This window comes from Alligator mississippiensis, chromosome 2, assembly GCF_030867095.1.
Source record: "Alligator mississippiensis isolate rAllMis1 chromosome 2, rAllMis1, whole genome shotgun sequence".
NCBI lineage: Eukaryota > Metazoa > Chordata > Crocodylia > Alligatoridae > Alligator > Alligator mississippiensis.
The window spans coordinates 122,804,630-122,876,718 of NC_081825.1; the positions used below are offsets into that span (position 1 = coordinate 122,804,630).

The 72,089-nt window shown below is 43.3% G+C and overlaps 2 long non-coding RNA genes across 3 annotated transcripts; both read left to right on the plus strand.

Moving 5' to 3' along the window:
* The first annotated feature begins 31,308 nt into the window (after positions 1-31,308).
* On the plus strand, positions 31,309-52,862 carry LOC109284989 (uncharacterized). Of its 2 annotated transcripts, XR_009459857.1 has the most exons (4): positions 31,309-31,413; positions 48,485-48,550; positions 49,577-49,723; positions 51,661-52,862. It is a non-coding gene; the product is annotated as an uncharacterized LOC109284989 (long non-coding RNA). The 2 variants fall into 2 exon arrangements; XR_002092649.2 differs by lacking the exon at positions 49,577-49,723.
* Positions 52,863-68,113: 15,251 nt separating this feature from the next.
* Positions 68,114-68,513, plus strand: LOC132248357 (uncharacterized). Its single transcript, XR_009459536.1, has 3 exons — positions 68,114-68,138; positions 68,226-68,293; positions 68,425-68,513. It is a non-coding gene; the product is annotated as an uncharacterized LOC132248357 (long non-coding RNA).
* The last annotated feature ends 3,576 nt before the right edge of the window (positions 68,514-72,089 follow it).

The following is a 72,089-nucleotide window of genomic DNA, read 5'->3' on the forward strand; positions in this document are numbered from 1 at the left end:
CTCCTTGCACCATAACTAGGCTCCCTCCATACCTAAATTACTTCCTTAAAACTAGCTTGCTTACCACTATGTTAGTATACCTGAGTTTCAAATATAATTGGAGACTCAGGGAAGAAAAAATACAGAGTATTGGAATAGTGTATGCTTGCATCCTTCCTGGTTGGAAAAGTTTATAGGAAAAGAATACATGCCTACATGGCTTGTCCTGAGGGTAGCAGAGCAAAATACATTTGTATGTGCATGTACTCCTTCATGAAGAAAAAAATGTTTTGTAATCTATAAAGAGCAACAGAATAAACTAAACTTGAATTCTGTAAGCAGAAGATGTCTTTCAAAGATCCAATTTTTGACCTATTTGATCATAACTAGCATTTCTTAGCAGCTCAGAGAGACTCAGACTAGTAGGGCTGTGCAAAGCTTTGACTGCTGATTTGATTAAGAGGAGATATGGTCTGATTTGGTGGCCGAACCTCTGAATCCGAATTGAATCAGGAGACCAATTAAAAGGTCCACATTTATTCAAAGCTCTCTGAATTGATTCAGAAAAGATTTGGAGAACTTTGGCAATTCAGGCAGTCCTTGCTCGTTGCAGCATGGAGCTGGACCCAGACAACGTGCCAGTAAGTATGTGGGGGGCTTAAGGAGGGGGGAGGGGACCATGGGGAGACCCCCACCAGGCCCCATCCCCTGCCTGCTCCCCCTGAGCACCCCCTGACCCCCACCTGCTCTCCCAGCCTCCGCAAGGGTGCCCCGCCCAGCCCCAGCTGGGTAAAACTTTAAAGCCAGGGCACATTGGACATCTAGGCTACATACGACAGTCAAAAAATCTAAGGCTGAATCAATTCAGCCTTCACAGGTTAGTCTAAAACTGTGTAGATTGAACCAATAAGCAAGTGAACAGACATTCACTTTTGATTCTGGAAAAGCAGCCACATGCCTTAAGTAGCCCAGGCTAGAAACCAGGCTACAGCATGCCTCCCTGATCAGCTGCAGCAAACAAGTTGGGTCAAGGCCAGCCCACCCATCGTGCAAGGGGGGAGGGGGGTTGTGAGGGAGGTGAAAAGCATTCTGGGAGACTATGAGCTAACTTGAATCTAAAAGGGATCTTTAACAGAACTTCAATAAACAGATTTAACCTAAGTCATTTATGTTTGACACTACATCCATCCAGGTTTATCTTAAACTTGTTTCAGCCATTTTGAAAGTGGTTAATGTGCACTGAACTTCTGTTGTGTTACAGATTTGAACTGGTTTCTGATCACTTACACTGGTTTATGTGTAATTTCTGTCCCTAACCTGCCATGTAATTTACATTGGTTTTGCACATTGATCTAAGTTACACTTGGATCCAGACCAAACAAATAAGCAGTTTATTCCATTGTGGCATACTGTAGACTGTTAAAAAGTAAGAAGTCAGTAATTGTCTCTTTGTATTGAAAGAGTAATCTGCGAATTTATGAGCCTGTAGCAGTGTAATTTACCAGATATAACCTTGGTTCTTTAGGAATTAATGCTACCCTGGATTGGGTAAAATTATCCTAGCATAGGGGTTTATGACAGTCTTTCTACTCCTTGTTTATATCCAACTATGTAAAGGTCACGTATACAGGTGTAAATATGCTAAGTATACAGCCTCTTAACTATAATAACTCTGTGATGCACCTATGTACAGAATACAGAATTCATATTTCATAATTGTCTACTTTAACTTAGATACAACACTGACCATACTAATCAGTATAGATTCAGTTGAATATTTATTGCTTGGTAACAGATACCAGTTCATTATTAATACTGTTGGGAAGCAACAATTATAAACAATATGCATAGCTTAAGCCTGAATAAATTTACTTTTATGAATTGAAATATTGTGTCAAAAGCAAAAAATGAATTTCTGTAGAAATGATTTTACAAAATTACACTACTAAATAACAAATCACTGTATATGATAATGAACAGTCATTCATGCCTATACCATATTAAACTTGATCTGAGCCCTCAAGAGGCCAAGAAGTTACCATACATAGCAAATTGGTGACTATCCAAAGATATTATCTAGTCATAATGTTCACATATTAACTTCTAATAATACTCCATACTTGACTGATTTACTCTTTGAGGTTTGGAGTTAAAATTCTTAGCAAGTTCAAACATGAACTATTTAACTCTTTTGTGTATTTTGAAATGAACAATTCAACTAAAATATTTTAATGCTTTTTTTCAAAAGATTATTTTTAAAATTGTAGAAAGTTTTGAGATGAAGAAGTCAACCAATTCTGTTTGGTGTTGTTTTTCAAAATGTGAATTTTTGAAGAGAGGTTTTGTTTAAAAATTAAATTGCAGAAAATACCCACCATTTCAAGTCATAAACAAATTTAAAGCCAGATTCTGATATCTGCACTCAGACAGGCTATGTACTTTACTGTGAAGGTAGTTCAAGTTCATTGTTAAAAGTCTGCCATCAGCCCCTGCGGAGAGAGACTTTTCCCAGTGGGATAATTTGTATAGTAAAGTACCATGAACTTCAAGATCTGTCTTCCACCCCACCCCCCACCCCCCACACACACCAATGCTAAAATACATTATATGTAATATATACATATGTAATGTATTTTAGTATGTAGTTAGACTTCTTCACTGGGAGGGAAACAGTTTGTGAAGATTTTGAAGCTATATATATATTATGGTTGTATTTACTTATATGCTCATATATATACCATGTTCATACTATCAATATGTGAAGTTTCAATTATTTCAATTCAACCTACTTTCAGATAAATATCCAAAAGTCTGCAGGCTTATAGGGTACAGAGTTTATCTGAACGATCAAAGTGTCTACTGTGGGCTGAAAAAAAATCTTGATTCTTATGAGAATTCTGCCATTTCCATTTAGTTTTATAAAAACAATCCTACTGTTGTGTTTTAGCACTTCTTATTTTCAAGTAAAAACCCCAGTAGAGATTATTTTGATTCCAAAATGGACAAGATTATGATGGCTTCAGTTAGAAGATAATTTTGTTATTTATAAAAATTCATTCAATTTCTTGTAAATTAGACATACTAGGGTTACAGAAATGCATTTTTGTGGTCATACCATGGGTTTATCTTGCTCTTCATCATTTGATTTTCATTTTCCTATTTCCCTTCTATTTTTAATGGATAATTTAATCAATCCTATTAAACAACAAAGGCATAGGTAAAGAAAAAAATAAATACCTGTAGCAATTTTTGGCTAACCAAACTCATATTTGGACCATTACAAATGTTCCTGAGAAATAGTAATGACTTTGCTGCTTATCTTTCATTTTGTACATCTCATTCATGGATTAACACTGTCTACTGACCTGGGCTGAAATGAAATATCATTCCTTATCTCATACCATATAAATGGAAGAAATAAATGTTAAATAAAAAAAAAAAAAAAACACTGCTAAACTATTATGATGCTGGTTTTTGACTTAGCATATAGGCAACATGTAGAAAAAGAGCGTGAAAGTATCATAAAGCAATATTTTTGATATACACATGTTAAATCAAAATAAGTAATATGAACTATTCATGCTAATTATCCCCTTTTTCCTGTTTTTGAGCTGCTAGTTGCTGCTTCAGGCCTTGGCCAAAGAGAAAATAGCATAGTAACAGAAGGCATATGGTTGTAATATTTTGACATGCCCAGAACTGGGAAATATTGGAAATATTTCAGGAGAACTTTGTCTCATGCAATTTTGAAACTGAATTAATGATCAAAGAAATTTTACTTAGATTTGGATCAGGATACAAACATTTTGCTGTCTAGCAGATCAGATTGGAGAACTGATATATTCATATTATCTCAGGGGTAGGCAACTTGTTTTGGCCAGAGTGCCGAAAAAACCACAATGTCTACCTTGGAAGGTGCCGGAGTGTTGGCATGCCAGAAAAACAAAATGAGGGCAGGGGGTACATGGCAGGATGCACTGCATATTAGTATAGTTACTAATCAAAAATTTTGCCTTTTTTATGGTAAATACTAGATTTTTCTAAAAATTGTAAACCTGGTGACAATAAATACAACTTCTGATACTACCTTTGATCTTGTGTATTTATTTTGTGCGGGTCACACACACTGTACTCGCAGCCCTGCTGCCCTCCCCCAGGCCCTCTGGAGCACAGTGTGTGCAACCTGGAGCATCAGCACACAGAGGGGGAAGTTGCCTGCCGCTGCAAACTCCGCACTGCCCTGGTCACACTTCCCCTGTGTGCATGGGGGCAACACGGGCAGCAGTGGAGGGTTGTGCGCCTCGCTGCTGCTCCTGCCTTCAGGGGAAGTGTGGCCAGGGTAGCAGGGAGCTAAGAGCAGCAGGCAGATTTTGTGCATCTCCCCACTGTGTCCTGCCATGCTGGGTTCCACACGCTGCTCTGCAGAGGTGGTGGGGAGGGCAGCATAATGGGCAGCATCGCTGGCACCTGCTGCCTCCCCAAAGCCTGGGGTTCAGGCTGGAGCTAGGAGGCAGCTGGGGCCAGGGGTGGGACCAGCAGCTCTTTTCAGCCTCCTGGCTGCAGCCAGCACAGGCTCGGGGTAGTTGCTGCCAGCCATGGATACTGGGCTGCTTGCAGCATGACTTACAGCCTCCCAGTCACCTGCTGGGAGCAGCCTAAGCTCCGTGGCTGGCAGCAGCTGCCTAGAGCCCAGGCTGGTGGCTTGCTGAGCAAAATGGCCTTGCGTGCCCTGCTCAGCACATGTGCTGGGGGTTGCCGACCCCTGTTCATGGACTCAGTATAGACATTGGAATTCTGACATAATATAACCTGCTGGACATCTGACTCCCCAGGTACCTGGGTACCTTTTACAATCAGATCACAAAAGCATTGGATGCAGGTGTTGCCGTGGATATAGTCTTTCTGGGCTTCAGCAAGGCCTTTGACACTGTCGACCACCCCATCCTCATTAAAAAACTAGGCACCTGGGCATCCACCACGCCATCCTTTCAAGCATCAGGTATGTGGAGTTCCACTGCGTCTCCATATCCTGCATAAATTTGTGCTGCGGGATGTTCAGCTCTGCCTGTTTGTCCCACAGCATCTTGCCCTGCTTGATGCTCCAGTGGAAGTAGCCTGCCACCTTCCTGCATTTGGAAATGAGGTAGCTGGTGGTGCTGGTGCCAACACCAGCAGCCCTGTCCCCCTCCAAGGCATCCCTGACAATGAGGTGGAACTTGTGTGCCACACAGCAGATGTGAACAAAGTTGGCATCACAAACCACCTTGACCATATTGGCCCCATTGTTGGTGACCATGAAGCCATGGGCAAGCTCATCCTGCCCTATGAGACACCCCTGCACCAAATGGTTCATGGCCCCCATGATCTCTGTTGCCATATGGGACTTATCCATCACCTTGAAGGAGAGCCCACCAGTTTTGGCTCAGCAGTGTGATAGCATATATGGGATCCTCTGCCAGCTCAAAATGATTCCAGACCACACTACTCACTTGCTCCTGGAGTGTGGGTCCATGTGTGGATGCTGCCTTTCCCCCCTCCTTAGCAGGTAGAGGCACAACAACAGAAGGAGTGGACTCAGCTGAGCCACGTGCCTCCACAACCTCTACCTCAGACTCCTCAGAAGTGTCTTCTGGGGAAGTGTGTGGAGGACAAACTCAAATGATTCCCCCTCCTTCCCCAGAATTTCCCTTGCTAGGGCACTCAGATCCAGCTCCAGCTCCAGCTCCAGCTCCAATTCTACTTCTGGCACTGGAAGGCTCAGCATAGGAAGTGAAATGGGAGGGGAGGATATTGTCATGCTGGTGCTGCTCCTTGTTATCATGGTCGTGGTGGGGGTGGGGGTTATGGCTGGTGTGGTATAGAGGGGATGCAGATGCAGGCACAGGCAGTGGCATTGGCACTGCTTCCCTCTCCTTTCTGCCTGTAGAACTAGTGGAAGCCTCATGCCTGCTTGTTGTAGCAAAGAGGCTGCATCTCAGTTTGGGGAACTAACAGCTCTCCCTCTACCCACTTTTCTGCCCCTCCCTGAAGGCTTGCTAGCAGCCTTTCCACCCCACTTCATGGTGTGTTTTATAGTGTCTTATCTTTGCCTTGGTGTGCTGGAAAATCTCTCTCTTATTCTGTAATGTTATCTGATTCATGTAATATATGTAGATAAGATAATTGTATATATGTGTATTTATGCATTTATGTAATATATACAATAAAAACATATAAATGCATGTATGTGTTCCTATATAAATTCTATATTATAATATGCAATATAATTATGCTGTGCTTCCCTGCACAGTGAATAGAATGCACACTGTGAAAGAGAGAAAACACAGATTTGACAAGAATCAAAATAAACTAACAAAAAAAAAAGAGGATTTGGGGGGAGGAATAAATTGAAATGAATCAATTAATATAATAATAAAATAAAAAGGTATAGAAAGCAAAAGGTATTGATGAATCCTACTTGCTAGGCTAGCAAGTAGGAAATGAATGGTAGCCTTTGTTGTCTGATGCTGCTGAGCTGCTGGAAGACAGCTGAGTAACTGGTCCCAAGGCAGAAAGCATCTCAGTTCAAACAATGCTGCTTTTTATACTGTTTTTCCATCCCTTCCCCAGAGCACTGGGATTTGAAGGGACCTCAGGGAAGGATCACAGTCACTGGCCAGCTATATATGAGAGCAGTCCTTCTCCCCTCTTTCCCCTCCTTCTCTTTACTTTCTGTTTCCCTGAAAGCAAGCCCAGCTTCAGCTTCAAACTTTCAAAATCTTTCAATGGCCCTCATTTTGTTTTGAGGCTGTTTCAAAGCTCTTTGTTTCATTTCAATGTTGCTGTTTTGAGCTCAAAACAAGTCAAAATAGCATCAAAATGAAACTGCCAGTGAAATTTTGCACAGCCCTACCATGTACACATAGTGGGACATATTTTCAGTGAGGCAGGAGATAATTAAGTCCCATATTCCTTTGAAAGTTCATGGGAGTTGAGTGCCTATCTTTATCTTTGAAACTTGAAACCTATAGGAAACCCCCACAAGTCTCAAAAGTAGCCAGAAAAAAAATGACATTCATTTGTATATGCTATATTGGATATTACTTTGTTCATTGTTATTGCTGTATGGCTCTTTCTTTTATCAATAGATTCTGAAGTTTTCAATGCTAGCTATTATAGGAAGTAGCAGTAGAGTTCTACTGCTGAAATGGTTGCAACTGTATGTAAATCTAGCCCATTGAATAACATTAAGTGGATATTAGCTTTGCTTTGGCACAACTTATACAGTCACAATTTTTGCTCTACATTTTTCATATAGAAAAGTTTAAATGTTTTCCCAAGCTCTTTCACTTTCTAATGGGTGAAAGTGTTCATACCCTGTTGTGTAGGAAGATAGATTAAAAAAAATATTGGTGCTACTTAGTTAAAATTGATTGTACACAAAGTGATATTTTTTTTATTTCAAATGTTCTTAATGTCACATAATATAGTTATTTCACATTTTTTTTCAAAGAATTTCAGTTAAAACTAATGTCTTACTTTTTCTCTCTCAGGCAATGGCAAATATTTATTTAGACAACTTCTCATAAATTTTCCACCACCATTACCCAAAATGACTCCCACAGTGATAAGTGGTCAATGACTCCACTGCAAGGTGAACTACAGCAGTCTTACAGACCTACCCATTATTCATCTCAGTAGTGGAACAACTGCAACAGTATAGTGACATTTTGCTAAAAGCTCACATTTCTCCCAGTAAATTATCATACAGGTGGCATAGAATGTTTTCTTAAAAACCAACTGCTTCTTTTCTCCCCCTTAAAGGTCACATTTGTTTGTTTTTTCTTATTTTGTTGGAAGACAAAGTAAAAAAGGAATCTCCTGTAGTAGTGTAGTAGTCCTAATCTCTCAAACAGTTTATGACTTTGTGGGTGTGTCTACACATTTATTAATTCACCATAATTACAACACATTAAGTTTAGTACCTGTAAATACAGGTCCTGCCTTAATGTGCTGTAATTGGCACTACTGCCATTGTGAACTCTTTTTGGGTGCACTCTTTGCTAATGCACAGTAGACTAATTCTACTGCACACTAACACATTAGCATGGATTTTGCCTACTGCACTAATGCACAGTAGAACTAGTCTACTACACTCAAAGGGTGCATCCAGACAAACTTGCACATGCCTCTTGTCCCATCTCAAACCCCTCTGAGACAGAGCAAGAGGCATGTGAGGGAATGAAAAAAATGTTTCCCATGCTGCAAACTTGCAGTGTGCGGAGAAAATTAGACCCCTGGGTATTCAGGGGTCTAAAAAACCCCAAAATTAAAAAAGCAGGGCAGGACATGGTCCTGGACCATGCTATAAGACAACTGCAGGCTGGGTCCTCCACAGAGATGCTCTGGCTGCCAGAGCATCTCTATGGTTAGCCCTCACCCTGGTGCTGAAGCAAGCTTCCTGCTGCTTCAGCACTAGGGCTCCCCTGCTAGCCCCACCTACTCCCCCAGCCGCGCCAGCTCTGCCCTGCCCAGCCCCACCCCCGAGGCCCCTGATCCCTTTCCTGCCCAGCTTCATCCCCTGCCTTCTCCCCCAGACCCCCCTAATCCCTACCCTGCTCAGCCCCACCCCAGCCAGTCCCCCTGATCCCTTTCCTGCCTGGCCCCCACCCCCACCTGCCCCCCAGACTCCCCATATCCCTGCTCTACCTAGCCCCATCCACCCCCCCCCCCAGCATTCCCATAAGAAAAACAAAACCAGCTCCCCCCCAGCACTAACTGGCAATCTAGCTGCTCTCTGTGTCACTGGGGCCCCACCTGCATAGCACAGAACAAAGGGACATCCCCTGCTGCCCTGTGCTGCCCAGGGGGACTCTTCCAGAAGGCCCCAGAGCTCCCTCAGCCCCTGCTTCTAGGGTAAGTAGAGGCTTTATTTTTCATTACTTTTCTTTCTTTTTTCTTTTCTTTTTTTTTAAGTGATGGTGCCTGGGGTTGGGGGCAGCCATGGGGCCTGGGGGTGCAAGTGGGGGATGGAGATGGGAAGGGGGATCTGAGGGAGTGGTGGGTAGGGCTGGGTGGGGCAGCCATCAGGGGGGCTGCAGCAGCTGACAGGAGATGGGGCCAGGTGAGGCAGGAATTGGGGGGGTTGCGGTGCAGCATGTGGGCCTTGCAAGTGGGGGTGGTAGCCCCTGTTGGGGGGGCTGTAACCCCTGTTGGGGGGCTGTAGCCCCTGTGGGAGGGCAACAAATATATATATTCATGCATTCATGAATTCATGAAACATGTATTTAGAGTTAGCTTTTTTATTATGATAGAGACACTGGTAGGCTTCCACAGGGCTTTAATACTGTAGTTATATCAATAAAACATTGACCAACTGATCACTTTCTCTGTCTCACTCTCTCTCTCTCTTTATAGTGGTCTTTTGTTTTAATTGTGGAGGGACTCCACATTTTGGGGTATTTTACAGAGTGACTTTGAGATTTTTTTTATCAGGGATTTTTCAGTTTTCCAATAGGGAACACCAGAGTTCCTGCTAACCAGGCCAGTGGCAGAACCCTGCCTTGCTCAGAGCTGGCACCTTGGACCCAGCTGACTGTGGATGGCCTCCTGGCCAAATGGGATCAGGAGAACATGCTTTGACAGTTCAAAGTAGGCCACCACGCCCAGAACATCTTCCAGGTGATAGCTCCCCAGATGGCCGGGCAGGGGGCACACATGGCAGTAGTTCCGTACAGAGGCCAACTCTGCAGCCACAGTCCACTGGCAGCTGGCCCAGAGGGGCAGATGCCTCGACTGGCTGTACAGTCCCCATCTGGGTCTGGCAGGTGCACAGCAGGTCACAGCCAGGCAGCAGCCTCCACTGCCAGACTGCTGCAGTGAGTAGAGGGTTCAGGGAACTCTCAGGGCTGCTTAAGCAGTCTAGCTGGCACAAGGGGTAGTGTCCCCAGGTACCAATTGGCTGGGCCCCAGAAGCTCCTGAGAGCGAGTATCCCTGAGCTACTTGCCAGAGCAGCTTTTTGTACTGCTGGAGACAGCACAGGTGCTGGCCCCGGGCTCTAGCTCCCCCTGGCTGAAGCTCCATGAGGAGCCAGGCAGGGTTATTTTGCCCAAAGTAGCACAATTTGCTCCACAATAAAGTGCAAGTCTCAGCATGTGCACTGAGGCAAAAAGCCCCAGCTCAAATTTGCACCGCTTCTATTTGAGCTGCTGCAAGTGCACATATATGCAAGCACATGCACTTTATTATTCATTGTATTATTCACTTTATTATTATGATAAGAAACTTGCTTTAATAATGTAAGGTATATCAATAAAACATTGTCCAATTGATCACTTTCTCTGTCTTGCTCTCTGTCTTTATAGTGATCTTTGGTTTTACTTGTGGAGGAACATGGATTTGGGGGTATTTTACAGAGTGACTTTGGGATTTTTTTTTTATCAGGGATTTTTTAGTTTTCCAATAGGGAACATCAGAATTCCTGCAAGTGGGGGATTGGGATGGGCAGGGCAGCCATTGGGGGATCTGGGAGAGTAGGGGGGTAGGGCTGGCCCCCACACAAAAGGTTTGCCCCCCTCAACAGGGGATTCAGCCTCCCAACAGGGGGTTCGGCCCCCCCAACAGGGAATTCAAACCCCACACAAGGAGTATGGGCCCCCAACAGGTGGTTCAGCCCCCACACAAGGGGTATGCCCCCCCACAGGGGTTTTGGTCCCCCAACAGGGGGTTCAACCCCCAAACAAGGGGTTTGGCTCTGCAACAGGGGGTTCGGCCCTCTCATGATATGGCCCCCCAACACGGGCTTCAGCCCCCACACAAGGGGTATGGCCCCCTATGGGGGCCACCACCTCCCTTGCAAGGCTCACATGCCCCACCCCAGCCCCCCAATTTCTGCACCACCTGGTCCCATCCACCACCAGTTGCTGTAGCCCCCCCAATGGCTGCACCACCCAGACTCACTCCCCAAAATTGCTCCTCCAGGCCCCCATGGCTACCCCCACAACCCCAAGCACCATCACTTTAAAGAAAAAAAAAACAGAAAAAATGGGGAAAAAAGCCTCTGCTTACCTTAGAAGCAGGGGTGGGGTGGCTCTCCTGGCAAAGCCCCCCCAGGCAGCACAGGGTATGGCTTCAGTCAGCCACCTGCAGCCAGACTGCAGGTAAGTGCAGGGTTGGTTTGTTTTTTTTTTAACTATGGGGTGGGGGGCAGGGATTGAAGGGGCTTGGGGGGATGGGCCCAACCAGGTCGGGGGCCTCAGGGGGCTGGTGGGGATAGGGGCCAGCTGCAGCAGTGGTCAGGGGTCTCAGGGGGGCTGGCAGGGTTTGGGGGGCTGGGGGAGTGGTTGGGGACATCTGGGTCATTTCCAGGGGTCTAATTTTCTCCCCACACTGCAAACTTGCAGCATGGGGAATATTTTTTTGTTCCCGCACATGTCTGTTGCCCCACCTCAAAGGGGTTTGAGGTGGGGCAAGAGGCACATGCATGCTCGTGTGGATGTGCCCAAAGTGTCTTGTGTAGACATACCCATTGCGGGTTTAGTTTAGAGTGTATAAACACTAAACTATTTAATACATACAGAAATGATATTAATTATTGCATTTAAAGTACAACGCAAATATTAATGCCCAATAATGATTAAACAGAATGTAAACTTTTAGTGTCAGATTATATAACTTCTTCTAGTGGAGCAAAAGTTTCTATTAATAGTAATTAAGTGTAGGAATAGCATTTTTTTGTAGTTGTAATGGGGATGTTGACCTACATTTTGGTTCTATTGGGATGGTGGTGGCTATTCATTATTGGAAAATATTGTTAGAATTTTTAAATGTATTTTTTTTTCTAAAAAAGACTTACCAACTTAGGAAATTGAGTGTTTCAAGTTGCACTAAAACACAAACCATATATATTAAAGCATGAAAATATGTAACTTTGATACAATACCAAAATCTGCCCTGTAATGAGGCCACAACATAACAGAAGGAATCAATCCATTTTAATGATAGTAATCCCACATTGTATTAAGATGTTTTTTAAATACATATTGGGGATATTTTTACATATGTTACTCTAAATACTTTAAATATTATCCTCTTCATTACAAAGCGATATATCTTATGGTAAGAACATCGGACTGGGAATCGGGATGTGAGAATTCTGCTACCATGACTGTAGGCATGTTAGTTAACTTTTTTGTGCATCATCTTCTCTGTTTGTACACCAAATCAAGTCACTTGTCTGAAGCACATCAAAATCTTTTGGGGTTGGGGGTGGAGGAAATATCCTCAACTTTTTTTAAAGTTATCGTTGCAGTTATGAAATCTAGAAAGATTTTCTTTTAACAAAAACAAAAGCTGTCCCTCCAAAGCCCAATTTTGTGATAACGGGCCAGTTTTGCATCCACAAAATTTAGGGAGTCTGACTATATGGTAATATGGAATAGAATTAATAAGTGTCTGTTCTGAAGTTGAAGTTCTTCTAGAAATACGAAGTGCTTTGAATCATGCTTTAAGACCCTTTCAGACAATCACTGTATTGGTCTCCTCCAATTAATTCTTAATACTTGCTTAATGAGATATAATATAAACTGGGTCAGATATCTAGCCCAGAACAGACTCCTATAATGAAGATCCAGAGATGTAGAGTGGTGAGAAGAAAATACAACTATATAACCACCAAGTGTCTAAAACTGTTAAACTAATAACATTCCTTTGCTGGCCCATGACAAATCTATTTGTTATCTAAGATTAATTAAAACCTTGACTAGTTGTATAAAAGTAATGATATGTGGCATACATCATGCAGTGATGACAGAAGAGTTAACATGGTGAGATATTAAAACAAAACCAATATATTTATTTTTCTGAATCAGACTTTGAAAATCAAGGTATAGTTTAGAAGATCTAAATCTGTTTCCCATGACTTACTGTTCAGGATGTGACATCTCAGCTCTGAAGATTCAGGATTTTGGTAGCTGTTATACTAAAACCAAATGCCTCTGTTTAATGTTTGAACAACAGTAGAGGATACAATTATCTTGATTTAAAACTATATTTTTTGGCCTTATTGCTAGAAATAATGATTACTTGGGTATACAATTTCCCAAGAGACCCGTCATTAATTTTCCCCTGAACTACCATAGATTTGGATATGGGGTAGGATTGGTGTGAGGGGGGAGTTTTCTATTAGGAAGAACCAATGAAGCCTTCAGCAGGAAAAATTCTAAACATACACTTGCTTAGCCTTGAAATAAGAACATGTCAGAACTCTTATGTGGACTGAAGTTGCTATTCTGTTATTTCACATAACCCATTAAAAATTTCATGCCTAGAGCAAACATAGTGCTATGTTATTTGCTTGACATAGTTCTTTGAAATAGATTTTCCACCATTTTATGAAGCTGCCCATAGAAAAGTAATAAAGGATGTGAAAAGTCCTTAAAGGCAAATCAATGTATTAAACTTCACATATATAGGTCTATAGTGAGGCATTATTCATGTAGCTGATTATATATTAAGTTGAAAACCAATAGTAGCTGTTTTTCTACCTGGGTACCACTATAGTATTAATATACAGCACAAAAGACACACCAAATCTTTTAAGTGATATGTATTAAATTTAACATTTGTTAACTTTTTGCCTTAAATTTATCTTTTAAATTAAGCATTTGTTTAAATTTTTTGGACTTCTACATTGACTGACCACTGCATAGAAATTGCAAAACAACTACTAGACTGGCTTCTGAATTCTACATTTTTTTCTAATTAGTCTCTTGAGGTATCTTTTAAAAACATTTTCTTTCATGGCTGTAACTGCCCAAATCACATGGTTTACACTAATAGGATAATGATTATTATCACTCTGATTTCATAGAATAGGTACTTTCCCCTCAAGAAAGGACTAAAGACTTCCTCTCCTCTCATTTCCATAGATATTTTAAATATTGCTGCTTGACAGGTTGACCTTTTAAGGTTACATGCTGTGAAATGTTGTTACTAGGGATGGCTGAGGTAAAAAAACAAAACAAAAATTCTTCCCATCTTTTACTTTAAAAAAAAACAAAAGGAGGATGAAAATTTCTAATTAAGTTAGACAAGCCTACCGAACTGTATATTATTCAAAACCTGTAGTGAAGAAAAAGACATTCCCTCCCCACTCATCCCTCCTACCCCGCCACCACCCCAGCCTTTTCTTTACCTAGGCACACAGGTAGTACTAACAGGACTTCAGAAATTATCCTTTGAATTCATCAGTGTACCCTAAAATCACTTGTCAAAAATCTGTTTCAGTATTTTTATTGTTTTAAAAGGTATTTTACTTTGCTGATTTAACAAATACTAGAAAATTTAAGTATGTCCTTCTGTCCAACCTACCGCCACTGTGGGCTCTGCCAGCTCTGGGGAACTGCTCTGTCGGCTCTGCCGGCTTTAGGCAACTGCTCCACTCCCCAGCCCTAATGCCATGTGCCTCGTCACTCCCTGAGGTGATACAAGGATGTGGAGCAGTTCCCCAGAGGCAGCAAAGCCCACAGAGCAGTTCCCTGGAGCCAGTGGAGCCTGCACCAGCCCCCAGCCCCAGCTCCTGTCCCTGTCCCTCCTCCCACCTCTGCCTCACCTTGCATTGCCTCAGGGAGAAGCTGCTGCCTGCCCTGCATGAGGAGTGAGGAGCTTACCTTCAGTAAGTGTCCCATGCCAGCCCCAGTGTCTCTGCCATGCTCCGCACCCAGCTCCTTTCTGGGCACGTATGTGGCATTAAAAAGTTTGTGTGCAGCAAGATTTTTAATTGTGCATGACCGTGCACGTGCACAGCTTAGAGGGAATGCTGGGAGGATGGTGGAGGGAGAATGAATGTAGCTGGCAAATAGTGGATAGGTACCTGGGGAGTTAGATGTTAGGCAGGTTATAATGTGTCATAAATCCAATGTCTATATTTAGTCCATGATTTTTTTTTATCCAGTAAGTTGATGAAGTAAAGTTTGTAGACTTATCTGTGAAAGGTGTTTTGTAAATTCCCTTTGAGAATTAGAACTGAGAAACTGGAGAGAGAATTGTTTTCTTGTGAGAAATGTGCCCCTACAGGTAATTGGGTATTCTTGTCTTTGATAGATTTCTGGTGTCCGTTCATTCTGGTGCACAGTTGTTGCTGAGCTCTTCTATGTATTTTCCATTCAGGGCATTTGGTGCATTGGATAATCTGGCCAGGTGCTGGGGGATTGGAAACTGGATAATGTGGTCTCAATTTTCAAGAAAGGGAGGAAGGAGGACCCAAGTAACTATAGGCCTGCAAGCCTCACCTCGGTGCTTGGGAAGATCTTGGAGAGAATCATCAAGGAGCACATCTGTGGGGGGCCTGCAGGGGAGATCATGCTCAGGGGCGATCAGCATGGGTTCATCAAAGGCAGGTCCTGCCTGACCAACCTGATTGTCTTTTATGACCAAGTAACTAAATCCTTGGATGATGGTGTCACCATGGATGTAGTCTTTCTAGACTTTAAGAAGGCCTTTGATACTGTCTCTCACCCCATACTCATCAATAAATTAAGTGACTGTGGCATTGATGCCTGCACAGTTGGATGGGTAAAAATTGGCTGATGGGGTGCACCCAGAGAGTAGTGGTGGACAGGTTGTACTCAAACTGGTGAGATGTGAGCAGTGGGGTACCCCAGGGCTCGGTCCTTGGGCACACATTGTTTAACATCTTCATCAGCAACTTGGACGAGGGGGTGGAAAACACACTGTCCAAGTCTGCTGATGACACTAAGATGTGGGGCAAGGTGGACACATTTGAAGGGAGAGAGAGGCTGCAACTAGATTTAGACAGACTACAAAAGTGGGCAGACAAGACTAGGATGGGGTTCAACATAGACAAATGCAGGGTGCTGCACCTTGGGAGAAGGAATCCACAGCATACATACAGGCTGGGGAGTTCCCTTCTTGAAGGCACAGAGGTGGAAAGGGATCTCGGAGTCATTATTGACTCTAAGATGAACATGAGCCGACAATACCAGACCGCTGCCAGCAAGGCCAGCCATACCTTGTCATGCATCCAAAGGTGTATCTTAAGCCAGTCCAGAGAGGTGATACTCGCCCTCTATGCGACTTTGGTCAGGCCACAGTTGGAGTACTGCGTCCAGTTCTGGGCTCTGCACTTCAAGAGGGATGTGGCCAGCCTGGAGAGGGTTCAGAGGACGGCCACCCGCTTGGTGAGAGGGCAGCAGGACAGGCCCTATGAGGAGAGATGGAGGGACCTGAACCTGTTCAGCCTCAGCAAGAGGAGACTGAGGGAGGACCTGGTGGCTGCTTACAAACTCGTCAGGGGAGATCAACAGCAAATAGGTAGAGCCCTTTTCTTCCCAGCACCACCTGGGGTGACAAGGAACAATAGTAATAAGCTGATGGAGAATAGGTTTAGGTTAGAGATCAGAAGTCAATATTTTACAGTTAGGGTGGCCAAAATCTGGAACCAACTTCCCAGGGAAGTGGTCCTCGCTCCTACCTTGGGCAAATTCAAGAGGAGGTTGGGTGATCACCTGTCTGGGGTCTTGTGAACCCAGCATTCATTCCTGCCTGTGGCAAGGGGTCAGGCTAGATGATCTGTTCAGGTACCTCCTGACCCTAGCTACTATGAAACTATTACATTTCTGGAGGTGCAGCTGTAAGATCCAGAAATTCTGATGGTTCTGTTGTGGGGTGTAGTAGTTGGGGGTGGTGGAGATATGTTGGCAGATTTTACATTCCTTGTCATGGCATGGTCTGGATCCATTAGGTGCATTTTGGGGTGTAGGAAGTTTGCTTCTGGTGATGAGGTTAGCAAGGTTCAGTGCTCATTTGAAGGCTAGAATGGGTGGCTCTGGGAAGATCTCTTTTAGAATTGGATCTCCTAGTATGGGTTGCAATTGTTTGAGGATTTTCTGTATAGGTTCCAGGGAGGGGTGATATGTCATAACCAGGGGTGTGCAATTCATGGGGATTTTCCTTATATACTGAAGCAATTTTTCATGTGGTATCTGGGTGGCTCTTGCAAAAGTGCTATCTATGTCTCTGGAGGAGAGTCCTTGTTGAGTGAACACTGTTTTGAGATTGTGAGGTGGCATTCATGGGTGTTCTCCTCAGTACATATCCGGTGGCATTTGAGGGCTTGTCTGTGTATTACAGTTTTCTTGGTGTGTTTAGGGTGATTCCTGGCTCTGTGCAGATATGTATGTTGGTCTGTGTGTTTCTTGTATACGGTGGTCTGTATTTTTACCATTCTGGTTAGTGATCATTGTGTCTAAAAAGGAGATGTTGGTTTTGGAGTATTCAAGAGATAGTCTGATGGAGGGGTAATGATTGTTGTATATCTGATGGAACTCAGTCAGAGATGGCAGGTTTTCAGTCCAAATGATGAAGATGTCATCAATATATCTCAAGTGTAGCAAGGGTTTGATGGTGCATTCCCTGATAAATTATTCCAGGTAGTTCATAAAAAAGGTTGGCATATTTTTGGGCCATTTTGGTGCCCACAGCTGTGCCCATAGTCTGGAGGAAATGTTGGTTATTGAAAGTGAAGTTGTTCTGTGTGAGGATGACATGTATAACATCTGTAATATCTTTGGGTCTGTACTCTGAGTTGTAATCTTGCTCTTGTAGGTATGTAAGGCAGGCTTGGATGCCATTCTGGTGTGGAGTATTGGTATATAAGCTTGTATTATCCATTGTGGCTAGGAGAGTATTGCTGGGAAGGTGGTCTATGTTTTTAAGTTTTTGTAGAAAGTCTGTTGTGTCTTGGACAAAACTCGTTCTTTGGGTGATGAGCGGTTTTAGGATTGATTTAATGAAATCTGATATTTCCACAGTTAGGGTTCAATGGCTGGATATGTTAGGTCAACCAGGGTTCCCTTGTTTGTAGATTTTAGTTTGTAGTTTTTCTTGTAGTTCTGATGGAATCATTTGGTGGTAGTTTTGGGGTCAAGGTGAAAAGGGGAATAGGATCTTGCTGTAGTTTTTTGGAGTAGGTGGTGTCAGAGAGAGAGAGTTGTCTGTTGCCTTCTTTTATTCAGTCTTCACAGTTAAGGATGACTATGGCTCCTCCTTCATCTGCTGGTTTTATTACTATTCGGTGGTTAGATTTTAGACATTCTATGGCCCTTCTCTCTGATAGGGAGAGGTTGTTATGGTGGCCTGAAATAGTTGTTGACTATTTCATTGTTCATTCTTTCCTTGAAGCAGTCAATATAGTGCTCAAGGTTACAGTTTGTCCACTGTGAGGTGTCCAATCTAATGTTTTTTGGGGTTTTGGGGGGTTAATCTTTTCCTCAATGTTGTCAGAGGATTAATTGCTGTTGAAAATTGATTCATTTTGGTTGTGGAAATATTCCTTGAGCCAGAGGCATCAGAATTATTGTTTTAGTTCTCTATATTAAAGTATTGTTACTAGGGTATTTTTCTAGACAGAAATTCAGGCCTTTGGAGAGGACAGATTCTTCAGCTTTGGTAAGTGTGCATGGAGAAATTGCTGAAATCTGAGGGCTGGTTGCTGTTTTCAGTTTCATCAAGTCTGAGGTTGGACTGTTGTAAGTAATAGGAATGTTGTAAGAATTAGAAAGAATTTTCTCACCGGAAGGATACTAAAACACTGGAATAGGTTACCAAGAGAGGTTGTGGACTCTCCTTCCTTGTTGGTTTTTAAGACCTGGCTAGACAAAGCATTGGCTGTGATGATCTAATTGGGGATGGTCCCCCTGACCCCCTGAGGTCCCTTCCAGCCTTAATTTTCTATGATTCTATGATTTTAAGTGCCATACTGGGTCAGATCAATGATCCATTTAGACCAGTAGTCTGACAGCGGCAGAAATGGATGCTATACACAGAAAGCATTGAACTGGATATCTCTAGAGCAGGGGTGGGCAAAATGGCTGGACTCTATGTCCTAACATCCCCTGCCCATGCTGCTCCTGGCCAGTCTCAGTGGATACCCCAGGAATGGCAGGGCTGTGATAGCATGGGTCTGGGTTCTGCAGCCCCATGCTGTCACAGCTCCACTGCTCCTATAGTATCTATGGAGACTGGCTAGAAGCAGCACAAGCAGGGTGCATGGCTGGGAAGGGAGCTGCTCCAAGGTCAGGGCAGGGATCTTGCAGCGGTGACAGTATGAGGCCAGAGCTGGGAAAGAGCCATGATCCACTCACTGAATGCTCCTGCCTGCAGAACCTATGCTCATTACAGGGGTGGTAGGAAGTGGATCATGGCTCTGCCCTGGCCCCGGTGCCACAAAATCCTGGGGTCTCCCTGCCCCACATACCCACCCATCTTGCTCCCAGCTACAGCCCCATCTCAGCCACCTGGCCTCATGCTCCACCTATGTGGGGCCCACCACTGGCAGTGGATGTGGGGTGAATGGGCTAGGGTGCCCAGGCAGTGGGGCTGGGGCTGGCAGCGACAGTCAAAAGGAGCTGCCACCACAGGGCTACTGGGAAATGGAGTCCACTGCAGGCCTGATCTGGCCCGCAGGCCTGATCTGGCCCACAGGCCAGACTTTACCCATCTCTGCTTTTGAGTGATAAGACTTCTTCACCTGTCAACTCTGAAATTCATCTGCCATTTTTGCCCATTCACTTAGCTAGGCAATTGTCTCTGCATGTCCTCTCTATCAGCTGGGGATTTGACGACCCAGAATAATTTAGTAAATTTAGCATAATCTGTAAACTTCAAGATTTCATTGTGCACCCCATTTCCAGATCATCGATGAAAATGTTGAACAAAATTAGGCTCAGTACAGATACCTGCTGGTCCTACATTAGACAACTATACCCATACCTGGGTACATAGATATGTAGCTGCCACTCCTTTCTAGCTTAGGTTAGTAGGGGGCTTGCCTTAGATAGGGAACTTCGAGTGCATAGTAATAATCCAACAACATCCTTTTGTATGTGTATGAATTCATGCTAGACTAGAGACTGAGAGAGGAATGCAGACAGGCACAGGGGATGTACTTCTTGCACTAGGAATACTCAACTTTCTTTTTCTAAGTAGATTAATTGGAGGTATAACAAGACCCCTGTGCACCCTGGGTGCAGTGGCATATGAATGGGGCAGTGTCGTTGGATGTGTTAATGGCAGCATGGTGGCAACTGTTCCAGCAGTGTAATCGTCTCTATTTTTTCCCTCTACCCTGGGGTCAGTGCCCAAGGCTAGTACCCCAGTTGTGCTCCCTTTGTTATACTACTGAGATTAATAACTCCTTTGAACCATAATTTATCTTAGGTCAAAAATAATTCTACCATTTTGTGCTTTCATTTTGCCCTACACTTCTGATTTTATTCCTTTCCTGTATTATTCAGTAAACTTCCCTCCTCACTCCTTATTCATGTCTTATGCAACTCATATGCTTTTCCCAATCTTTGATTTCATTTGATTGCATTGCTTTGTTCATCTACATTAGCTTTCCTTAGTGGGTTTTGTTCTATGCCATTCATAACCCCTGGACGTTTTTCCTTGAATATTTTTCATTTCCCATCCATGTCCTTCTCATTACCTTTCTCCATTTCATTCAGCTTGGCGCTTCTCACTTTCACCAGGTTTAAACTCCTGAAATTCAGCCCTCTCATTTCTGTTTTCATTCTCAATTTACTCATGATTACAATGCACCTTTACAGTCCTAAACATGTCAGGTCTGTTTCTCAAAGGTAGGTGAGAAGCAACTTTCCCTATCTGTTGTGACTGCTACTTCTAAATTATGGGCTGAATTCTACTTTTGGAAATACACATCCCACACTTGACTTGGTGGGACTGGCACATACTTCAGAATTCAGCTTCACAGAATAGCAGTAGCAGCCATGGGTCATAAAGCACATTTTATTTTTGGCCCAAGTTCATAAACAAGTCTCAAGCATTGTTAAATTTGTGCCCATAATTTTAAATGCATGTTTATTTACACCCCCATATGACAGTCAGATTTGTTTACAGTGCCATTCATATGTACAGATTACATCAAACAAAACTATGTATGCCATCCTTGGCAAAATAAGTTTAGGTAACTGGAATTTCCAGTTGCTTATAAACCTAATGGCTCATTTCCCGTTTGTCTTTTGTCTAAAAAGATCCCAAAGCACTTTACATCATGTATATTGCACATGAATCACTTTGGCTAACATTTGGATCTATAAATCAGCTTAGGTCTTTCACCAGCACTCAGCAAAGTTCCCTAGCTTTTAAGACAGGTGGTACAGAATAGCATATGGTGCAAAATTACATATGAAATAGAACTCTGGGATAAGTAAAACTATACTTTTGTTCTCAAAATATCTGCATTCTGAATATTCAGATGTAGCAAAACCCCCAGTTTTTCTCTTTTTTTTCTTTTAAAATGCATTCCCTCCCCTCCCCCAACCATTTCTGACTGTTTCTCTCCCTCTCTATTCCCTATAGATAAGTATAAGTGAGTTAAGACATAGGACAACCCTCAGCAGTTTATTTTGGTAGCAAGTTGTATTTTTTTTGTTTTTTCTCCTTCTTCATATTGTATAATTATGTTTATATTGATTTTTACTGTTCTATATTACTGTTTTACTGATACTAAATGATTTAGGCCTGCATATGTAAGTTAGCATAAGTCATGTCAAGTTTCCATTTTGTTTGTCAAGTCTCCATCTTGTACCCATGCCCTGTTATGTAAGTGTGTTGTAACCTATGACTCAGACCTACCCCTCCTATGTAACTTGGTTCCTGAATGAATGGGGATGAATGAGGGCGCTTGAGAGACAATGGCAGTAGGTCTAAAATCGCTCCCTCTGAATGACCGAACCATCAACACCAATACCTGGACCAACGACCCAGCCCCTGGAACCACCCTCAGCAGTCAAGAAACAAAAGATGAGGCAACCCACCATTGTGCCAAGGCTGCACGTGCTCAGTAAGAACACCTGGAGCCCTCTGGAACAGGACTGACCTTGCCTGGACATGCCCTCCCCATAGGAGATCAGAGGTAGTCTGCCCCATATAAAGGGGTAGTGAAGACTGCCTCCTTAGGACCCCCTCTTCATCTGGACCAGCACCATGCCACACTACCTATCCACACAAAGGCCCTGCCAGTGACCCCCTCTTGACAACACCTGCTGGACAAAGACCCCTTTCCAGCCTGGATAGGTAGCTATCACCCCCACCCTCTCTTCCACCAAGGACTTGGACTCTGTTTCTCTTTTGTACCTGGACTCCAACCCTTTCACTGAGCCTGTTTCTCCTGCTGTCATTGTGAGTACGTGTGTGTGTGTGTGTGTGTGTGTGTGTGTGTGTGTGAACCAATAACTTTATGGAGCTATTTAGTGTGTTGTCTTTTTAATAAACCTGTTATTTTGAAACCCTGAGTTGGGTTTTTGCCTGTTTCCTGACTGTTTCCTCCTTGCCACCACATATCTGCCCCCCAGTCTCTCAGCTGTCTGCCTCAGTTTTCAGCCCCAATATCTCAGCTGTGTGCCTCAGTTTCTGGTCCCAAGCTCCCAGCTGTCTGTCTCAATTTCCAGCCCCAAGCTCCCAAGTTTCTGCGCCTCTATTTCATGGCTGTCTCCTCCTTGCCACCAGGCTTTTTGCCTTTCACCAGTGACCTCAAATAACCCTGGGGCCACTTGACCTTAAGTAACCCCAAACCTCAGTTCCTCAGCCCAGCTTCTCTCTAGTCTACCAGTTCTAATCAAAGTTCCACCAACATTCACTCCTTACACTTTCTCTCTCACCTTAACCTTTCCCCAGGTATCCCAAGTACCCTAAACACACACATACATAGTGTACCATCCAAATTAGGAACTCATCTGTGTGTATGTGTAGGTGGGTGGTATGTGTGTGAACTGGTGAATATATATATATATATATATATATATATATATGTCATTGCATGTGTGATATACAAATTATGTTCTGTGTATGTGTACAGAGTGTGTGGGTACTGACAACTGAAGGTTGTCTAATTTTTTGCGTGTGTATGTGCTTGAATTGGTGATAGGTATGCATGTGCCTAGGCTGGTTTGAATTATATGTGCCCGAGTCTGTAGTCTGTGTGTGTGTGTGTGTGTGTGTGTGTGTGTGTACGCACCTAATTTATTTGTGTGTTTGTATATGTGCAATTGTACACCACGCCCTCCTGTCTAACAGCGCAATATTTAGATCCTGAGCATTGGCCTTACCCCACAGAGCAACAGAGAGGTGGTGAATTTTCACTGATTTCTCAAAAAAAAATATTAAGAAAATGTACTGAATATATGTCCATTTTCTGAACAGCTGTAATGTTTGTAGCAGTTATGAGAAAAAAGAAATAAAAAGATGTTTTGTTAACACTTCCAATTAGGAAACAGCATTTCTTTAGTTTTAAGATGAGGGGAATTGCTATGGAAATCCATTGAGATGTAGTGCACAGCACCCCACAATGCCATTTTTATGTAGTAATTTTTCTAAGTCATACTACATTTTTATTTTTTTTTATTATTATTTCTTTTACCCTAAGCTTTCTTTATAATACCATTTTAAGCCTTATAAAGGGGTAATTCACTACTTTCCCCTTAATTCTGTATCCAAAAGGAAGCAATAGGTTCAGGATATCAATGCCAGAGAAATGTAATTATTAGATATAGAAATGAGAGAATCAAATTTAATTTGTCATCCTAGTCACTTATGTGTATATTGTTGTCTATCTCTTTAAGGTGGTTCCACAATCAGTTAAGGATCTTCTCCAAAATCTGTATCTAAGTACTGATTGTTGTAATATTATAGAAGATAAATTTTCTGCAGTTCAGCCTTTGCCAACAAATTGGATTCTTCTGATTCTAAAACAGAATGATTAGCAGCTCATCACTAAAATCTCTGATATTTTCCAACAAAATTGACACTATAATTTAAGCTGAAATCACAGAGAGATCCAAGAAATAACTGTCAATTAAAGATAATTATATATATTACACTAGCGCTTGCTTACAAGATTTTGCTTTTTTTTTCATGTTATTCCTGAAATTTCAGTGAGACTAAGGTAAACGATGTATATTATCATCCAAGAAATTTGCTTTCTAATTTCAGTTGTATTCATATATTTACACATTTTGTGTCTTTTATTACTGGTTCCATGCTGTCAACAAAGACCTAACATAGATCATGAGCAATCATTTAATAAGGTTAACATCTTTTTCAAATCATGATGTGTATGTATTTATAATGACCCAGTAAAGTACAGCGTGTCCCAGTGCTGCAAAGACCTCTGCAAGTGCTTAAAATTATATGTTGAACTAGCTGAAGTACCCATTCTTTGCCTGGGTTGTTATTTTTATAATTGCAGTGTTTGTTTATTTTCAAAGAACTTAATATGTCATATTATAGGCCAATCTCCTAGATGACTTTTTTACATCAGTTTTTCACCCTCCTAAGGTGATCACACTCTCAGAAAGGTTATGAACCAACCTGGGAGCGGGTGGCAGGCCGAAAACTGATGTGGATCAGGTGAAGGGAAACCTTGAGAAACTGGACATTCACAAGGCCACAGGTCCAGATGGAATGCACCCAAGAGTCTTGAAGGAGCTGGAAAACATCATTGCACCGCCTCCCCCCCCCCCCCCCGGCAAAGATATTTGAAAATTCGTGGAGCTTAGGTGAGGTCCCAGAAGACTGGAAAAGAGCAAATGTGGTCCCTATCTTCAAGAAAGGGAAGAGGGATGACCCGGGGGATTATAGACCAATCAGTCTGATGTCCATCCATGGAAAAATCCTGGAGAAAATTGTGAAGGCATCCATCAACACCAGACTAACAGAAGGCAAGCTTCTGAAGGCCAGCCAACATGGCTTTGTGACTGGCAGATCTTGCCAGACCAGCCTCATTTCCTTCTATGACCCGGTGAAACGAGCCCTGGATAAGGGAGATGATGTAGATGTCATATATCTGGATTTCAGCAAAGCCTTTGACCTAGTTCCCCACAATGTCCTCATGGCTAAGCTGAGGACCTCTGACCTTGATCATCTTATGGTCTGATGACTAGTTAACTGGCTATGGGGTTGGACCCAAAAACTATTAGTTGTTGGGAGCAAATCACCATGGTGCAGGTTGACCAGTGGAGTCCCTCAGGGCTTGGCACTTTGGCTGGTACACTTTAACATATTTATTAATGATCTGGAGTAAGGAGTCAGATGCAAACTGGCAAAGTTTGTGGATGAGACCAAATTACAAGAGAGGGCGGTCACACTGCAGGACAGGCTGGGGATACAGGCCGACTTGGACACATTCTCAAGGTGGGCTGACCAAAACTGGATGGCCTTCAAAAAAACCATGATACTGACCATTAGCACCATGACTGAAAGAGACTTGGGGATTCTGATTGACAACAAGATGAATATAAGTCACCAATGTAATGCTGTGGCTGGCAAAGGAAACCGAACTCTGACGTGCATCTACTGATGCATCTCAAGTAAAACAAGGGGTGCCATCCTCCCATTTGACTCAGCCTTGGTGAGGCCATAGCTGGAATACTGTGTCCAGCTTTGCCCCCCGCCCCCCCCACTTCAGGAGTGATGTGGAAAAGTTTGAAAGAGTCCAGAGGAGAGCCACTCATATGATCGAAGCCCTGGAGGGCAGGCCGTACACAGAGAGGCTGAGGGATTTGGGACTCTTCAGTCTGAAAAGAGAAGGCTCAGAGGAGACTTGGTAGCATCCAACAGTAATATAAGATGGGTACATCAGGACTGGGAGAACAACTGTTCACCAGAGCTCCCCAAGGGATAACAAGGTCTAGTAGTCATAAACTCCAGGAAGGCTGATTTAGATGAAACATCAGAAAAAATGTCCAGAGTCTGGAACAGACTTCCCCAGAGATGATGCAAGCACCTACTCTGGGCTCTTTCAAAAAACATCTGGATATTTTTCTTGCTGCCTGGGGGGGGGGGGGGGGGGGGGGGGCTGGACTCAAGGATCTCACAAGGTCCCTTGCAGCCCCTAGTGTCTATGAAATCTATATTTAGGTTACAAAAAATGTTTATTTTTAAAGAACATAGTACAACATATTTAACATTTAGTATTTAATGTGGGGAAAAAAGAAAGGCAAGCATCAATATAATAATGACAATTGAGTTGGAAAAAAGGCAAGCGTCAATGTAACAACAACAATTGAACTGAATTCAAAATGGAGTGGTACCAGTTTGTCTGAGAAGTAAAGTAATTCTGGTCAATGGAAGGCCCAAAAAGGGTCAAGTGAAAAATAACATGCTTATAATTTTCCTTGGGTGGTATTCAGTGATTTTGGAAGGTTAGAGTTAGATATGACCAGCCATTCTTGAGTTATAAGTCAACATACACACATACAGACAGACAGACATTTCATTTTATATAGATATATATAAACCAGGCCATTTGCTACAATAGGGAATATTAGTATATATTAAAACTTTGTGTGGGTGTGCACAGGTAGGTATATGCATAGTATATGGACTATGTACTTCCCTAGGAGCAGTGCTATGTATATGCAAATAAAATAGCCCTCTGGCGGCAGCTTCTCCCCTGCCCCAGGGCTATGCTGTGAACATGTACAGGCATTTGATAGTTTAGGTTAACCTGTTTCCAGTCTTATGTTCACCTCTTCAAGTGAACTCACCTAGATTGGGCCTGCCATTTTTGGGTGATTTAACTCCAAATGCCTGCACAAATGAGCACATAGATCAACATAACCTTAGTTTAATTGACCTAAATTTAACAGAGGCGCATGCCCCTTTGCATGCTTTGAAGGGTCATGCTCTCAGTGAAGAGAGAAATTACTCTTGGTTGTAAGATCTAAACATTAAGCTTAGATTTACACATATCTCTGTTGGTTTCTAATGAATAAATTCACACTTGCTAGAAATGACAAGAGGCTTATTTTTAATCAGTGTGTCATCCCAACTAAGCAAAAAAAAAAATACTTTTCTTTTGGAAGAAGAAAATCAGTAGAAGATTCAATCTTCCCTGCATAGTTGTCAACATTTTATCAGTCTAGAAATGACTGTTGAGGAAGTAGTTTCTTCTGATAGTTAACAAAATTTACATGCTAGTAGGTATTCCCTCTCCCTATACACACCCTTGTGAAGTAACTAATTATTGTTATAACTTCTTTTTAGGTTTTCATAGTATCATAGTCTCATAGTGCTTAGGGTCAGAAGGGACCTAAACAGATCATCAGGTCCGACCCCCTACCCCAGGCAGGAATGGATGCCGGGGTCATATCACCCCAGCCAATTATCTATCCAGCCTCCTCTTGAAGACCCCCAAGGTAGGAGAGAGTACCACCTAATTTGGGAGCCCATTCCAGGGCCTGGCAGCCCTAAGTTGCAAAGCAATATCTCCTGATGTCCAGCCTGAACCTTCTCTCTAACAATTTGTGGCCATTATCCCTAGTAACCCTGGGTGATGCTTGGGGGAACAGAGCCTCCACCAATTCTTGCTGGTTCCCCCTGATGAGTTTGTAAATGGCCATGAGATCCGCTCTCAGCCTTCTCTTGTTCAGGCTGAATAGATTCAGGTCCTTTAGCCTCTCTTTGTAGGGCCTGCCTTGATGCCCCTTGAACATGTGCGTGGCCCTCCTCTGGACCCTCTCAATGCTAGCCACCTCCCTCTTGAAGTGCGACAGCCAGAACTGGATGCAGTACTCCAACTGTGGCCTGACCAATGCCACATAGAGGGGAAGGATCACCTCGCTGGACTTGCTTGTGATGCATCTGTAGATGCAAGACAAGGTGCAGTTAGCCTTACTGATCACTTCCTTGCATTGGCGGCTCATGTTCATCCTGGAGTTAACAATGACTCCAAGATCCCTTTCTGCCACTATGTTGACAAGAAGGGTGTTCCCCACCCTAAAGGTGTGTTGCTGGTTCCTTCTCCCTGGACGCAGTACCTTGTACTTGTCTGCATTAAATTCCATCCCATTCTCATCCCCCTACCTCTGTAATTTGTCTAGATCTAGCTGGATTCTGTCCCTCCCCTCCAGCGTTCCCACCTCACCCCACAACTAGGTGTCATCAGTGAATTTGGGCAGCGTGCATTCTATACCCACATCCAGATTGTTGATAAAGAAATTGAACAGTACAGGCCCCAGGACTGAGCCCTGGGGGACTCCACTGCCCATATCCCTCCAGGTCAAAAACGACCCATCCACCACCACTCTCAGGGTGTGACTATCTAGCCGATTTGCCACCCATCTGATTGTGTAGGCTTCAATGCCACAGTCACCAAGTTGTTTTTTTTAAGAGAATGTGGTAGGAAACCATGTCAAAGGCCTTATTAAAGTCCAAGAAGATGAAATCCACCCCGACACCATTGTCCAAGGACTTTGTGATCTGATCATAAAAAGACACTAGGTTAGTCAGGCAGGACCTGCCCTCAATGAACCTATGTTGGTTGCCCCTGAGCATTACCTCCCCTGCTGGGCCCCTGCAGATGGGCTCTTTGATAATTTTCTCAAAGGTCTTCCCAAGGACTGAGGACTGACTGGCCTATAATTGCCAAGGTCCTCTTTCCTCCCCTTCTTGTAAATGCAGACCACATTGGCCCTTTTCCAATCCTCTGGTATCTGGCCAGTTCCCCACTAGCATTTTATGCAGGTCCTAGGTGGTTAGAAACTTTGAGTTTGATACTTTTTCATGGATCATATATTTTCAATTTTGTTTTATACAGTTGTATACCTGGTAAATGTTGCAATATTATAAATAATGGTAACCTTTAAAGTTCAACAGTTAGATTTTCCACTGAGCACTGAAACAAATTAATTATTGGGGCGTAAGTGACTAGATTGAAATTGTATTGACAGCCTACTTGAGTTGCTTTATTTGTTCACATATCATCATCTTTTTTCCAGATAGAAAGAGTTCTGGAATAATATGTCATCTGTTTTTATCCCCTTGCCGGTACTGGGTTATTTCTAATACTATATTTTTCTAGATGTATCAGAGCAATGCACCATATATTTCTTCAAATAGCAGACTGTCCTCAAGGAACAGCTGTTTGTTTAAATAAATGACTCAAGGAATACAAATTTTATTTAAAAAAAAAGTACCATCTTTCAGTCTGCTCCCTGTAATATTCAGGGTTTAAAGAGCTACTCCTTTAATAATGGGACAGTTTAATTGAATGTGAACAACAATATTAAAAAAAACCCACAGGGTCTCCAGGGAAAGCTTGGATCCAAGGGAATTTCTCTTCAGCACAGGAGAACTGGTGGTCGTCATCTGTATCTTATGAAGAATTAGTTATGTTAGGTAGCTCTGCCTCATTTGTAATCAAGGGCCATACAACAAAAAGGTCACATTTTCTGTCAGAGGAAGAAAAGCTACCATAGAACCTAGTTTTGAAAGCGAGTTTTGAGAGCTACCGAGTTTTGAGAGCTAGAGGAGTATGCTTTTGTTACTGATATTTCTTGAGGTTTTCTTTTGTAATTATTTGCATAACTAATGTGTAGATTCTTGATTTCCTCAGACTTCAGCCCCATAACAGTGAGTTTTGGGTTTGTTTGTTTTTTTCATTTTGTTGGTTAAAGGATGTAAAATCTTTTCAAAACAGGCGTTTGTTTCATAAGATGCTAAAGTAAATTGTTAAGATCATAATTCATTATTCGTTCCACTAACTTTCCCTCTTTTTTTTTTGTTTTTAAATCATTGATCTATTCATTGATCCTGGCATTTTACACGGTGTACCAGGGGAGCGGGGGCACTGGGAGACCCCCGCGGTGGCCAAGGGGTCTGCTTACCTCCCGCAGGGCCGGAGGAGCCGAAGAAACTCCACGTGCCGGCGCTGCCGGCGCGGGTCGTCAGCCGGGTGTTTATCCGGCTGCGGCTGAGCGGTGGGGGCAGGGCACGCTGGCCGGGAGGAACAAAAGGCGGCCCCGCCGAAGCAGCGGGGCTGCTGATGGGAGAGAGCTGGAGCGCGGAGCCCCAGCGAGCAGGGGATCAGCCGCCACCCGCAGAGTGCGGGACGCCGCCGGGTAGAGGCGGAGCAGGCTGCGAGCAGTGCAGCGGAGCACCCAGGAGTGAGGAGACAAGGGGAGAAGTCAGCCCCAGAGGTGGGGCAGCAGCCAGCGGGGAACCCAACACCCGAGGCAGCAGGAGGCGTAACAGCTATCCCGAGAGTGGGGCCAGCTGTAGCCTGCATTACGGAGCCGACAGCACGGGTAACTGCGGCCGGGACTATTGGGGAAGCAGAGAGGACGTCTGCATCCCAAGGAAGGAGGGATCGGGGCAGCACCCCCCACTGGGAGAGGCATACCCGGTCCGAAGACTGCCGGTAGTGGCTAGGGTGACCGAGCCGAGAGAGGACGAGACGAGGACGGGTTAGAGGCCAGGACAGGAAGACCTGAGGTGGCGTATGGCCGGGATGTAGGGGAGGACGGAGCCCCGAGAGTACCCGCGAAGAGGCGTGCCAGCACCAGGGGATACCCCAAGGGAAGACCCCCCACTGAGAGAGTCATCAAAGTCGTGGCAGGCGAGTTCTGGGGTCCCCCCTGATACTAGCCGGGGTAAACCCTGGGGCGTACCAACAAAGCCCGGGGGTGCAAGATCTCGAGTCCGGGCGAAGGCGGTGCGCGAACTCCTAGTCGAACGGAGGCGGGTACACACGGTAATCTTGGGCCATTCTTGAAGCTCTTAGCCCATGGATTATCCACATATTAACACCTAAAACTGGTTTTAAGTATTTGTTATCTGGCTTATAATTACACCACTCTAGGGCAGGATTAGTGATGATCTGTGCTACCCAGTTGTTTTTTTTTTCCACTAAACTGTAGCTACTTTAGGCTACACCTTAGTGTAAATGGCCCATCCACCTCCCCTCCCCTGCTGGCCTAGGTTAGGCTCCCCCACCCCAACACCCCAGAGTCCTAGGGCTGTGAAAAATGTTGTTGGCTGTTTCATTTGGTGCTGTTTTGACTTTTTTTGAGCTCAGAACAGAGAAATTGAAATGAAATGAAGGGCTTCGAAACAGCCTCAAAATGAAATAAGTGCAGTCGAAACATTTCAAAAGTTTCAAAACATTTTGAGTTTCAAAGCTGAAGTTGGACTTGCCTGCAGGGAAACAGAAAGTAAGGACAGGGAGGAGGAAGAGGGGGGAAATACAAAGTGACGGCATGCCTTTACACACACGCTGGAGAAGAAGCTCCTGCAGGAGAGGAAAGAAAGGCCTTGTCACAGTTTGGCTGCCTGAGATGCTACTGGTGATAGTGTGCTGCTCACTAAGTTATTACCTGTTTTCATTTAAAGTGGTGGACCAAGCTGAGGCTGTAGGGGAGGAGAAGACTCTGTCGGGGCACACTAGCATGTCATGTAGATGCCCCAGCACCAGTGAGGGCGCACCTTAACGCACATACAGTCATACATGAATTTTGCTTGCAGCCGCTTGAGGTGCAGTTTCCCAGAAACCCTTGCTCCTATCTCCCTGAAACTTGGCAGGATTCATGTCTTCAGAAGGGGCTACCATCCCTGCTGTTTTTTATCTGAATCAGGTAAGAAATGACAAAGTTATAGACAGTTTCATGCTTCCCCATTATAGCTTATGGGCGAAACATCGAAACAGTGTCAAAACAGTTTCGGCGCAATGAAATGGAACAGTGCTTTTGAAATAAAACAAAACTCAAAATGAAACACTGTCCTGGCAAAATGGCAAAACAGGAGTAGAAACGAAATGATGCTGTTGCGCACAGCCCTACAGATTCCTGTTCACTGCCCCCCCCCCTTATTTGTGGCTGCCCACACTGTCTACCTCAGGAAGCAGGCAGGAAAGGGTTAACCCAGCTTCCTGGCTGCTGCTGCTTGTGCTCTCTGGACCAGAAGAGCAGCAGCCTGGCATCTGGACAGGCAGGTTAACCTTTTCCTGGGACAGACAGTTTAGTCAGTCATGAGTAAGAAATGCCCCAGGTGTGGAGGGAGGCAGGGAGAAATCCTGAAGGACAAAGGGGGAGCGCTGTGGATGGGTGGTGGGGGGAGCCTGGAATGGTAGGGGTCAGTGGGTGGGGGAAACCTTTTAGCCTTCCAGGCCCCTGCTGGCCTGAAGTGTGACCGCTCCAAGCTCAAACTAGAACTAACACCGATCAATATTTATGTGATTCATGGTGTAACATGTAACACCAAGTTCCTAAGTATTTTGGTTCTGTTCTAAATCTTGAGGGCTACTGCATGAATATAAAAATAACGAAACAAGAAGTGTGGGTTCCTTAACTGAGGGGAGGTGAAAGGTCATTGGTTAAGGAGTATGGACTCCTCAATTCTATTCTTGACTGCTACCAACTGCTATATGATTCTGAGTAAACCATCTCACTCTTCCGCATTTCAGATTCCTAACTATAAAAAACAGAATTACAAAACCTGCTCCTTTTGTAAGGAGTTTTTAGAATCTAGAATGAAGGTTATCATGATCTAAGAGCTAATGACTAGATCCAACAATGGGACTTAAGATTATTGAATCATCAAAACTTTAGGCTTTGAAAGATCTATTACAATTCATAACATCTAATACAATGTCTGGAAAGGGAGATGCACCCAAGAATGGGATCTATAAAAGTCAGCATGGTAGCTAATCAGAAAGGGAAGGGAGCTGGGCATGTCGTAAATTCTGCTGCTTTCTGACATTTGGATTAAGGAATCTAGGAGGCACCATTTGAGATCCATAACCCAGAACCCTCTCCTGGTGCTTAAGCAGAGGCAGGTCCACATGTGGTGCAATGGTGTGACTTCACCACCCTTTGGACTAGAGCACACACAGGGAGACTCCAGGAACTTTTTAAAGTCCCTAAATCAGGTGAAACCCCTTCACTTTACCTTGATGCTCAGACATACATCCCCTCCCTTCATCCCTCCTCCTCACCTCCCCCATGCTGTCCTGAGGTGGGGGAGCCAGCAGAGCTGCTTCTGCGCACCCCAGCTGGGCTCAACTGGGAATGGGAACAGTGGAAACATGGTGGGAGAGTAGTTTCTCCCTCCCTATCTGTTCCCCATGCAGAAAAGGAGAACCTCTCCACCCATCCCCAATGCCACTGTCTGGTCCCTGTCCCTATCTGAGCTTACTCTCATGAGCTGCCTGAGGCAGGCACAAGTGGTTCTGGAGCTTCCTCTTCCTCTGGAACAGCAGGCAAAACTGCAATGGGGCAGGGAGTACTTGCCTCTGAGCAACAAGGAGAAGGGAGGGAAGATTTTCACCAATTTAGGGACTTAAGTCCCCAGAGGCTCCCACAGTATCAGTATCTGCAGTAGTTGGGGGCCGGGGAAGACTGGAAGCAGGGACACCCCTGCACTTTGGGGTGTTGCTTCAACAGCCTTCTTTGGGGAATTGTGGATCTGCTTAAGCGTAACCATAGACACCTCACAAAACTAACTTTAGTGCTTTCACCAGGAATTAGGTGTATTCAAATATCTTACATAGTTGTAATAGAGATATGTATATTATAAGAGAGTCTGTAGAGTAACTCAAATTTTATTTTACTGTGTGGCACTTGCAAAACAAAAGGAAGAAGAAACAAAAATTGTTAATTTTGTAGAATTTCCCTTTTAATATTTTTCTAGTCCAGCCATTTATCCAGCTTCACTCCTCGAGAGGAGTTTACCCTTCTTAGCACTAAAGAAATGGCCTTTTAAGGCCATTTTTTACATAATTTTCATTGTAACAGGAAGCACAATAGCTTAGTTGTGTGTGTGTGTTTACGCACGCACCTGCATCATTGCTGTTTCTATAGTGGGCTTTGTGGTTTCTATTGTCAGTGATAAAGAATTTAAATTTGCTATAAACAAATGGAAAACATTTTTATAGATTATTGGGTTCAATAAAAGAGAGGATACACAAATACTTAAGTGAGTTCAGCTTTCTTGTGAACATGAATTTAAAAAAAATCAGTGACAATCTCAGTATATTTAAAAGAACTGCTGTATTTTGGTTTAGGGAAGTAAGGCCTAATACACAACTCAATGTCAGAAATTGCTTAATACACAGGTAGGCTGTCAGCAAACAATTGAATACTCTATGAGCATCATGAGGATTTTGTTTTGCTGCCTGTTTAAAAGCCCTGGCAAAAGCAAGATAGCAGACTATATATACCGATAATCTGATAGCATATAGCAAATCCTATCTTCTAGGAAAATTTCTTGCATGCATGGCTAATAGAATAAAAGGATTTTAGAAAGCTATCGGTGGTGGTGGTTTTTATCTTTGATTTTGGCTCTCTAATGCAAACGTATATTATTTTGCTTTAGGAAGACAGATACAGTATGCAGAGCAAAGCATACCAAATGTTCTATTTCCTGTAAATCTTTGTTAAATGACAGGATGGAGGAAGAGTCAGAAACTTCCAGCGTAATATGGAATTTAGAGCTAATGTGAGTGTATATGTGTGCGAGAGAGAGTGAGCGAGCAACCAGGGAAAAGCTAGTGCCATCTGATCAAAGCAATTTGTTTTCTCAGCAAGACAACTAGAGGAGAAAAGAACAAGGCAGGTGAGAGCTGGAACTTTAGTTAGCTGTTGCCAGAAAAAAACAGGTAAAGCTTTGTTCATCCAGTGTACAGAAAAAACATCTAGACACTTTTCACATCATAAACAGCATATCCTCAGCACTATGGTATAATAAACAACTGGAAAAGGAAAGGGTAGTGTTGCAGCATTTCAGTTAAAATGGCTTTAACTGCGATTTAAACAGATGACCATAAGGATAAGTTTGGGGAGGGCAATTAGGTCAAGGAATATTCATATTGTAGAAACCGAGAAACAGGTACAGATACTAGCTAAAACAAACAAACAAACAAAACTTGTCTCTACACCTGTTATGTTTGCTTGTGTCCTGTTTAAAGAATCTGGATCTCTGTTAACACTGAAATATAGGGAAATGTATTTTTAAAAGGAAGATTAAATGTGTTGAATGCTAAGGATTCAGGTCATATAAAACATTCCAGAAGTCTGAGGTAGGAAGCTCTGAGTCAAACAAAACTTAATGTACTTATTAAAGGTGTTTTATTTATTCTAAAGTAGGATATCAAGGCAAGTTGATGCTAATGGTACATGCACACATGTAATTACATATCAGACTAATGTCAGAACTGAGTGTGAGGTGATTCTAAGATGGCCTCTGAGCTCATAAGTGTAAGGTTTCAGCAACTTTGTTAAGTAGGTATACCACTTCAAAGGATCTTACACGAAAACATCCATGCTTGGATGTTACATGCAAAATGTAACCCTCTAGCAGTAGCAAGCACTCCAGCATCCGTCTCAGCCAATCTATGATTTTGCCTTACTACCACTTTTTAAAATTCTCTTTCACTGTTATAATCTCTCTTGTCTCCTATGTTTTGAATGATACCCTTCTGCATTGCTTTTATATGAGGAATTCTTGGTAATAGAAAAGTAACTTATTGTAGATGATGATTTTCTTGAACCATGAAACCTTTATGTGGCTGCATTCTTCTCAAAATTACCTTCACAAGCTCTAGATTTTTTGCAACCGAGAGTTCCTACTTTCCCATCCAATTACTAAAAGCATAGTTTAGCTTTGTATGACTCAGTTTTCCATATAGTTCTCTAATAGATCATGCTATACTGCTTCTTATCCTCTTCATAGATTTCATAGACATTTGGGCTGGAAGGGACCCTGAAGGATCATCAGTCCAGTCCCCTGCCCCAGGGGCAGGAGGTCAGCAGGGATCATAGGATCCCAGCAAGATGAGCATCAAAATGTGTCTTGAAGGCATTCAAAGTGGGTGCTTGAACCACATCTGGCAGCAGTCTATTCCAAACCTTGGGGGCTCGAACCATGAAGAAGTTCTTTCTTATGTCCAGCCTGAAACGGTCATGGCGGAGTTTGTGATCGTTCAATCTGGTCATACCTTGGGGCGCTCTGGTGAACAGATGTTCCCCCAGATCCTGATGAGCACCCCTGATAAACTTATAGGTGGCCATGAGATCACCCCTGAGCTTGCACTTTTCCAGGCTGAAGAGTCCCATGGCTCTCAGCCTCTCATCATAAGGTCTGTTTTCCTGACCTCTGATCATGCATGTGACCCTCCTCTGCACCTTCTCAAGCTTCTCCACATCCTTTTTGAATTCTGGAGCCCAAAACTGGATGCAGTACTCCAGCTGCGGCCGCACCAAGGCCGAGTACAATGGGAGAACGATGTGCCAGGATTTGCTTGAGAAGCATCTATGGATGCAAGCCAGCATTTTGCTCGCTTTCCTAGCTGCAGCATAGCACTGAAGGCTCATGTTCATCTTGTGGTCAATCATGACTCCCAAGTCCCTTTCATCTGTGGTGCTAGCCAGTGTAGCACTGCCAAACCTATAAGGATGCTGCAGGTTTTTCCTCCCAAGGTGGAGAACCTTGCATTTTTTGGTGTTGAACACCATCAGGTTCTTATCCATCCATTTCATGAGCCTGTCAAGCTCTGCCTGGATCACCCTCCTGTCCTCAGGTGTGGATGCTTTACCCCAGAGTTTGGTGTCATCGGCAAACTTGGCCAGTCCGCTTCTGACACCAATGTCCACATCATTGATGAAGATGTTAAATAGTATAGGCCCTAGGACAGAACCTTGAGGGACCCCACTGGTGACTGCACACCAAGACGATTGGCTCCTGTTGACCACCACCCGCTGGGTCCTACCACGGAGCCAATTCCCCAGCCAGCAGATTGTGGTGAGGTTGAGGCTGCAGTTAGCCAGTTTAGCCAAGAGGATATCATAGGATACTAGATCAAAGGGTTTTTAAAGTCAAGATATACAACGTCAATCTCTTCCCCTTGTCCAGGTGATAGGTCACCTGGTCATAAAAGGAAATGAGATTGGTCAAGCAAGACCTACCCACAACAAATCCATGCTGGGTATCCCTCAGGATATTGCCTTCAGGTAGTCTTGTAAGGATGGCCTGTTTGATAATCTTTTCCAAGACCTTCCCCAGGATAGAGGCCAGGCTGATGGGCTGTAGTTTGCTGGATCTACTTTCCTCCCTTTCTTGAAGATAGGCACAACATTGGCCTTCTTCCAATCTTCGGGCACTTTACCAGAGCACCAAGAGCTCTCAAAGATCCATGCCAGGGGCTGAGCTATGATGCTTGTCAGCTCCTTGAGTACCCTTGGGTGTAACCCATCAGGGCAGACTGACTTGAAGGTATCCAGCCTGTCAAGGTGTTCCTTCATGAGGTCAGCTTCAATGGAGGGCAAGGAATCTCCCTCACCCGGGCCTCCCTGACCCACAGTGGGCAGGGGTGTCCCGTGGGACTAGTGAAAAACTGATGCAAAGTACCCATTTAGCAAGTTTGCTTTTTTCCTGGGTATCAGTTGTCAGTTGTCCCTTCTGGTTTAGCAGGGGTCCAACATTGCCCTTGCTCTTCCTCCAGCTCCCCACATATCTAAAAAAGGACTTTTTATTGTCCTTGATATTTGAAGCTAGCTAGAGTCCCATCACAGCCTTGGCTTTGCTGGTTTGCTCTCTGCAGATCCGGACCAGAGCAGAGTATTCCTCCTTGGTGGTGGTTCCAGTCCTCCGTCCTTTGTAGGTCTTCCTTTTAAGACACAGGAGGTCTGCCAGTTCCCTGGAGAGCCAAGGGGGCTGCTGTGCCCTTTTGCTTCCTTTCCTCCGAAATGGAATGGACTTTGCTTGCACATCCGGGATTGCTCCCTTGAGGAGCAACCACTCATCCTGAACTCCTCTCTACTTTGGGTTGCAGCCCTTTAGGGCCTCTCTGACAAGCCTCCTTAGCTTCTCAAAGTCAGCTTTCCTGAAGTCAAGGACTTCTGTATTACTGACTGACTTGACAGCTTTATGGCCGATGCTGAAGGTGATCAGCTCATGGTCACTGTAACCCAGCTTCCCTTCAATTGTTAGTTCACTGATTAGGTCATCCCTGGTTGCCAGTACAAGGTCAAGCATTGCTTTACCTCTCGTTGGCCCGTAGACTTCTTGCATCAGATAAAGGTCATCCACGCTCAAGAGAAAGCTTTGCAACCATTCAGATTTTTTTGAGTGCTCCTCCCATGAGATGTCTGGGTAGTTAAAGTCTCCCATGACAACCATACACCGGGAGCATGCGGCCTCAGCCAATTCCATGGTGAACTCCTGGTCAAGGTTTTGACCCTGGGTAGGGGGTCTGTAGTAGATGCCCAGCATAGTATCCCCTGTGCTGTGTTCCCCATAGATTTTAACCCAGAGAGTCTCTAGTCACCCACCATGAGTGCCAATGTCAGCTTGCAGGGACGCATAGCTTTCCTTGACATAGAGAGCTATGCCCCCACCCCTTTTGTCCACTCGATCCTTCCTGTACAGGGTATAGCCATCTATACCTGTGGCCCAGTCATGGGTAGAGTCCTCCCAGGTCTCCATTATCCCAATAACATCATAGTTAATTGCATTTATCAGGAGAATAAGTTCCTCCTGTTTATTCCCCAAATTCCTGGCATTTGTGTATAGGCATGCAAGTGTCCCCTTGGGGGACCTTGCCTTGCCTACATTTTGTTCCAAGGCTGGGGCTGGGGTGGGATCCCTTAATTGCCTTGGCCTGCTGGCTTTGCAGGGGTTGCTCTGTGGGCCAGCAGTGGCAGTAGTCCCCCCATCCCCCAGCGGGCTTAATTTAAAGCCCAGTGGAGCAGGTCAGCCAGTCTGGCTGAGAAGAGCCTCCTCCCCAGTGGAGAGAGGTGGAGGCGATCTCTTCCCAGCAGCTCGATGCCTCTCTCTCCAAAGAGCAGACTATGGTCATGGAAGCCAAAGCCTTCCTGATGACACCAGAGCCGCAGTCTTTGGTTGACAAGATTCTTTTAACATGTATTATCTTTGTAGAGTTTATAAAACTCTTTACATTAAAATATTTGCCTTGTGTGATAGGCATTGGACTATTTTGCCTACTTGGATCTATACAAGTCAAATCTAATAATTTAGCCTTAAACCTCTTTCAGAGTTATTCTCAAAACAAGAGTCTTCTACTCCCTGGTTCTGGTTACTATAGATACTGGTATAACATCCTTCTTGGCTCTCTTTTCAAAACTTGCATAGGCACGTCATACAAGGTTACTAAGTGCATATTTATATATCTAATCTATTTGCCTATCTAAATATTGGCTCTGATTTTTAAGAGAAATGTTCGTATTCCTTAGCTCTCCACATTGTCAAAAGGGGCCGCTGGACTCTGCAGCACTCTTGCAAATCTGCCCTTGCGAGGTTCTTTAAATCCATAGCTAGGTCTCCATTTTTGTAAAAACTTACCTCTGCTTTTGATTCCATTTAGAGTTAAGAAATACAGGATAAAATGAATTATTCACTTCTTTAAAACTTGCAAGCTTCTGCCTGGATTTCCTAATGCTTTGTTTCTGCTTACAAAGGCTACAAGCAATTCCCAAGGTCCAGTTCATATTCTCTTATGCTTACTGACTTCAGAAGATTAGTACGGCATTTGTATACTTATAGTATAAGTCATGTTGGGCAAAGGCCAAAAGGTATCAAGTATCTAAAGGAATTAAAACAACATTTTAGGGCTATCATTACTCAAACCTTCTTGGATAGAAATTCGTCTGAAATTCATCTGAATTTTTTTGTATTACAAAGGTTGATTGTTTTATATTAACACTCTTTACTAATATTTTTTTTAAGAAAAAGTAAAGTCAGCTGGCCGGCCACAGGAGTTTACTAAACTTTGCCAGTGATAAGTAGCTACTCTCATGAGTAGCCACTTAATCTTAAACCAAGTTTCTATGCTTTATACTTATAATTCTTTATACAGTTTTCATCATGTGAAATCAGAAAACTACTATAAACTATCTGTACCAAGAATTCTAATTTATATGATTTGAGAAAAGAATTATGAGGCCTTAGAAGATGGTTAATAGTTTTAAAATAATTTTGCATCAAGAAAGAAGATAAATGCTGCCAGGAAAAAAGGGTCCAAGAATAACACACACAACATAACAAATGGGGGGGCGGGGGGTAGGGGCAGGAAATATTGATTCAAAACATTAGACACTCAGTGAAATAATGTATTAGTCTATGTTTTAAATAACTGAAGTCATGGGAGTCTTGGGTGCATCTGATAAGGGTCACTATCTCTCAAGTGCAAATGCAAATAGTGTTCCAGCTACACTTTCCCCTGAGTTATCTAACAGCAGATGTAAAACTCACACAACCTTCAGATTGGGGAAATGTGCATATCAAGGAGGTTAAAATGGGCTGAGTTATATCTCTAAACTATTATACATGCAAATCCATTTTTCATTTATCTGCTCCACATCTTCTTTAAACCTGAACTGTGTTATTCATACTTGTTGCTAGGAAGAGGATTTGTTTTTTAGTACTTATTATGAGCCTTCTTCAAGGCCAAAGGAATTTATCAGTGACAAAAAGATGAGATAAGGTGACTTAAGTTTTGCAATTAATACTAAGTAATGAAGGTGTTAAATCGCATTTTACTACCTTTCCCTTTGTTTCTGAATGAAAGTGTTAAAGACAAAATAGAAAAGAAAATAGCAGCGCATATCACAAATTACTAACCAAACACTACGTGTTCAAATGGGGATTTAAAAAAAAAATATTGTAACCTAACCATATATTGTTAGTCTATTGGCTGCAGATTTAAGCCTATTGCTGTTCTATTCCACTACAGTTTGGTGTCACCCAAGCAACCATAAGCTCCTGATTTTCCTTTTATGCTATGCAATATCGACATAGCTGTTACTGGTACAGAGGTACAGATTTTGGAAAGTTACATCCAGGATGATGATGTTAATCATCTCTGATCCCTTTACAGAGAAGAAAATGTTTTCCAAATAAAAGGAACTTCATGTTTTTTTCTTTATCAGAATAGGAACAAATATAAGCGAGAGCTGTACTACAAATATTTACTTATTTTAACTGAATTGAATGAGAATGTACAGTGGCAGTGGAAGACTGATGAATGGTCCAGATAAAATAGATATTGAAACATCAACTACTAATCTTATCTGAAAAGTTCTAACTCCAGTTCGTACCTCAGGATTACAGTTTCAATTGGGATAATAATGTAAAATGCTATACTGTAGCATTTTTGCTCAGGTTTAAACCAGGAAATGGAGAAGAGTCTCATGACAAACTATTTCAATAAGATTTACAACATAGATTTCATATTAATGTCCAACTTTTCAATTATCCTCTTGAAATTAACTGATTTTTTTTAAAGTACAGCCATTTATAGTTCCATTACGTGTGTAAGGTTTGAAGATAGTTAAAGGTGAGGAAGTAGTAATATATATTAATCCTAGCATGTAAATAATAGAATCCTAATGATGCATGTTTGGGAAGGTCCACTACTGGATTAGAAATTTATTTCAGGATAAAGAACAGAGTGATTATAAATGGTCAGTTTTGGGGATGGAAAGAAGTAAACAGTGGGACCACCCAGATTTCTTTGTTGGGACTGGTGCTACTTATTATATTCATAAATGGTCTGGAAAAGGGGGTGAATAGTGAGGTGGCCAAATTTGTGGATGAGACAAAGCTATTCAAATTAGTAAAAACAAAGGTGGACTGTGAGAAATGACAGAAGGATCTTTCACTATAGAGTGAATGGGTAACTAAATGGCATAATAAATTCAGTGTAAATAGGTGGAAAGTGATGCACATAGACAAAAATAACCCAAGATATACTTACACTAAGATGGGCTCTGCATTAGCTGTTATCACACAGGAAAGAGATATGGGAGTCATTGTGGACAGTTCACTAAAACATCAGCTCAGTTCACTAAAACATCAGCTCACTGAAGGCTCATGTTTATGCATAATTGTTACTGCACCATCATTTAGCTCTTGCATACACAAGTACTAAATGACTGTGCAGTACCTGGAGTTACTGTTTAGTAGTGTCCTTGAATGACTTTTTGGTGACACTAACAGTGTAGTAGCTTATTACTACTGTGCAGTAGCATCACATCACACTTCTTGCCACACAACGCTACTGCACAGCGATAATGAGCTATTGAACAGTGGTAGCAAGCTATTGCAGAGTAGTAATAAGCTACTGCACAGTCAGTGTCTTGTGTAGATGTGGCCAGTAAGAAGGGAATTGTAAACCAAACGGAAAGGATCATTATGCTTCTTCATAAATCCATTGGTGTATCTATATCTTGAACACTGTGCTCTGTTTTTGTCCCCCTGATGAGTTTGTAAAGAGGCTTGGCCTATTCAGTTTAGACAAGAGACACTTGAGAGGAGACATGATAAGGGTTTATAAAAGACTAAACAGTGAAGAGAAGATGAATAGAAATGTATTCTTTATCATTTCTCACAATTCAAGAACTAAGGGATATAAAATTAAACTATTGGTAGTAAGTTTAAAACTAACAAAAGGAAGTTCTTTTTCACACAGTGGTTATGTCTACACATGTATTAATGAACTGTAGTTACAGAGCATTAGGTTCAGTAGCTGTAATAACAGGTACTAACAGGTACTAAATGAATGCTCAGCAACTGGTGCTACTGCACAGTAGAACTGGTACATGTCTTTTTAGTCATGCTAATGTGCAGTAGATTAATTCTACTGTGCATTAGTGCAATAGCACAGCCTTTTCCATTACATGCTAATGCACAGTAGAATTAATCTACTGTGCATTTAGCATCGCATGTAGATACAGTCAATGTGTAATTAAAGTATGAAACTTGTTGCCACAAGATGTTGTAGAAGCTGACCATTTAACCAGATTCAAAGAGTGGTTGGACTGTCTTTGGGAATGGTCCATCAAGAGTGATTGGATATGGGAGTTAGGGATACAACCTCTGAATCAGAACTTCCTGGACCTTAAATGCTGGAGGTTGCAAGTAGAAGAGGAACAGGGGAATGCCACAGTCATACCCTGTTCGCTTTCCCTTTCAGCATCCACACTGCCACTGTGTGACACAGGAAACTAGACAAGATAGATCTGTGGTCTGACCCAGTAAATGGCAGTTCTTGTGTTCTTGTACAGAACTGTACAAGTAGAATCATTAACAGAATAAACAGCAAACAGAAAAAAAAGCAGGGCCTAAACTGCTCTGGACCTAACATAGCCCTATGGTGACTAACAGCTGAATTTAGAGACAAAACCGATGTGTAATTCAGATTATGAAAATGTTCCTGGCAGTCAGTAGAGCAGAGTATAATATGAGACCAAGCTTTGGGTGGGGACTGTATGAGAAATACATAGGTACCACAGGCACCTGGATCCTAGCTATGTAAAAATGTTTAGGTGTAGAGGAAACATGGTTTCAGGTAAAAGCCAGTGGATCTATTGCTGTACAAACCTAATAAAATGCTCTCATACAAGAAGAGGGGAATCTGACTTCCTGGAATTCAAAGACTAAAATAGTGCCCGAAGTGGGGTTCTTCTGTCACTTTTTGGTAATGCCTTCTCTCTTCTGAACGCAGCAACTTCTTTTTGCCAAAAGTATGTGTCCGTAAGTAGAAATGAACATAAACATTCATTTTTACCTTGTGGTGGACTGGGGTGCCATTGGATCCTTGCAGTCATTCAAGATCTCAAAAATTAATATGTAAGATTGAGTAATGAGTATTTATATTCTGACTGATGGCTAGAAAATGGTATTTAAAGGTTTGCTTTTGGGAATTGGCTTATAGGTGAAGTAACATGCATTAGAACAATGATTCACGGCAACAACAAGGGTTAACTGATTTATAAAAGTCTGTCTGTGCCTTCAAGGCCCACTGGGTCTGACACAGACAAGCAGCAAGCAGACACACAGGCTGGGAAATTGAAGACATGTACTACACTGTTCCATAACATGAGATAAAGTGACATTAGGTCACAGTGTCAAACTGCAGAGCCCTTAGGACTTCCAGTTTTGGCGAAACAGACCAAATGAGGAGAAGACTAGGAAAGCACCAAATTAGGATGTATGCATGTGATGGGTTTGTGAAACAAAGGAATATGCTGACAGGCATGATGACAGAGTCATCGGGGGGGGGGGGGGAAACAGTCCAAAAGGAAGGATTTCAGAGCAGTAAAGTGTCCCTGAGAGGGGAAATTGAGGCCACCATGGACAAAAGGAAATACAACCAACCCATCTCATCTACCCCACTGGGGGGTGGGGCGCCTCGGCCTTCAATCTCCAGGCTGCTGACATCTGACAGTCGAGAGAGAACCTCAGGGTGAAGCTTATGTACTGACAAGATGTATCTTCCCTCTGATGACAACCCTGGGACTGGTAGATAAAATAATGTTTTGCATTATTTCTTATCTGCTATCACTGTGTATCAATAAAGTTCGTCTATTATCATATGGAGAGGTTGTGGTTGGTCTGAGGGCTTAGGTCCTCCTGGAACAAGGTATCTCGGTCATAAATCCAGTGCAGCATTGGCCATCTACCAAAAATACTCCCTCTGCTATTTAAATTAAATAGTGTAGTTCTGTCTCTTGCTCCTACATTTCTGTGTAGTGCTTCTGTATGCTATAGTTCATGTTATGTATGGGCTTCATGGTAATTGTGGATGAGGTTATTTACTTAGATTTATGTATAATTTGTAAAGCATTTTGGCCAGGTACAGACATTACATTTTTACTATTACATTTTTACCACCATTTTTACCATTAATTACATTTTTACTATAAGTGATCGGAAATTGGTCTATATTTGTAACAGAACAGAAGTTCAGCACCCACAGACTGGTTTAAAAATGGTGGAACCCAATCTAAGGCTTACCCTCCACCACCAAAGGGAAAATGTATGTTCTGTTTCCTACCAATCTAAACTTCACTGCTTGCAGAAAACCACACAACTTATATGAGTTCTGCCTTAGGCTTTTTAAATGGCTGTACCTAGCCTTTGAGACCATTAGAGAATGTAGAAAAGCTTGGCTGAGAGAATTGGACTGAACTATCCTTGTATCTCCAACAGCAATTCCTCCAGAATAAGAATGAAGAACATTGATAGGATGAGGTTAACTGGGGAGACTTGTAAAACCACCAGTCAAGATGCCTATCTTCTGTCAATGAAAAGAGAAGTTCACAGACAAGGATTCCACTGCTGTCTATCTAGAACCTCTTAAATGCACTATATTCATTCAAAAATTAAAATGAAAGTAGTCTTTAGTTTTCTGCTAACAGAATGTTGTCTAGGCTACTATTGTCATTTCAGTAAATAATCTGCAGATACTCTTCTTATGCATAAAACAGATCATGATTATAAATCACCTTTATGATTACATTTTTATAGAAGTGTTATAAAGATAGATCAATGTTGTGTATGCAAGCTATTATATTAAATTGGGATTTGGACAGACAATCAAATAAGACAGGAAATGTATTGTGTTAGTATGTTTGTTTCTTTATATTAAACTATTAGAAATAGCAGCAATATTAGATTATATTTTTTTATATTGGAAACAACATTCAATTTCAGCAATATTTTGCTATCTAAGGACAGTTACTTGAATTTATACAGCTAGTTTATATATACAGCATACAGTTAATTTAGGCAATGTCTGGCTGCCTCTGCACTACAATTGGTGCAGCTGACTTAATTTAGGTCATATTATTTAAAAACAGAGTAGCTTACATGATTTTCATAATACACTTTGGCATTCTCCTGACCTCAGTTTGTTGTCAAATTTTCAACCTCAGAACTAATGTTCCCACTAGCTACTTTATCTTGTTAACAAAATTGAATGATTCTCCCTGAGGCATAAATAACTAGGAAACTACATATAGTCAGTGCACTTAGAAGTTTGTTCAATTTTTACAGCTGTTTCTATTGTGCCATTAACACTGTCAAGTGTTCCTTGTATGATATGAAGTATGAGTAGAAGAAATGCTGCTCTGCTGTCAGTCTACTCCTTGTTATTCAGTTGGTGTATACCAGGTGGTATCATTCCATTTCATACACATTCTGCACTGACTGATGCATGCATCTCTACTTTAATTCATCCTAGGCATTTTGTCAGCGTTCAGTGTTATATTCTGTTATGCACTAATGTCTTCCCAGAAATGATGGTTATGTGTTTTTCTTTTTCTCTTGCCTCCTCCTCCCTTCTTTCTGGAAGACCTGAAAATAGTGTTGAATATATATACACCATGTAGCTACTGTCTCTCTTTTTAGGAATAAAAAACTAGACTATTGCTTATACAAACTGGTGAATTCTACAACCTACTCTATAATGCAAAATCTAATGCGACCTAAAATAATAGTCCTTTGCCTTTTGCTTTCAGAGTGGGCAATTGGCAAAAATATTGGTAAAAGATGAGGGAATTTCTTGCAAGTTGCTTTGAGCAGAGAAGCATTTGGCATCCTCAGCAAAGCTATGATAATCCGTACTGACAAGATAATGTTACCTTGGAAATACGTATAAGTCAAAAGTATGTTAAAAAATTCAGTAGGGCTTTGTTTTCATTCTGCTTTTCCTGTTTCAACCAAATTTTAACCATGGCTATTAAATGCCATGCTGAATGTTGCTTTCTACACCCAAATGGAAAAGTTTGTTAGTTGTGTTAACATGAAGCCAGGGAGAAAGTAGGGTGGGGTGACTTCATAGGCCAAGTCCAGATGAGCGTGGCCGTGCAGTATGTGGCACCACAGACCCATCTGTGGCACCATACACCAAACATTCAGGCATTCCCTGCACTGCTACCTTGTAGTGTGGGGGGATTTTCTGACTCTGGGAGATCCCATGCTCAAAAAAACTTGCACAAAAAAAAGCAGGGCTGCACATGGGGCAGCAGTGTGCACTGCCCAAAACAGAAGCCTAGCCGGCCAAAGCCACGCTCCGGCTGCTGGCCAGGTTCCCAGCTACAAAACCACTGTGGCTGCAGATTCCCCAGCCCCTAGAAACCCAGGTAAGGCACAGTTGCTGGCCCCAGTCTCTCCTTCCACACGCAGGGTAACCTGCCACACACCAGAGCACAGGTGTTTCCTGGGGACAAGTAGCAGCAGCACAAGGTGTGCCCTGCTACTTGTCCCCAGGGGACCAAATGCCTGTGCTCATCTGGACATGGCCATTGAGGCTAACTGGCTTAAAGATGTATGAGCTTTTATAGGCAACAAGGTACTTCCTCAGGTGCTATGAAGGGACCAATTATATTACCAACCTTATGACAAGGAAAACAGAATCCCCCTGGTCATCTTCCAATACCGTTCCCAGCATCCCTGATGTAAAACAACGAAAGGATATCAATCTAACAATTCAAGAAGCACACAAAAGTCCATGGCAGAAATATTTTAACCTCCATTACTGACCTTAGAGTACCTTTCCTTAAACAAAAGAACTTAAAAAAAACAAAAAAAACAAGTGAATTTGAATGCAAAGTTGAAGGAAACAAATCATTCACAGACTTGATTGTGTTAACCCAAGTCACTACAGGAACTGTGAATTACCTGGACTGGCTGTTAACTCTAGTGTTCCTCAAAGTGTTTTTTGCCTTGTTAATCTCATTTGGCCTAATCAACCTACCCTTTACCTCATTTAGCAGTGCCCCTTCCCCTGTCCCTTTCTCTTCTAAATAAGCACTTTCTTTCTGACAGTCTTTTCATAGTATCTGAGGAAGCAAGTTATTGTTTAGGAAAGCTTTTGCCTCTCAAAGCCAATTAAAATCTAAGGTGCCACCTATCTTCTGCTTTTTCTACAGTGTAGCTCAAATTTTTTAAGTTGTACTGATTGATGACACCTATTGATAGCAACAGGACATATTTTAGTTTCATAGTTTCACTGTCTATGTACTTTCTTTACAAGGTATTTAGAGAAGAATTGTGCCATAATTGTTGTTCTGTTTTGGAACAGTTATTAATATTTTCTGAAACTAAACTGCCTTTCCTTTGTAGTGTGTTTGCCTTCTGGGAAGTAAAAGCCCTCCATTCTTTTCCATGGGCTGGGCTTTCTAGAGGACCTCATCTCCAATAATGCAACATTGGTCCAATCATGAAAATACAATTCCGAGGATCATGAAGGAAAATATAGACCAGTCAGGCTTCTGCTATCAATCTCCATGCAGCTGTGTGTAAAGCATACAGTTTAATACTGAACTTTCACAAAATGAAGTGTTATAGGCAGCGTTAATTAAACCGAGACTAAACATTTCAGTTTTGGAATATCAAACCAAACTGTCGACGCTAAAAACATGTTCTATATGTTCTGTGGAAATGTTTGGCCTAATCTGAGATGTATAAAGATTGAAGTATAGGCTGGGACATGAACAGCCTTAGTTTTGTTCAGTTCTATTTCTGCTTATAGACAGTCATAACTTATGCACACCTCAATTTGGTACAAAATGAAATGTTTCCAATGCATTAACTGTCATGAACCTGAGGGGGTTCATGGGATGTCATGCATGTTTTCTTGAGTTTGTTTTACTGATATGGTATGTACAAATAGGTAGCATCAAGGTATTTATCCTTAACTGTCCTTATGCTTATATGCATTGTGGCATTTGATATAAAATATATATTGTATGTCATAGGGCCAGGGTTGCACACTATCATAATTACTTTCAAATAATAAAAAATGAGTTCCTTTGGCACTTAGAAGAGGTTCAAAGCTGAAATGGCTGAAGAACACTAATTACTAAGAATTAGCATTTGACTTGAGTCATTTACTCATCTCCCTTGCAGATGTGCTCTGAGGCTGAGGAAAAGGGCCCTTCCAGACCATGATGAATTTTTCATTTTAAAAGAAAGGTAAGAATAAGAATAACACATGACTACTCAGACTACTGGGGTAGGATATTTCTCATTGGGTGCATCTACATGTGCGCTTTACTGCTGAGTTGACTAATTAGCTCCACAGTATAGCGTCATTGTCTACATGTGCGCTGGCATTATCGTATGGTAAGTTAATTAACTCCACCATAAGATAATACTTTCAGGGGAAGTATTATCTTGTGGCAGAGTCATTTAGTACACAGAAAGCACCCATGGATGGTGACCAGGACCACAGCAGTTTGAGCCAGGGTGGAGGAGCCCCTGGCTGACAGCAAGCTCAGGGGGTCAGCCACATGGCAACACACTTTGGACATTCTTGTATCCCAGCCAGCCACTCTGCAGCCCTACGCTGCCACCCAGAGCCTGGGACTGACCCTCTGAGTCTGCTGCCAGCTGCTCCACTTAAGCTTAAACTGTGGCGGTCCTGAGCACATGTGAAAACGCTGTGCCCAGGAGCAGCTGACTCCAGCTTGAACTACACCAGGGTTTACTGAGGTGCACTAATTGCACATGCAGATGTGCCCACTAGCAATTTCAGGCAACATTTTGGGGATATTGGATAAGTATTCTTCACATCTGAAAGGATGCACATATTTTCCTGGTCTTAATTAGATCAGGAAAAACTTTTAGTCTGATAAACACCTTTGGAGCATAGAGGGTAGGAAGTAAGTTATATGCATGAAGTGGGCTCACTGAAAATTTGGTGGGAGAAGTATATAAATGGCCAGATTAGAAATGGTACTTAAGATCCGTCTGAAGAGCCTGATGGTGTCTCCAGTTTTTCTGGGGTCTATGGGAATACTGGAGTCCCTCAGCCTGAGAAAATTAGGTTGAGTAAAACAAAAAAAAAATTGCAGGAGGCTCAGGCAGAGAGGTCAAAGCCAGAAATGTTTTACTCATGTTAAGTTGCAATATTTGGATTTGAGATGCAGGGTAAGAACAGGTTATTATTCCAGTATTTTCTTTTGTTTGTTTAGTCTTTTATCTCTGTCTGTACCTGAGCATATGTAGGGTTACCATACATCTGGGATTTCCTGGGAGAAGTGGCAATTGGAGGCAGGGGGCATCACATTCTGTGCATGCAAACACGCACATGGCTGGCATGCATCCAGGCAGGGTGTTGGGAGCAGCACTGGCAGCTGCATGCAGGTAATTCTATGTGGGGCAGGAGTTGGAGAGTTAGAGCTGGAGACTGTCTGGGGTGGGGTTCTGTGTGTGGGTGTGGCAGGGGTATGTGGAAGGGATGAATATATGAGGTGGATGGGTGCCTGCTGGCACTGGGGGAAGCTGTCCAGGTGCTGGGGCTGCAACAGGGCTGGGGAGGCTCCTGCCCCTCCAGTGGGGGAAGGAGGTGGAGGGGGGGGCCTTCAGGGCAGCAGAGAGCTGCATAGCCAAGCCAGTGGCACCAGGGCTGGTGCCTGTGCTCATAGGGGTGGGGCAGCCAGGAGATGCTGCAGGGCTGGGGGGAGCAGAGAGCCCTGGGTTGGGAGTGTGGGGCTGTGGGTTGGGAATGAGGGGCACCAGCATAGTTTGGGGGTGGGATACTGTGGGTTGGGAGTGAGGGGCAGCAGTAGGGCTGGGAGGGGGGGCTGTGGCTTGGGATTCAGGGGCAGGGGTGGGAAATGGGCATATCACTGCCCCTCGCCCCTGACAGGAGTCCTGTTTTTTGAAACTGAAATATGATAAACCTAAGTATATGGTTACTGATTTCTTATGTATTTTTTTGTTTTTATAATAAAACCTTTTGTCATCTTTTATACATGTTTATTATTAGTGATAATTGATTCCAGAGCATTTGGCATTTGACCATACCAGCAGCCCTGTTTCCTGGAAGTGGGAAGGGGGGTGGTTCATTTTCTCTGAGTGCTAACTGAATAATGATGTAATTCTTCTGTCACACAGAATCCCCTCTGCTAAGAGCTGGCAAGGCCTGGGTGGAACAGGTATAGCTGAGGTGCCAGACATCAGGGGATTGACCTTTGGATCTATTTTCAGTGATCAATCAGCAGATAGCAGAGAGTGGTTTAGAGCAGAAGGGCACCTTTAAAGATGTAAGAGCACCATAGGAGTACATGTCAGAGGTGTACCTGGCTGGATCTGGGGTTAGGAAGTTTCCTATCATCAGACTGGGATTCATTTGGAAGTTAAAAGATTTGTAAGCTTCTTGTGAAAAGTTTTTGAAAGGGAAGCAGAAGCTCAAGCTAATGAATAACATATACACTGATTTTTTGTTGTTGCTGCTGCTTAGATCTACTAATTTTATCACCTGTTTCTTCACTTTGTACTTTTGGTTTTAATTATCCTAAAGCTTGAAGTATTAATCTTCAGAAAATATGCAATCATTACATTTCTCATGAGCAATCCTCCAAAAAAAAAAAAAAAATCCTATTAAAGTGCAGAAATTGTCAACTTTTTTCTGTTCCCATTTCTCTTGCAAACTTTAGGACAAAATTTTAAAGTTATATAGGCATTATGGGCATTAGTTCTCTCTTGGAGGACAAGTCATTTAACTTCCCCGAGTCTCTGTTTACCTGTCAAGTGAAATTAGTAGTATTGAATGGAAAATGCTGATATGTGTAATTGAATGGAAGCAAAATCAAGAGCATGTTGGGAAATTTCACCCACTATACACTAACTATATTCATCACTACATTAATGTTTGCAATACAGTAATTTTTAATCCTAACAGGGAAGGGATTTACAGGAGTTGGACATCATAATCATGATTGGGACTGTTTTTAATAATACATTTGTAGAAAGATTTAATTGCAGTCTGTGAAACAATATGCTGACTGGGCAGATTACACTTTAAAAATAAACGAGTAACTCAGATTTTCCAGTAATTTGGATTTTCAGAACTGCAGGCACATTTGCTTGCCTAACAAAGTCATGATTTTATTGTAATTTCATGCAGCCAGTGCATGGACAGATGACAGTTTGATTTCCAGCTCCCAAAATATATATTTAAGTACACATATCAACATACTAGTCATTTCAGGTGCAAACAAGACACACACAAATGCCCACGTAATTTTGAAAACTTTTAGAAAGTTTAAGTCCTTCATTTATTTCTTTTTCTTTTTCAGGATATAAGGCTGAAAACTTGTACAAGGACAGTGGAGTAATGTACTTGTATTTGTGAAATGACTTTGTCATGCTGCAAAGGGAAAGCTTGTTTTTTTTGCCTCATAAAATTGTTCAGCACAAAGGCAGTTTTTCTGTGACAGAGTTTCATGATCCATTCAGAGTGGGTCTTTAAACACAACAGCATTCATTCTGACAGCTTATTGTTTCTCTACCCCTCAGGTAAGTTGTGAACCTCATGAACACACTGAGGGCTTGCAGATTTTCCTGTAACAAAAGCACAACTTATCTATGCCTGAGAGGTTGAAGCAGAACAACACTATTACTCACTCTTTCATCCCCCCACAGGGATAGGAAAAATCTTTAAAAGCCAGCATCCCATTTCCTAATGTGGACCAAAATGACCTATTCTTATCATAACAGTGATGTTTTCTTCATCAAAGTCCCATAGAAGACCAAACAAAACCTCACTTTTCCATGCCGGGCATGCATCAAGGTCAGCATCTGCTTTCTCACCATGAACTGTTTTAAACAAAATGTTGCTTCTGACTGTCAAGTGGCTAAACCATGCTCTGATTGCAGTTTAACTATTGCTACAATGTCACTGAATAGAATACAGCTGGCGGGGTGCATTCACTAAAGTGGGCCTGAGCTCTGACCATCCACATGTCCTTTATTTATATGAGTGCTGGCTCACTAGTCAATCGATCAATTCGGTGTTCTGTGAGCTCTTGACAGACCGCTTTTAAAATGTGAAGCAAGCGCCCTTCCTGCTCCCTGCTCCCTGGGAGCAAGTTTTATTACAGTGTTTCAATACTCTCTAAATTGTTCCCTATTTTCTTATTCGCTTGTTTTATAAAGGAATGAAAAATAGTTTGCCTGCTGCTCAAGCTCCATGTTTATTTTAAAATATAGCACATGCATGACTATACTTGGTAAAATTCTCAATGACGCAGTGGGCTCTAGGAATATCTAATTACCTTCAAAGCAGTTATATTTAAGAAACTTGGGTGTGTTCATTTTGATGTTATGTATGCCTAAAGTTGTAAGAAAATTATGCGCACAGACTATTGGACGATTTTTATTAGTATTATTATTTTGCTTAGAAACCACTCAGTACTATTCCATGAATGCCACTCTCCCTAAGAATTTTTTCTTCTACTGAAGAGAGCTTGATTTAAAACCACTTCTTCTTGCCTTTTAAGAGTCTCCTTCTGTTCATTATTTTAAGACAAATCTAATTTTTTAGACCTCTTTTTAATTATTTCCCTTCAGATTTCTCTTCCTTCCCATTCTTAAAGTTTTACCCCAATGAAGTTTTACCTCTGACTGCAAGTCTATTTAAAAAAAAAAAAAAATCTCATCAAACAAGTTCAGTACAAATCCCCCAACATTTTTAAGTGTGAGGATGCTGATACATGAGATGTGGTGGTGCTTTAATTAGGTGTTTTAATTAGAGCAGCTTTCTGAGCCACTCTATTTAGAGCACTGCCCCCGCCCTCAGAGCATGTGTAAAAGTGCCCAGAGGTACTAGATTTAGTTCACATTACCTAAAGCACATTAATAAATGTGTAGACATGCTCAGTATTGGGGGGAAATGGAAGAGAAGAATCTGAGCATAAAACAAGATGGAATGATACATAAAACTGGGGTTACACAAAGCAAAACATTTCAGAATAGAGCAGAAGCATACAATATTTTCTGATGCTAAAAAAAGAGAGAGAATCAGCAGGGGAGAGAGAAAATAACAAATCTGATTTTTTCACATTACAGTTCCTATGAAGTAAGAATTTTAATTCCTTGGATGAAAACTAGAAGTTAAAGACTGCCTTAACATGCTTTTAGTATGAAATTTCTCTTAAGGCAGAGTACCGTGCAATTTTCATTATTTATTTATCATTACTGAAGGGTTTTGGTTCCATAATGTTATCCCACAATGCATTTGAAGGTTACTGGGGAGTCTCTCTCTTTTGAAGAAAATAGCTATTCACTAGACTACATGAAACATTAATAGCATAAAGCACAAAAGGAATGTAACTTTTTGGTGTTCTTTAAAATCTTATGTTCCCCCCAGTGCTTGGAAATACACAGAGAACCTACATGAACAACACTTTGATCTGACCAGCTTAATGGTTAAAATGAACCTTACAACTACTCTGTTAAAGTCACCTTCAATGCGATTAGATGATATCATGGTGTGAGCAGTTTCAACATTTGTTTTGGTACTGCAAGACAAAGCTGAGGTCATTCTACATTCAGGAAGGTATAGGGGGGCAGATAAGCAGTATGAGCCTCATCTATCCTCCCTCCAAGTCAAAGAGAATTTTTTTCAAATATTTTAATAGTCTTTGGGTCAGGATTTAATTCTGATGCGTATAGGAAAAGAAGTGTAAGGAAAGAGTGTAGGCTAAAGGAATTTTAGGCCCCCAAGTGCTGAGCATTGCAATACCTGAATATTTTATGCCAGGCCTCTGAGGTGGAATCCAGTATCCTGTATGAGCTACCTTGGCATCCTGAGCAGTACATGGGAAGAGAAGTCCCATGAGGGGATTACCATGAGGTCCATGGGAATCAGCAGAATGACTAGACAGCTTCCTAGAGCCGGCCAACAGAGAAATGCTGAAAACATGAGTTTGCCTTAAATTTCACTACCTTTTGGGACTTAGAAGCAAAGTTCCACATGCAAACCTTCTTACTCATGAGTGATCCCTCCTCTATTTAAAAAATATCTGAAGGAAGAGAGAGCTCAACGACTAGAGCAGTCAACCACAGTATAGGAAACATGTCCTGTCTGCTGAGAATTTCCATTCCAAGAATTTCTACCAGGTTAAGCCTCTCAGGGGATTTAGGTAGAGAAACATTTAGTTTCTACATCCTGAAAGTTTCTACATCATAGTTGTCCATGAATTAGCAAATGAATTGCTCAGCCCTGCCAAACCTGAGATACTCCAGTGCAAGCAGAAAAGCTGGGCTTTTAGCTACATGGAGACCTTCAATATAAAAAACGGAGGCACCTAAAGCCTGCAGGTGTCTGTAGTTAGGTTGCAGATGCATGGAGATTTTGAACTAAGACACAATAGTCTTTTTTAAAACAGTATATATCATCCTCAAAGATCTTTAACCTGTTTACTAGGTTACAGCACCACTAAAATACAATCATTACCAGTGGTAGGACGGAAGGAGAAAATAATTAGCTATAACTGAGTGTGGTTCAGATTCTCTGATGTGACTAAGGAGTACATGGTATAGCAAAAGAGTAGGAGGAAGAACTGGGGCATACAAAACTGGTTTTAAATCACCCTTGCATTCTCTCTTTGTTGGCTTTGTACCAAGTCAGGCTCCTGAATAAGTTAGCATAACTGTAAGTCTGCTACAAATTACCTGAGGTGCTGATGCTTTTACAGGCAGCTGGGGATTGGTAAAGCAAATGACATTGTGACATTCCATTTCCCTTAATTATACTGCATCTCTTTACACCAGCTTCAGGGTAAAAAGGGTAGCGAAGGAGGTACTGGTAAGTCTGTTCCACTTAAGGCTCTCTCTGCATTAGTCCATGAGTGTCTGTGTGCACTAGTAGAGAATGTAAGAAGACCAAAGTAGTTGAGGATTTGGATTCAGTACTTTTTAGGAATATGTCCTTGAATCTTCAGTGTTGCAGGGAGAATTTTTATATTTAAAAAATTAAATTAAATATCATAGGTTTTTTCAGATAGCATATACATGCCAAATTTCAGAATGCATGCACATTAACAGTAAGATATTAAAAAAATAGCAGCAAGAATCTATATGTTTTAATGTAGATGTAGTCTTATAAAACAAAACAAAACAGCAGGAATAATAAATCATTTTATGTTAGTGAAAGCAATGTTATAATGGTGTAGCCCGGGTGTACATGGGTAGGTACTTCCTGTCTAAATAAAAGAGATAAGTGGATAGGCCAGAGTGCTATGAGAGGGAGCTGTAATTATCACCCAGTTCCCTCAGAGACAGGCCAGAAAAAATACATCTTAGCTATTTACAGGTTTATTGATATACGCACACAGATATATACACACACACACAACCCCCAAACAAGATATTAATAAATATATATATACAACATATACTTTACATGTAAAATTATACTCTATAAATGATGACTAAGAAATTATACCACCACCAATGGCTTCAAACCCAAGACAAGTAAATAACTGATCTAAACCAGGTAAGCACAGGTGAGTCATACAATATACAATCTTTATACAATGCTATCATTTCTATAAATAGACACAGAAAGTTACACTATCTCCAATGGCGACTGTGTTGGGCCAGTAGAGGGTGCTCCTGTGCTGAGCCACACACCTCACTGCACCTGACCACTTTCCAGGCTCTGAGTGCCTCTCTGGGGGTGCCTCACGTCTGACCAACCCTCTTCCTGGAGCACACTCGCTAGCCTGGGGGGGTCACACTGCCACCACCCAGGGTCTGGGCTAATCCTGGCTCTGTGACCCCTGGGAAACATGGGCCTAGTAGCCCTTGAGGGTGCTCAACCGACTTCAAGAACTTGGGATGCTTCCCTCAGTCTGAAGCACAAATAATGGTCTCCCTTATTCAGTTGAACCAAGGGGACCCCAAGGCATAATCTAGCCCCTCTTCCAATAAGTCTCCCATGCTAGGTACAAAGGAGAACTTTATTGGCTACAAGGAGTAGGTTTCAAATAGGGTACAGGATAGAGCAATGTCAGAGAAATCCCATAAAGCAAACAGGGTGGCTGGGTAGCCTTTGATCATGCATCTGAGTTACTGAAAGCTATATATCTAGTTAGATCTCAGGTAGCTTACTCATGAGTATCATACAGAAGCAGGTGGAGATTCCCTCTGGAGGCAAGCAGCTCACTGATCAAGAACTTCAAGAGAACAAGCAAGTTTCAGATGGTCCAATTTCTCTCTCTGAGTTTTCATCATGGTGACTTCCCCTCCTTCTGGGCAGTCCTTAACTTATATAGCCCTTATGACCTCATTTACCGGTCCAATGGAAGCCAGGACCTGTTGACTGCCAGCCAACCAATTTGAAATGAATCATTGGTTGCTGGGTAGACTGGCAGAATCTCTAGCCCCCTCCCAGTCAGGTTGGCATTACTTAGAACAATAGATAATTTAAGCCCCCCACCCAGGTATGTGGCCAGTCATGTAGGTAGAGGGAGCAGTTTTCCCCCCTCCCTCCGGTATCCAGCTCAGGGTCACCTGAAGAGATGGGGCAGAGGAGTCTGCCCTTTGCAGTGACCAGGTTAACTAAATTGTCACATAGCAGAGTTTTTGGGGAGAGACAGAAATGGCATTCTGCCACAGAAATGAACCCTGCACAGGTGAGCTGCTGATATAAAACTGGTAAATCACAGGTGAGTACTGGTGAACAACAGGTAAGTCAGGTTAAATACAGGTAAACAATCAATAGACACAGACTAACCCAAATAAATAACAAACAATCAATAAGTGCAGATAAAACTGGATAAATACAGGTAAATACGGGTAGACCCCAGGGAAGGTGTCAACCAAGGTCATTATCCCAGCTATATACATACATACATATAATAACCTTGAGCAACAAATCATGCTACAAATAACAAAATATAAGTTGCTTCCCGAAAATATCAGGCACATCAGCCTTAGATTAAACTTAACCCTTTAAGGCCCCAGTGTTCACATTGGTCCTGGTGCATTGGCATTGCTCCTGCAACCAGTAGGAAAGGGGAACTTCCCTAGGGTTCTTGGCCTGTGGCTTAGGCAGGTTGCCTTTCAAACAGCGCACCTGAAAAGCCTGGACTGGGTATTCCCTCCTCTGTGGGAGATCCCATGTTCTGAGGTAGCTCACGTTCTGGGGGAAATCATGTCGATGGTCTGCGTCTCCTCGCTCCTGCTGCTCCTCTCTATCAAGGCCTCTGGGGCTACTGTCTCAATGGCTCCCTGGGGCTACTGATTCCCTGTGCACCGTGGCATGCACTGAGGGCCCTGCCTTCTGTGGGGGGTTGGAGGCCTAGGCTGTCTTGTGCAGTACCGAGGCTCAGTCCGCTCCTGGACCCCCTGTGCAGTGTCATCTGCACTGAGCCACTGGCCCTGTGACACAGGGCTGAGCCACCTCAAATGGCTCCCAGGGCCTCTAATTCACTGTGCACCATCTGTGCACTGAGAGAGCCTGGCTGCTTGCCAGGAAATGAGGGACCCACGCTGCCCAGTATAGCTTCCAGGGTCCTGGTCCACGTGGTGCACCAGGGGCCTGGACTTGAGCCAGGGGTTGTGATCCGAGCCAATGCAAGTGGCTGTGCGTACTGAGCCATGCACTGCACTCCCAGCTGCCTGCCAGGGTTGCAGACCCGAGCCACCTTGAGAAGCTTCCAGAGTCTAGGCCCTGTGCACTGCACTGTGCACTGCTGGGGCTGGAGCATTGGATTGGCATGGGGAGTATTTGGGGCTCTTCTGAGTGCTGGGTCCACCCTCTGGGCCAGCTCTCCCCAGCTCTTCTTCTGCCCCGCCTTCTTCATTGCCCCCGATACGTCTCCCTTGTCCCGGGCACGTAACTCCTTTTATTCACTTCAGAGGCTCCACCCCCAAAGTCTTGCCAGACCTGAAGAACACAGAATTCAATCAGGTCCAGGAGGTTCTTTGTCCCCCTCCCCCTCGGTGCAAGATTTTCTGAGCCCATTCAAGTTGGGCTGAATTGCTAAATCCTCCACACTGCTAAGTTCTGGAAGACAGAAGTGATGCCGTATGAGCAAAAGCTGATTCTTCTACCCTCATTTTCCAAATAGTATATGACATTTCTTTGAAAAATGTATGTAGTGTGATATATACAAGGAACACTGCAACTACTACAAAACTGCAGGCATTTGTGAATAAGAGAACTAATTGTCTGACAATTATTAAGAGGAGGTGAACTATAAGATTATATACAGTTGAAACGTCCCAATAAACTAGATAGTATAACTTAACCAGTGGGTGGCAAATTGGCTCGATGGTTGCACCCAGACAGTGGTGGTGGATGGGTTGTTTTTTACCTGGAGGGATGTGGGCAGTGGAGTTCCCCAGGACTCGGTCCTCAGGCCTGTGCTATTCAACATCTTTATCAGTGACTTAGAGGTGAGCATGGAAAGCACACTGTCCAAATTCGTTGATGACACAAAGATGTGGGGAGAAGCGGGCACACTGGAGGGGAGGGACAGAATCCAACTAGATCTATGGGCAGATGAGAATAGAATGGAATTTAACACAGACAAGTGCAAGGTGCTGCATCTAGGGAGAAGGAACCTGTAACATACCAATAGTCTGGGGAACACCCTTCTCAGCAACACAGTGGCTGAAAGGGATCTTGGAGTCATTGTCGACTCCAGGATGGACATGAGTCGCCAATGCGAGGAAGCGGTCAGTAAGGCTAATCGCACCTTGTCGTGCCTCTACAGATGCATCACAAGAAGGTCAGGGAGGTGATCCTTGCCCCCTATGTGGTGCTGGTCAGGCTGCAGATGGAGTACTGAGTCCAGTTCTGGGTGCCACACTTCAAGAGGAATGTGGATAACCTGGAGAGGGTCCAGTGGAGGGCCAATTGCATGGTCAGGGGGTAGCAGGCCAGGTCCTACGAAGATAGACTAAAGGGCCTGAATCTATTCAGCCTCCACAAGAGAAGATTGAGAGGGGATCTGGTGCCCATCTATAAACTCACCAGGGGGGACCAGCATAAAATAGGTGAGGCTCTGTTCCCCTGGGCACCACCTAGGATAACAAGGAATAATGGCCACAAATTGATAGAGAGTAGGTTCAGGTTTGATAGTAGGAGGAATTACTTTACTGTTAGGACTGCCAGGCTCTGGAATGGGCTCCCAAGGGAGGTGGTGCTCTCCCCTACCTTGGGGGTCTTCAAGAGGAGGTTGGATAGATATCTGACTGGGGTATTATGATCCCAGGACTCATTCCTGCCCGGGGCAGGGTCAGACTTGATGATCTGTTCAGGTCCCTTCTGACCCTAGAAACTATAAAACTATGAAACCAGAGTTTAGATAGAATACCAGACTTAGCATTTCTGTTCTTTTGGAACTCTGTTAAATTTATCTATTCTGCCCTAATATGTAAGGGTCTAAGGATTTTCTTTAGGTCTTATACTGCAACACATTTTCTGGAGCTGGGGACTACAAGGATTGCTCTTGTCTTTATTTATACTTCAACTATTTTATGACTACTTCAAATGCAGCCACTGCTGACAGATGTTGGCAGCAACAAGTAATTTTCCCACTACAGCTAAGGTTTAAGATAGCACTTAATGGCAGTGTATTGTGCTATAACAGCAGGAAAATGCTTTGGTACTGTGCTGATTAAGAGGAGAGAATGTCATCAACTGAACAAAGATAAATAACAAACAATCCCTCCCCCCAGAATGATAACTGTTTTCCCTTTATGTAGAAACTTTCTATATAACTCTCTGAAAGACTAAAGATATCCACAAAAGAAGATGTATATTCAGCATTCATTTTTACCTCCTTCAGTAAGTAAAAAATTAAACGGGTGGTACAAAGTGCTCTTTTTATTTCAAGAAAGAGTAATGTGGCAGGGGGGAAAGACTAGTGATAAACTGATGTAAAGTCAGTGCAGGACTACTTTGAACTTGTTTTCAAATATTACAGAAAATATAAAGAATCATTTCTTAATAAGGACTGTGACTGTCAGACAAAAGAAAAATAATTTTTCCTAAATACCTTGCTCTCTACTTGTGGTCATCTCAGTGCTTAGCTAGAATTGCTGATCAAAACAACACAGTAGACAGTTGCGGCAGAAGCAGATTTTCATCTTGTATATAATTTGAAGATTCACTTTAATCTGTTAGTAGCGGCAAATATGACATTACTTTGCAATTATACTTATGCCCTTCTGTTTGTTCAGAAAATATTATGAACAATATTTTGTAATATTTTTGATGATTGTTGATATTTTCCAAGAAAATTTGGGCTTTTTGATTCAAACTGATGACATTTAATAACCTAATTTTTAAAGTAGCTTGATCCTTTCTTGGAAAGCACATCTATCCTCTATAGTATTTTAATGACAATGATGGCTGAATATTCTAAAAGTATTAATAGTAATATTTAAGTTCTGTTGCCCAGGCTGACTGGGAGCAATGTGCTCCTGGTCAGCATCTGCATGTGTGCTTCATCGAATTAGTTTAATGTGCTGATTTCTAGTCCCTGTATACACAGGTACTAGAAACTTGTACATTAGACTTATCTATTGCACAGTGATTGCTGCACATATGTAGATGATGATGCTCTATTGCACATTAGATTTGTCGATTGTGCAGTAAACTGTCTCACATAGATGCACCCTTAGGGAACGTCCAGACGAGCATTCATGTGCTTCTTGCCCTGTCTCAAACCCCTTTGAGACAGGGCAACAGGCATGTGTGGGAATGAAAAAATGTTTAAAAAGTGAAAAAAAAAATGTTTAAAAAGTTTTAAAAAGTAGAGCAGGACATGGTCCCGGACCATGCCCTGAGGCAACTGGAGGCTGGGTCCTCCACTGAGAAGCTGTGGCTGCCAGAGCATCTCTGTAGTTGGCCCCTCGCCCTAGTGCTGAAACAGATGGCCAGCCAGGCCACATGTTCAGCACTAGGGCTCCAGTACTGGTGAGTAAAGGGTCAGGGGGGCTGGAGTGGGAGGGGGGACCATGGGGGAACCCTGATGGCCCCGCCCACTCCCCTAGCCCCCCGACCCCTGCCCTGGCTGACCCCTCCCCCCACCAGCCCACCCGAGGCACCCAATCACTTTTCTGCCCTGCGCCTCCCCCTGCCAGCCCTCCCTGAGGCCCCCTCCCCCCTGCCAAGCCCCAGTCCCACAAACCCCCAGTCCCTGTCCCCCCACCCCATATTTTAAAAAGAAAACAAAAAAACCCTGGCACTTACTGGCAGTTGAAGCTGCAGTCTGGTTCACTGGAGCCCTGCCCACACAGTGTGGGGCAGGATTACAGTCCCAGCAGCCCCAGCCCAGGTCTTGCTGCCTGTCCTGCTGCCCTGTGCTGCCCAAGGGGCTCTGCCAGGAGGCTCTGGAGCCCCCCAACCCCTGCTTCTAAGGTAAGCAGAGGCTTTTTTTTCCCCATTTTTTCTGGGTTTTTTTCTTTTCTTTTTTTTTTTTAAGTGATGGTGCCTGAGGTTGTGGGGGTAGCCATGGGGGCCTGTGGGTCCACATTTGGGGGGCAGGCTGGGTGGGAAAGCCATTGGGGGATCTGGGAGAGCAAGGGATGGGCTGGGTGGGGCAGGCATTGGGGGGCTTCAGCAGCTGTTGGGGGATGGGGCCAGTTGGGCCAGCAATTGGGGGCTGTGGTGGGGCATGTGTGCCCTGCAGGGGGAAGTAACCCCTGCAGGAGCCATTTGGCCCTGTTGGGGGGACTGTAGCCCTTGTGTGGGGGCCAAATCCCATTGGGGTGCAAAACCCTTGTGTGGGGGCCAAATCCCCTGTTGGGGGGCTGAACCCCATGTTGGGGGCCGAATCCCTTGTGTGGGGAATGAACCCCCAGTTGGGGGGCTGTAACCCCTGTGTGGGGGCTATCACCCTGTGGGAGGGCAGCAAAATATATATTCATGAATTCATGAAACCCGTATTTAGAGTTCACTTTATTATTATGATAAGAGACTTGCTTTAACATTGTAGATATATCAATAAAGCATTGTCCAACTCATCGCTGTCTCTGTCTCACTCACTCTCTTTCTTTATAGTGGTCTTTTGTTTTAGTTGTGGAGGAACATGGATTTGGAGGTATTTTAGAGAGTGATTTTGGGATTTTATTTTTATCAGGGATTTTTCAGTTTTCCAACAGGGAACACCAGAATTCCTGCAGGGAGACCACTGGCAGGACCCTGTGTGCTCAGAGCTGTCACCTTGGACCCAGCTGGCTGTGGCTGACCTCCTGGCCAAATGGGGCCAAGAAGACAAACTTTGACAGTTCAAAGCAGGCCACCACACCCGCAACATCTTCTGGGTGATAGCTGCCCAGATGGCCGGCCAGTGGGCACACGTGGCAGTAGTGCCACACAGAGGCCAATGCTGCAACCACAGTCCACTGCCAGCTGGTTCAGAGGGGCCTCTACTGGCTGTGCGGTCCCTATCTGGGTCTGGCAGATGCACAGCAGGTCACAGCCAGGCAGCAGCCCCCACTGCCAGACCCCTGGAGTGGGTAGAGGGTTCAGGGAACTCTCAGGGCTGCTTCAGCAATCCAGCTGGCACAAGGGGTAGTGTCCCCAGGTACCATTTGGCTCTCAGAAGCTCCTGAGAGCTAGTAGTTCTGAACTACTTGCCAGGGTGGCTTTTTGTACTGCTGGGGCCAGGACAGGCAGCTTTTTATATTGCTGGGGACAGCACAGGTGCTGGCCCCAGCCTCTAGCTCTCCCTGGCTGCAGATCCGGGAGGAGCCAGGCAGGGTTATTTTGCCCCTGGTGGCACAATTTCCTCCACAGCAAAGTGCATGTCTGAGCATGTGTGCTGAAGCAAAAAGCCCTGGCTCAAATTTGCATCACTTCTATTTGAGTTGCTGCAAGCGCACGTGCTTGGATGTGCAGATGCACCCTTACAGTATGTGCCTGCCTCTGCTCCAGTAGGCATTCTCGAGCTGCTTTTGCCCATGCAGTTGACCGGGTTTGCCCCGGGCCTGCAAGAGGACCCCAGAGGGTGCCTCAGATGATGTTGCAAGACCCCCTAAACTCACCTGCCATGACTTTGAATGGATCCTCAGTGGAGGGGGTCCCCTTCAAAGCAACCTACAGGGTCGTCATGCCTTTGGCGGGCAGTCACGGGTCTCCGACCTCCCCTACACCCCAGCCAAACACCACCTTCTGCCGCCGGTCTCCTGGTCTTCTTTTCTTACTGGCCCCTCCTCATCTCTTCCCTTGGACTTCCCATAGTCCCAGCTCAGTGGGACCTGGTAGCCTAGGCTGGGCTCCGGTATGAGGACTAAGAGGCCCTTGATACCTGCAGACCCTATCCTATTCAGACACCTGTGGTGCCACCACGTGTAAAAATGAAAACCCCACCATCGTGCCTGCTGGGGAGGTGTAACCACCGGGCATGAAAGGCCCTAAGGAAAGTAGCAAGCCCTAGCCCAAGGAGCCCTGCAACTGCCCAGTGCCTCAGAGCCCCCTCGGCGGCTCCCATCTGGGGACGTTGCTGCAGCCCCCTGAGGTCCTGTAGCCCCGGCCGGCTCCTCCGGCGGCTCCTTCGTCAGTTTCTACACCGGTACCTCTGTCAGCGACTTTGCTGGCTTTTCCCCCTGCTCCTCTGCTGGTTCCTTCACCGGCTTATCTGCCGGCTCTCTCGCTGGTTCCTCTGCCGGTTCCTTCACCGGCTTCTCTGTCAGCTTTTTCCCCAGCTCCTCTGCCGGTTCCTCTGCCAGCTCCTTCGTAGTTGCGGCTCTCACCACTTCCACAGTTGCAGCAACTCGCGCCACCTCGGGCCAACAGACTCCACGGGTGCAAGCTCCCGACCTTGGGTTTCTCCATGGGCTCCCTGGTCTTCTGCCCCCTGCCTGTGCCCCCAGGGCTGCACTTTATTCCCGTCGGGTGGCGTCTTCAGCCCCAGCTGAATATGAGCGTGGCAAGTGAATCGTGCGGGCGGTTTTCCGGTGTGCACTACTCTGCTACCTCTGGATCCTGTGAGGGGTAAATATGGGCTTTCCTCCCTTTTGGTTTTGGCCCAGGGTTTCCCCATAGTCCCGGCATCCCTGGGACAGAGTAAATATAAATATACAACTAAAACTCCAGACTATGTGCACTGAAAATGTAGAAGTCAACTACTATTCTGGTATGCAATAAATACAGATTCAAGTTTAAAGGATGGAGATGAATGATGTTTTCTGGAACACTGTTATCTACAGTTATTGGTGAGGCAAGGATTGTAACTTCAGTAAGGAAATATAGTAACAATAGCAATTTGGATTATTGTTAATATATTAGGAAAAGGATATGCACATCTTTTTTTCTGTATTGAACCTGTTCCTTTCCTATTTCCTACTTCTCTTGCAAATGATAGCTAAGAAAACCCCCCAAAATGTTCTAGGATAATGAGGGATTTGAAAGCTGAAAGCCCTGCTGGTGAGTAAACTGAGTGGAAGGTAGGATGGCCAGTGGGTTATAAATAACCCAGCCAGGGTGGGAATGGGTAGGAAAAGTGAAGCTCTGGGACTACAGCATGTGGCTGGGCTTTCTCAGCTCCAGGGGTGAACTCCAAACATATATGCACCTATGGTTAGTTCAAGTCTGGTTAGTCCAATCTACACAGTGCATCTCCTTAGGTAAACTACATTAGATCAAGCTGGCCATTTTTTTGCCTGATCTGAACTCCCTGAACATATTTATAATTTGACAGTTCAATTGATGTAACCCTACTTAGCTCAATCTAAGGGCATTTTTACATGTGTAAGCACCACAGCACCGAGCTCTTTGAAAAGAGCCTAGCGCTGTGACGCTTGCAGTTGTATAAGTGGCAAAATACATGTCCGTGCAAAGAAAATGGCTGTGGTGTGCTTTTGAACTAAAACACCTTGGTGGTGCTTTAGTTCAAAAGCATATCACCACTATTGCCATGCTGACGCTCATTTTGCCACTTATAAAACTGCATGTGTTGCCGTGCAGTGCACGTCAGCTCCCATGCAGAGCAGAAGTAGTATATGGCTCTCCGCCCTTCAATGCAAATTTGACAGGTGGGCGGGACCGGAAGTCCCGCCCCCTTTGCTCCACCCTTTTCCCCTTTATGGTGTGTGATGTCATCAGCCACACCCCCTGACCCCAGTCACATGGTGCATGACATCAGCAACTCCGCCCCTGACCCCGGTCACATGGTGCATGACATCAGCAACTCCACCCCTGACCCCGGTCACGTGGTGCGTGACATCAGCAACTCCGCCCCTGACCCCGGTCACGTGGTGCGTGACATCAGCAACTCCGCCTCTGACCCCAAACACGTGGTGTGTGACACCAACACCACATGGTTCATGACATCAGAAGGACAACCCAGGCAGACCCTCAAAGCCCAACCCCGCATGCTGCAAGATCCGCCCTAGATCACATGGTGCTGTTATGGCCTATCAGGTCCCTGACCACTCTAACCCCCCTTCGCTGGAGCACAGGCATGGCCTATGGGGTGGTAGGGTGGTGATGTGACCCCTCTAACAACCCGCCCCAACACCCCCAACCAATTGGCAGGGGTTTCAGAGGCCTCAGACCTCCCAAGAACAATCCTGAACCAATTGGAATGAGTACAGTGGGGGGGTGGGGTTTAGGCGGCAAACCCACTAGGTCTATCTGCTTTCCCAAACGGCCCCTCTGTTTATCTGAGACTGTGCTAAGGCAAGCAAGGGAAGATATGGATTCTTTCACAACGCCTGTAGGCCCACTCACTACACCACCAAGACGGCCTTATAGAAAGCGTTACCGTAGAAATAGTTTTGAGGAGGAGACCCGACTCCTTGCCCAAAGACTCTTTGAGACGCCTGGCCCTGTTGGGGAAGAGCCTGTGAACAGGTAATTGGAGGAGACCCAGGACCTCGAAGCAAACATTGAGACTTTGGAAGATGGTATCTTTGTGCCTGAGCCTGCATGCGAAGTAGAGGTCACTGCAGAGGAGAGACCGGTAAGAGACTTGGAGCATGAATGTGGGGGTCTTTGGGTTGTGACGGTAGTGGTGGGGTTCACTTCATGGCACATGTGTGTTTGGAAGTAGCTAACTTAGTCCTTTATTTGAATTCCTTTGCAGCTAGATGAAGCCTTTTTAATGACACCAGAAAACCTCCTCACCAGTACACCAGAAGGAAGTGTATGCTTCTGCAGAGAACAAAGACCTGATGAAGCTGAAGAGTTAAGAAGTGAGCTTGGCATCGAATCTACACAAGCTCTTACATCACGTGAACGTAAAGTTTTCATGAAGTCTCTTGTTTGCGTTTCCTTTTATGGCATAATGAAATACTGCTTGAGGCAGAGACTTTTTGACCTATGCTGGGGGTGCACATTTGACTTAGGGGGTCAAGAAGCCCACGAATGTATTACTTGGTTAGATGAAGACATAAATAAAATAATTCAGGATCTTTGCCAGGAAATATGTCTTGATAGCATTTTCAATGCTGTTATAATCATAGGGTTTGCCAGGAACAGTCTCAGAATTACTGAGAAACACTTAATTCAGGTTAGACAGCTTTTAAATACTGTGTATTCTGCAGAAGATCCTAAGGCTGCCCTTCATGATTTGATCACTGAGGAAGATGAAACACTCATACCCCATATTGAACGCTTAATTGGTGCTAGAGATTATAAAACCCTGCTTAAGAGAAGGGATTAGCAAAACAAGTTTGGGGCGTACCTCTGTTGCTGTTCTGGGTGGGAGACTGGGGAATGTGAGGCTGTAAAACACAACAACAGTTTTCTACATCTAATATATTTTAGCATTTGCTTTAGTGTCTTGGATATCTAATCACATACATATAGGGGTTTTTTTTGTAAAGATAAAACAATGAGACTTAATGGTCATTAGAAATGATAAAAATCCTTCTTAGGAGAAGGGGTAACAAAATAAACTAGTAAAATATTGTAAAAGTTTTAATGGAAATAAAGACTGAATTTAAAAACATATATTCTCACAGCTTTTGTATGGTATGGTTGGGGTGGGGTGGGGTGGGGGTCTTGTTATAAAGATAAAACAGACCTCAAAAGAAAAAAAAAAGATGACCATAAGTTATCTCTTACCAAAAGGCCTGCTGTAAAGATAAGGCCGACAAGGCATAATGGTCACTGCATATGATAAGAAACACTTCTTAGAAGAAAGTTTAACAAAATAAACTAATAAATATTATAAAAGTTTTTAAGGGAAATAAAGACTGAATTTAAAAATATATATTCTCACAGATTGTGTATGGTATAGGGGTGGCGGGGGTGTGTATCATAAAGATAAAAAAACAAGCGGCCTGGTGTGTCCAGATCGCCACATGTTTTAAGACTAAAAGGGAGTGGAGGTGTCTTTTAGTGCTGACTATTTTAATACAGTTATATTTTACTTTATACATACACTATTTTCCGGTCGACAATGCATAATGGTCACTGGATATGATAAGAAACACTTCTTAAAAGAAGGATTAACAAAATAAACTAATAAAATATTATAAAAATTTTTAAGGGACATAAAGACTGAATTTAAAAAGATATATTCTCACAGATTGTGTTATGGTATAGGGGTGATGGGGTGTGTGTTATAAAGATAAAAAAGAGGCCTGGTGTGTCCAGATCACCACATTTTTTAAGACTAAAGGGGGTGGGTTGTCTTTTAGTGCTGACTATTTTAATACAGTTATATTTTACTTTATACATGCACTATTTTCCTTAATCTATTATTTAATTTTTAATACAGAGGACTTACTTATTGTATCATTTCATTTATATTACAGAGAGCTTATCAGGTGGGGAAGCGCCAGGCCATTTTACCACAATAAGGTAAAAATTATTTTAAAAGGATTGGGTTATTTGTGGCAATGTTGCTATAATCACACTAAGTTATAACAACTGTTTGTTTTCAAACAGAACCTCTTCTTCTAAAATAGAAAAGCAGAACAAGCACATACAGTCATGTTTTTACCCAGTAGTAAAAGGTAATTTTTCTGAAACTGTGTGTTTCCTGTGGGAGGAGAATCTGTGTGTAGGGGTTAAGCAAATTTTAAATTTACAGTGTGTGAGGAAAGTGAATTCTCAATGCTGAGATATAAATTTTATATTTCCTAAGTGATCACACGCACCACACCCAAAGAAGAGCAGGGACCTGGGCAGAGACCTCTAAAAGCACAGCCTGCAGATCATAACACCCAAGGATCAGAAGACAGATGGGACAGAACAGAAGGGTACGATTCCTCGGAGGAAAACAAGCTACATACCTCTGAGAAACTCACATGTAAAAAGACTAGGATTCACACCCCCAAAACAGGTGATCTGAACCCTGTGAATAAGAAACCCAGGACTGATTGCTTGCACAATTTACAAAAAGAGGAGAGTCTTTCTCCTTTTTTGAAAGATCATAATTATTGTGAAAAAAAAAAAGAGGGTGGGTTTTCGAGGTGGGTATAAACACCCTGTCTTGAAAGATCATGATTATTGTGAAAAAAAGAAGGGGGTTTGGAGTGGTACACACAGGCATATACATCTCAGAAATAGTGCGCAGAGCCCTTTGAAATATCATGATTATTGTGAAAAAAAGAGGGGGATTTGGAGTGGTACACGCAGGTGTATACATCTCAGAAAGTGTGTGCAGAGCGCTTTGAAAGATCGTGATTACTACCAGCGCAAAAGGGTAAATTTTACTCAGAGAGGAGGTAGTCTGTGTAATTCGGACAGCAGGCGTAGTCTGTATCATAAGAGGGGGAGTCATGGTAAACATGGGGGTAAAAATGGTTGGCCAACCAGCAAGTGGCTTGTGGGGAAAAAAGTAAGGGCCTGGTTAAAGAAGAGCGTGGGGAAGGCTAAACACCGTTTGAGGAAAAAAAAAAAGAGATCCCCTAGGGATCCCTCAAACACTTCTCCTCCTATTTGTCCTGACCCTTCACCAGAACCCCCGGAGCCAGAGAGAGGGGATGGAGAACATGGTTTAGGAACCCCTTTAGAGGGTCCCTCAAATGTACCCCAGCCACCCAGATCGGACCTTTTACCAGAACCCCCAGAGCCAGAGACGGGAGATGGTGACTATGGTTTAGGAAGCCCCTTAGAGGGTCCCTCAAATGTTCCCAGACCTTCCCCATCACCAAGACCTGAGGGGTCAGAGGGTTGGAATAACGAATCTGTTGTAGAAGACAGTTTAGAGGACCCCTTAAGCGCCCCCCGGTCTCCTGAGTCATCAGAGGATGTTTTACCGGATGTACATATGGTGCGGGTGAGAAGGCAAGAGTGGTCTGTAGCCAGGTTTGGAGGCATGAGGTACACTGAGGAGTTCCGTTTTGTGAATCTGGAGCATGTGCTGTTACACGTGGCATACGAAGCTATAACCCATGGGGTGGAAGAAATTGTAGCAGAACTCCGCCAGAGATTCACAGGCAATGATTATGCCCAGTTACGTATTCAGGCAGATAGTTTGTCAAACTACTTATACTCTTGAGCTATTAATTTAAACAAGATGACCCCTGAGCTGTTTTTAGAGTGGCTCAGTAAGCTGTTACAAAGCCAGAGAGAAATATTGCTCGATTCAACATTTCGGCTGGTTGTGATTGTTGTGAAAGGCCGGGGAGGTGGGAGCCGTAGAGTTATAAGCTCTATCCCCTATTCCCAGATCATTACTAAAAAGAGGAAGTATTTAATAGACTTGAATACCTATGATACTAACCTGTGCTTTGCAGGCAGTCTATTGGCTGTTACAAAACGTAGAGGGGCCAGAGATGTCGAACTGCTAGATGGTGCCAAAGAATTGCATAGGAAATTAGGACTGTCTATATATCAAAAGGTTATGCTCCATCAAGTACCTTTGTTTGAAGACCTTGAGCAGGTTAACATTCACATAGTGATGCATAAGGAAAAAACTGGGTGGAGTTTATTTAAAACACAGGACACGCCCAGATACCCCGACACCTGTTTTCTTCTGCTACATGGTGAACATTATTATGGTGTTTTAGATATGAGAAATGTGTTTGGCATGAGAAATTATTGTGATCTTTGTCAGACGTTGTACAGCCATAGCCACACGTGCAGGTTCTGATGTCGTCTTTGCCTGAGCCCAAACTGCTCTGAAAACGTGGGTAGGACACAGCGGTGCCCTAACTGTAAACTGTTCTGTCGTTCCAAAGAGTGCTTAGAAAAGCACGTGGCCCTGGCCTCTGAAAATAGGATTGAATGTCTGACTAAAACTCTGTGCGATGAGTGTAAATCTTATGTGGACAAAAAGCACGAGTGCAAAGGGCGACAGTGCAAACAGTGTTATGGGAAAATCACAGATGTAAACAAACACTGGTGCTTTATGCGCCAGATTAAAGAGCCTGAAGAAGGCGAGGGGTACATTTTTTATGATTTTGAATGTGTGCAGGAGATGGGTATGCATGTGCCCAACTATATTTTTGCAATGGAGCTAAAGACAGGGGGAAAAAAACCTCAGAAAGACGCAGGCAAAAACCCCAAAAGGGTTTGTAAAGCTAAGCCCAAAAAGCCAGAAAGCACTTGGGAGTTTAAGGGTGAAGAGTGTCTGTCTGATTTTATTAAGGTTTTTATGGATAAAAAGTTCAAGAACTACACCTTCATAGCTCACAACGCCAAAGGCTACGACGGTTACTTCGTTGTCAGCCAGTTATTGAAGGAAAAAATGGGTGTGAAACTAATCACTCAGGGCGGTAAACTCATGTGCATTGAAGTGACCAGGCTAGGCATCCGTTTCATAGATTCTTTAAACTTTTTGCCTATGAAACTTAGCAGACTTCCACAGGCGATGGGATTTGAAGGATGCAAAGGTTATTTCCCACATTTTTTTAACAGGGCAGAAAACCAAAACTATGTGGGACCTCTCCCAAAGATGGAGTACTACGGCGTTGAAAATATGATGTCCAGTGAGAAAGGACAGTTTTTAGAATGGTATCAGAATAACCGTGATAAGACCTTTGACATGCAGAAGGAGCTGGCCTATTATTGCCAGCAGGATGTAAAAATTTTGAAAGAGGCCTGTTGTCTCTACAGGGATGAGATTATGAAAATGACACGGCGGGTAGACCGAGTGAAAGTAGATGGTGAACTCCAAAATGTAGTACGCTGCATAGATCCTTTTCAATACATTACGCTGGCCTCCTTCTGTATGGCCATGTACGGGTTTATGTTTTTGGAACCACAGACCGTAGCGCTTCTCCCCCCAGACAACTATCACAGGCAGAAAAAGAGGTTTTCAACCCCATCTATTCAGTGGCTAATGTACATATCGGAGAAAGAAAATATTCAAATTCAACGTGCCTTACAGGGTGCGGAATTTCATGTAGGTCCCTATTTTTTAGATAGCTATGCCAACATTGGTGGGGAACCTACGGCGTTTGAATTTAATGGATGCTTTTTCCACGGCTGTGTCATTTGCTACAATGAGAAAGACCAGAACCCTTTGACAGGGATGACCTTCGGGTTTCTGAATTATCAGGCATTGCACAAGACCGATTATCTCAAGAGAGAAGGGTTTACCGTTAGGACCATTTGGGAGCACGAGTGGAGGGCTCTGTTAGAAACGGATGGGGAGCTGGCAGATTTTTTAAGCAGAACCCCGCTGCCTTCTCCACTGGTGCCTAGGGATGCTCTTTTTGGGGGCAGAACTAATGCCATCTGTCTATATTACCAAACTAAACCTGGCGAACAAATACACTATTACGATTTTACCAGTCTTTACCCCTTTATAAACAAAACGAAGGAATACCCAATCGGACACCCTGAAATCATTCATGACAA